Genomic DNA, 72,089 nt, shown 5'->3' with positions numbered 1-72,089 from the left:
TTGCAAAGTCGATATGTAAGTTTTGTAAGAGTGACACCCATCGACTTATCGAGGGAATTAGACGCTTGGCTTCGTCACGCGGTGCACCGGTTTGAGCCTTATTTTGTAATGATGTAACCATCGACTGCAGCACTCGCGTATTTTCTCGAGGCTTGGATTGGTTGTTTTTGTGTGTCATTAATCTTAGCTCCCGTTGAGAGTATTTAATTAACGACACTGTGCAAGCGTATTTTTTAGGCCAGCGCTCCCGATGGGAGTAAGAGCCAATGGCAGGAGCCCCGAACGATCTGTTCGGATGGTGAGGCCTGGATCAAGAAAAAAGGTAGAAAACCTGATTAAAATTTTATTCATAACGCAAAAGCAACTTTAAGGGCTGTCGAATAATAAAAAACAATTGTATCCTATGTATAGAACCGTCGCAACTGTGCGATGTTCCATGGATTCTCAACGTCTTTTCCCGAAGCTGGGTTTTTGAGCCGATATGCTCCTCCTGGTATCACTTCAGTGATGATGTAAGGTCCTTCCCATGGAGATTCAAGTTTCAAGGGTCTTTCTTGCTTCAGCCGAAGTACCATATCCCCAACATTAAAGCTTCGACTGCGTATTCGTCGACTGTGATAATTCCTCAACGCCTGTTGGTATACCGTCGTTCTTGCCAAAGCAATATCTCGCGCTTCGTCAAGGAGGTCCACAGCATCCTGCAGCGCGATGTTGGAAGAGGATTCTGTGTATGCTGTCACCCGAGGAGCTTCAAACCGAACGTCGGCTGGTAGAACTGCTTCGGCTCCATGTACCAAGAAGAATGGGGTGTACTGAGTCGACCTGTTAGGTGTAGTACGCAAACTCCAGAGTACGGATGGTAACTCCTCGACCCAGGCCCCAGCTGCACCTGTAAGGCGTTTCTTGAGGCCATCCCCTATTAGACCATTGATCCTTTCCACCTGGCCGTTGGCCGGTGTGTGGGTGGGCCACAGATGCAAACTTCAATTTGATTCCTCCGTCATCACAAAATTTTCGAAACTCTTTGGAATCAAAGTTAGATCCGTTGTATGTGGCGATACTGTGAGGCATTCCAAATCGGCAGGTTATTCCCCTGAAGAATTGAACTGCCATTTCTGCTTTCTGGTTTCGAACGGGTACTGTCTCGATCCACTTGGTGAACTTGTCGACTGCAACCAGTAAGTACGTGTATCCTCCAGGCGATGACCTCGGCAGTGGTCCAACTTGGTCGAGTCCCCATTGAGCAAAGGGCCATGCCAGGGGTATTGTCATCAGATCTGTCGCAGGGGCGTGCGGTTTTGGTGAGAAGCGCTGACAGGGGTCACATTTCATGACCAGATCTCGAGCATCCGAAGCCGCCGTTGGCCAGTAGAATCCTGCCCTGAAGGCTTTCGCCACAAGAGCCCTGCTTCCTGCATGGTGTCTGCAAGTTCCTTCGTGTATCTCGCGTGACAGCGCTTTTCCATCGTCAATGGCAATACACCTTTGGAAGATAACCTACATTTGTAAAGTTCTCCATTTACCACAGTGAAGGCTTTTGATCGTCTGACGATTCGCCTTGCTTCCACCGAATCCTCCGGCAGCTCCTGCTTTGTCAGGTACGCTAGAAACGGTTTGGTCCATAACGGCTCGAGGAGGAGGACTTGTTCCATTGATGGGGGTGGAGATTCTTCGACAGATTGTTGCTGGCTCGCTTCCGATCCATCAGCCGATGATTTTAAGGGTGCCGATGCTTTCTCTTTTATCGACCGTTGGGTGATGACTTCGTAAAACACTCCGTCTGGAATGGGGGAGCACATGGACCCGATATTTGCTAGAGTGTCGGCTTCCTCGTTGCTGGCTCTGCCGATGTGTTTGAGCTCACACCCTTCAAATTTGGCTTCCATATTTTGATACAACTGACGATAGGCGATCATGTTATCACTGACCGCGTCACACAGGTTCATCGATTGTTGCACCACCAGGTTTGAGTCTCCGTATATTTCCAAGCGGTTTGCCCCAATGCCTTTGCCATCTTCATTCCGTGCAGCAGTGTTTCGTATTCTGCTTCGTTGTTTGTTGGTAGGGAGAAATTCATACGTAGTATGTACTTCATCTTATCTCCCTGTGGCGATATCAATATCACCCCTACTCCTGCGCCCGTGCTTCGTTTTGACCCATCAAAATACATTGTCCATGACCCGGACATGTCGGGTGCTGCTGGCGTCTGTGACTGGATCCAATCTGCGACGAAGTCTGGAAGGATTTGGGATTTTATCGCCGTTCGATTAACGTAGGTTATGTCATGTGGCGCTATTTCGATGGCCCATTGGGACACTCGACCCGTGGCTTCTGGGTTAGTCATTATGTTCTTCAATGGCGCTTCGCTCACGATGATAATCGGGTGCTCCGTGAAATAATGTCGTAGCTTGCGAGCCGATCTCCATACTGCATACGCCAGCTTCTGATGATGAGGGTATCTCTGCTTTGCGGGCGTGAGTACTTCGCTGAGGTAGTAAACAGGCCTCTGAACACCGTGGACTTTTCCTGCTTCTTCTCGCTCAACGACTAGGACACTGCTGAAGACTTGTGCTGTCGCGGCTATGTACATAAGCATCGTTTCTTTCTCGCGTGGGGTTACGAGGACTGGGGACGTCGACAAAATTTTCTTCAGATTGTCGAAGGACTCCTGCGCCTCCTTCATCCATTCGTACTTTTCTGACTTTTTCATCAAGTTATAGAAAGGCAAAGCTTTTTCTCCTAGCTTGGCGATGAACCTGCTAAGCGCTGCTAATCGCCCTGCCAATTGCTGCACTTGGTGCAGATTCTTTGGCGGCTCCATGTCGAGAATAGCTTTGATCTTCAGAGGGTTGGCCTCGATTCCTCTGGCTGAGATGAAGTACCCGAGTACCTGCCCCCTAGCACTCCGAAGAAGCATTTCTTTGGATTCAGCTTGATTTTGTACTTGTCTAGGTTGTCGAAGGTTTCCCGCAAATCGTCGATGAGAGTGGCGGCATGCTTCGTCTTCACCACGATATCGTCGATGTAAACTTCGATGTTCCTTCCAATCTGCTCTCCGAGGCAAGCTTGCATGCACCGTTGGTAAGTTGCCCCTGCGTTTTTCAACCCAAAAGTCATGACGTTGTAACAGAAAACGCCGTGTGGTGTGATAAACGCAGTTAGCTCATGGTCTTCTTTCTTCAGCTTGATCTGATTGTACCCGGAGTACGCATCGAGGAAGGAGAGGCGATCGCATCCAGCCGTGGAGTCGACTATCTGGTCGATACGAGGAGCGGAAAGTGGTCTTTCGGACAGTGCTTATTAAGACTGGTGTAATCGATACACATTCGCAGTGCGGTTGTGTCTTTTTTAGGCACCATGACGGGGTTAGCCACCCACTCAGCTTCCTTGAGCTCTCGAATGAATCCTGCGTTGCGGAGTCGACTGATTTCTTCGCCAATTGCTCTTCTCATTGGTTCAGAAAATCGGCGCATCGACTGTTGTACTGGTTTGGCTGTTGGGTCAACATTAAGGGCGTGCTCAGCGAGTTCTCTGGGGATACCTGGCATGTCGGGTGGTTCCCATGCAAATATCTCCCAGCGCTCATGGAGGAACTCGATGAGCGTGCCTTCCTATGCATCAGTAAGGTCTACCGACGTATTGACTGTTTTCTTCGGGTCAGTGGGGTGCACTTGCAGCTTCTTGGCTTCCTTCGCTGCGTCAAACTTGTCGGATCTTATGTTTCGATTGTCGGCTGGAGGCTGCGTATGATCTGTAACGGCGTCGACTGTGTTGAGTTCTTCCTTGGCTCCGAATTTTGAGGCAATTTTCTGGAAGTCCCTGTCACAGTTGTCTGATCGGGTAAAGCTTCCATGAACGGTTATTGGGGTCCCGTTGTTGCCTGGCATCTTCGGTTTTAGGTACGCGTAATGGGGTACGGCCATAAATTTGGCAAAGGCGGGCCTGCCGAGGATGGCGTGGTACTGAGACTCCCAGCCAACTACTTCAAACTCGATTTTCTCTTTCCTGAAATTGTTAGGCGTGTCGAAGACCACATCCAATGATGTTTTACCAAGAGAATAAGCGGGTCGAGTCGGTATAATGCCGTGGAATCCTGTGCCGGACTCTCTTAGCATGTCGACTGTTAAACCCATTGCCCTCATTGTGCTGGCAAATAACAGGTTCAAGCCGCTTCCTCCATCCATGAATACTTTGCTCATACTGTACCCTCCAATCTGTGCTTTAAAAACAAGGGCTGCGTGGCCAGGCCTCGGAATAGCTTTCGGGTGATCCGCCCTACTAAAGGAGATACTCTGATCAGACCAGTCGATGAATTCAGGTGTATCGACCATGGCGACTTCCACATACTTTACTTCTCGGGAGAATTTCTTGATTTCTCTCTTTGAAAAACTGGTTTTATGGATCATGTTGACTTGCCTGCATGGTTCCGGAAACACTTCGGTTGGCACGTGCCCGCCTCCTCCTGCTGGTACGTACGGCTCCGGTATGTACGGTTCTGATGGATAACTGTAGGGTCCTGCCCTTCTCTCCATTGCGCAAACTATTGACACGGCCTCGGCTCTGAGGTCGTCGCAGAACTGCCGAATTTCCAGAAAATGTCGACAGTTCCTTAATAGGTGACTGGATTTCTCTCGACCATCCTTCGGATCGATGTAAGAGTGGAGATAACATGGTGCCTCGAGCTGTTCTGTAGCCGACGGGTATGGCGAGCGAGTGCGACCCTTGATTGATAACGTGTTGTGGCATCCTTGTTCAAACTGATGAAGGTGAGCTGTTGTTCATTCTTCCTCCTCGCGGTGCGAGTCCCTTCGTCTTTTCCTCCGCCCTGTCACGGCATCGAAACTTCCTCGGTTGCTCTCTTGTATGTTCCTGGGTAGAACTTTTAGGGTTGTCATTGGAGCGACACCTTCCCCCACTGAGGTCTTCGGGCCGGATGCGCTGGTTCTAGGGAGGCGAAGGAAGCCTCCGGAGTCGATGATGAAGTGGACACCACCGAAAGTAGCATCCATGTCGCCAAACGATCCCGCATGGATCAGGTGAGGTGCCTCGGGGTGCGGCACGAACTCGAAGGACCCGCAGCGAATTGAATCTCTTAGATCTGCTGGCGTTGGTGATTCGAGTAAGAACGCCGCAGATGTGACTGGTACTGCCGATGACTTGCCTGGTGCCGACAGGCTTCCCACAGACGGCGCCAATTGTCGAGGGTACTCCTCGGCAATGCCCTCCGATTGGGGCTTAGGGTTGATGGAATCCTGTAAGCTGACACGAGACATCGGTTCACAGACAAGCGGGGAGAGCGATTTACCCAGGTTCTGGGCCCTCGATGAGGTAAAAGCCTTACGTCCTGCCTGTTTGATCTTGATTATGAAGATATTGGGTTACAATGGGGTGCCGAATAGTTCGGCTGAGATCTCGTCGAGAGGCTAAGTGCTACGGCGACCTAGCTCTAGACTTTTGGTGGCTAAGATTGCTAAGATTGATTGTCCCCCTCGGTAGCCCCTCTCCTGGCCTTTATATAGGGGGCAGGTCTCAAGAGGTCTAACCGAGTACGACTAGGTTTACAGTAGTTTTAAATCTAAACTTTCCTTGTTTGGCTGCTTCCTTGTCTTGCCCGCCAAGGAATCTTCTGGTGCGCTACCCAAGTGGCCCGCCTTGCCTTCAAGTGCCTTCATGGACCTCCAACTAGATTATACAGGATAGGGCAATGTCGGTTACCCGAAGGGTAATGCCCACGTCACACTCATAGTTGTCAAACCTTGAACAATAGTACTCAACAAACCATTGAGTCCAGATGCAAAAGATTCAATTAAGGTGGATGCTTTAATCCTTTGCTACAACAAAAGAAACAGATATAACCAATTAGACACAACAGAAACAAGATTGTACAACCAGATAATTCCAAAAACAACATTCACAAAAAACACACAACTACAAAATTATTTAGAAGTGGCTACCAAATTCTCTTGTACTAATTGCCATTTAATTTAGTCCTAGCTGCCAGTAAAAACAGTCCTAGCTGCCATTTAACTTAGTCCTAGCTACCAGTAAATCACTCCTAAAAAATGCAAGCTTATTTACAGACAAAATGGCCAAGTTATTTACAAAAAACACACAACTACCAAGTTATTTAGAAGTGGCTACCAAATTATATTGTACTAACTTCCATTTAATTTAGTCCTAGCTGCCAGTAAAAAACAGTACAAACTGCCATTTAACTTAGTCCTAGCTGCCAGTAAAAAACAGTACAAACTGCCATTTAACTTAGTCCTAGCTACCAGTAAATCACTCCTAAAAATGCTAGCTTCTTTACAGACAAAATGGCCAAGTTATTTACAAAAAAAACAACTACCAACTTATTTAGAAGTGGCTACCATGTTGATTAGAAATGACTAGCAAAATTGATTAGAAGTGGCTACCAGATTATTTACAAAAAACAGCTAAAATGAACCCATACATGGTTAAGCTAAAAAATGCCATATACGCCACTGCGCCACCTTAATTATCCATAAAAAACTGTGGGATTGCTACAAGAAAAAATCCTCTGTACGAGAGATCATATGCAGTAGAAAAAGATGGGGGCATAAAAGCTAGTATACCTTCTTTGTGCAAGTGGGGTGTGTATTAATTTCCATCCAAGCATCACAACCATCAGGGCCACCAAAAAGGGACATCCCTGTAGCAAATTCCTCTTTGTACTCATCCTTCAGCTGTATTGTTTCATAAATTCACAAAAAAACACATATTAAAAAATATGGTAGATACATGATGTTGAATCAGAAAACACAGAGTGTATAACACATATGCAAACACACAAAAAAATGCATACCTGCATTGCCCCAAAAGTGGTTGTATCATACTCCTGCGCATCAAGTGCCCCGACCGCATCGATGGCTAATTTCGACCATGCGTTGATAGCAAATGGAGCGTCCTCAATCTCAAGCTCCAAATGATTTGTCTCAAGAGCATAAAAATATCGCAACTGGTATTACCACACAAACAACAAATTTTTTAGAAACAAATTACATATATAACAGAGAAAAAAGAAGAAAAGGTTACATGTAAAAACATGGAAAATGAGGAAAATTTACTCACCATGCAGTACAGCAAGCAACCCTTTGTATACTTCCCATTGGACAAACTCTCATGTAGTTCAACAGCAACAAACTTGCAGATGTTCATGTTATTTGCATGAACAATGTCGGCCTTTGTAATTTGGAAGCAATAGATGCATGCCACAGAAAAAGAGGAAAAAGAGACAATAAATTTAGATGGGCACACAGGATGATATAGAAAAAATGTCTAAAATGAAGCAGATTAGTAACTACCAGCATGGGATAACATTTGTTGCTTATTTTAGTATCTGTTGTAGGAGAAACCACTGTTGACATGATGAAAAGCATCCACAGTTCCTTAAATGTGTCGTCGGCACCATCGTATTGCTCAACCAACCTTGCAATTTCTGAAAGCCTTGACCTACTGCTTAGTCCAGGGAAAAGCCTTGCGGAAATTTCAGCCTCTAACGTGTAATCAGCGTAATATTTGACATCCAACTGCCCTTGAGGAAGACCCGTCATTATACGGACGGACTCGTCTGTCAATGGGATCACACCGCGACAAGGGATAACAAAAGCTCTTCTTGCGGGATGATAACACTGAACAAACCAATTGATCACTGGGTTGTGCAGCTGCTCACACTTAATGTCCAGTAAACTGCCTTGCCTCATTTCTACTATCGCATTACGCTTTTCAGGAGTCAAGCTTTCATAAAGCTTAATTACCGGAGCTGGAGAGGCCCTATTCCTGTCTATACTGGAACCCTGTGGAAAAATAAGAATAGGGAAAAAGCATGAGATATATAAATACATATAAAAAATTGGCAAAAGATAAAAACAAAAGAAAACCGGCAGTAATAGGTAGTTACAAAACACAAAAGGATAGTGCCATCTACATGGAAGTAAACCTATGAAACCAGAAATAAAAATGCATATATATTTGGTGACACTGAACAAAAACAAACCCCGACAGTAGTACAGCATAATTAGGTAGTTAGAAAAACAAAAAAGAACAATGGCATATACATGGAATAAAAAATCCTTGGAAACACAAAGTATAATGGATGTATATATATGGTGACAGTGAACGGGAAACCTGGCAGTAATTGCGGCATAATTAGGTAGTTAGGAAAAAAAGGACAATGGCAACTACATGGAAATATAAAACCTTGGAGACACAAGAAAATCATCATATATATGGCAAAAAACATTAAACAAGAACTTCGGGAGTGCTACGATATTAAATGTTGTATCAAATTTAAAGTTCAACATAGATGATTCGGGAAAATGTGCAATATTATTATGCAAAAAGAAACACATGGTTATGCCACATGAGAACTTACATGGTGACGCTTCCGTACTGCTTTCCCTTTGACAGCAGCCTTGTTTCGTACTCCCTTCCTCCTAGCCATCAAACTGTTGCCTGCACACAAAAAACCCCACGCATGTTCATCTAAAGGCTTGCTCTCACATAAACTAATTCACTAGTGGCCAGATATAAAAAGTAGACATGGACATCAGAAACGGTCTACATCGCCAACTCATTCTACAAAACACATCACACTTATATGGTGAACACAACTACCAGATAAATATATTAGAAATGCAGGGATATGTGATAAGGTATCGCAAGAAAAAACAAGATCCCTACATACACTTCTACTCTATAGAACATGAACAAGTTCCCAAGAAACAAAAATCCAACCATAGCAGGGGCAGGCCATCTAGAAAACCTAATAAAAAATGCCACATCAGGGGCATGAACTTCAGCAAACCAGTACAAAAAAATTACAGCTAGTCCACCACAAGCTATAAAAAATGATGGAAACGAGCAACAACATGTAGGTATGCGACAGATCTAACTATTCTAGGCATGTAGGTTGCATCTGAAAAAGAAAACCCTACCACTCTCCCCGAATAAACTACCACGGTCCAAAAATAGCTTCCAAAAGCAAAAAAATCGACCGCGCGGGAGGCATCAAAACTTCACAAAAACGGCACCTACAACTGAACTAGCAGCAGCACATACAACTTGACCACCTTGCTGCACGCACGCTGAAGGAGACAACCAGTGTATACTAAGCTGGGGACGATTCCGCCGACCCGCGTGCGGAGAAGCAACGGGGGATGACGGGCCGAGACCTCGACGTCCACAACAGGTGCGCGCCGGGGACGCGCCTTCCCTCCGCCGCGCCTTTCCTATCCAATCCGGCCGGACAACACGAACCCGAGGCTAGCGGGGGGGAACAAAATCGGAAGCAGCAACAAAACGTACACGAGGAGAAGCGCGGAGACTCACCACCTTGAGCGTGGCGACGGATCTGCCGGTCGCCGCCGAAGAATCAAAGAAACAACGGCGAGGAATCGAGCTCCACCACGAATTGCCTCCTCGTCGCCGGAGATAGAGGAGAGAGAAAGAGCGAAGAACACTGAGCGGTTCGGACGAAAAAAAGGAGAAATGGCACGGTTCCCGAAATTGAAACGCCACTCACTTACAGGTGGAGCCCACCATGCGACCAGGTATCCAGATATGCGATGTCAAAACCTTGGCCCGCCCACCCATCCACCACGAGGCCCACCACCACACGCAGCCCCCTTAGATAGCGATGCGCGAATCGCAACGCATCCGTCGCACGGGAGACGCGCTCGTGCGGCGCTTGCCTGTATCATTTCCCAACATTAAAACTAATTTTCTTTATTTGTTATTTTGTTAAATCCTTATTAGAGGGATTTAAACCCTAAATTAATAACTATCTTAATTCTTAATTCTTTAAAAATAATAAAATACCAAATCCAATATTAATTTTTTTTCAAAGTGACTAATAACTTCAACTTTGCAAACAAGTTGTTAATTTAAGAATTACATGTTAAATAGGAAACCTAGTTCCATTATACATAAAGTTGTAGTTTCATAATCTTATGTGAAACCTAAAAACCCTAATTCCATTAGGAACCCTAGCTCTATTATTTTATGTGAACCCTAAATTGCTAATAAACCTAAACCCTAGGTTATAAATCGTTCATGTTATTTCCTTTTGAATTATAGACCCACAATTAGCAACTAAGTACTTGTTCTTGTTTCCATAAAATAATAGAAGCCATAGTACTTATAAGTTGATATACCATGTACTCATCCTAATAAAACCTAGATGATAATGTAGGGTCAACCAAGTGCAAACCCTAGTTATTATTACCAAAACGATCATCCCTAATTAACCTTAATTAGCATCACACCATTGTGATGAACTCCAATAGCATCTATGCCCAATATTTATCATTACATAATCATAATCCACTAAACCCTACAAGTACTTCATAATTATGAACCATCCTATTTAGGAGCCAATTATTCCTTACTTAGTGGATCCAATAGGAAACTCTAGTACCTATAAACCCTAATAGCAATACTTCTTATTACTTAAGAAGTATGTTCTTCAAAAGTTATTCTTTTGAAGTAAATAGGGAGTATCCATCAAACCTGCTTAATAGGATCTATAAATCCTAGCCAGCTATCATCAGCAAGGTATACCAACCTTGATAACACCTATGTATAATGATTTGCTTAGATGTGCTTCACTAAAACCATATGATTCCTAGATATTGATGAATCCAACATTGTTGGGATCGATCTAATACTTACTCCAGAAACCAATTGGAACCATAGAAAACCATAGAACCCCACAAACCCAACTGTCATACTTGTTCTTTATTAAAGAACATGTTCTTCAAAAGTTATTCTTTTGAAGGATATAACAAGTAAAAATTAACCATGCCATATAGTACTAAGAACCACAACTGTTCACTCCATGTTAGGATTATACCAAATCTTATTGTTGTGTGCTATTAACATTATTGTTATGATGTATTACATTACTTTATTATGATACAAAGTAACCAAACCTTAATAAAAACCTTGTTCATGAATCACTCTAAAAGTGCAACACACCCTAAATCAATCATAACAACTCACTAATCCTAAATCATCGGGGTTAGGTCACGCTTAGAACGATTGCATCTCATACTTATGTATTATTGCATCCTTGCCAATCTTTTAAGCATCGTCCTTACCGGACGATGATGCTATTTCAGAATTTGGAGTTATTGCGTATCGAAGACCTTGCCTGCATAATCTTGCAGTCAAGAAAGGCAAGTTCATCGCTTGCTCATGTCATTTGAGTATTTTTACCAAATTACTTGCAAAGTACTATACTTATCACTCTTGCATAAAAAGCAAAAATGCTATTTTCATAACTATGAATATGACTATGTGGTGGGCAATGGAACCATGGTATGTGTTGATATGGTGGAGGTTCCATTGCAAGGGTTTATATCCATCTAGGATTAAATAACAAATGTCGTCCAGTGATTCTTGTGTCGTAAAAACAGTGTTAACCATAAGATCTGGAGTGGGACGGAGTAGTCATGTGTGTTTTCTCCTCTCGTACATCAACGGATGCGCTTACCGTAGCAGTTGTGTCTTGTGAGAACAACTTGAGGGTGGGGATCCCATTCTAATTCCCCATGGTAATGCGGTCTATGAGGGGTTGCAACGGCCCGCGAAGGACCATGGTTGCGACCTGGTAGTTGTCGAGGTCGGAAGATATCCAAGTGATATAGCCCGGCGAGGACCCAAGGTCGGAATTGCAACAAATGGTGGGTGTGTGAGGTCGCGGGGGAATGCATTTTGGCTAGGACCTTATACCGGACCTCACACCAAAGGAAGTGTGAACGAGCATGCAACTCAGTTGGCACCAAGGTTAAGATCTCTTGTGGGTAAAGCAACACACCTCTGCAGAGTGTAATGAATGACCTGTCACTCCCTGTTCCGGGTTTTGGAACTGCGAACGCTGCCGGAAAGGAACTCCATGAAGTTCTAGTAAACCGGTGAAGGCTGACGGACATAGTTCTTCTGAATAAAAGTAACCTTTTGAAGAAATGATTATCAAAACCTGCATTGGTATTAGACTTTCTGGTCTAATGCCGTAGCTAGTGCATTAAACACCTCTTTCCTATAATGAACTTGTTGAATACGCTCGTACTCATCCCACTCTTAAATCCCCTGCTTAGATATGGAGGCATCAAAGGAGGATCTATAGTGCAACTCGAAGGCCGAGGAGTCCACAACTACTTCAAGGGACAGGAACCTTTCAGAGGAGTCAAACACCACATCCAACAAGGAGAAAACCTAGATTAGCAATAGAAGGGAACTAGCTTCCTAAACTTAGCTCCTATTTAGTTAAAATCTATTCATAGCCTCTATAGCTAGTTAAATACTCTACAAATAGAGTTCGTGGTAGGATTAGACTACGAGTCGTTCTTCTGGAGTTTATTTGCAGATTTACCTCATTGTAAAGTAGGAGGTTGTACTGATCTTCTGTAACAGAGTCTGTATGTAATTCTATAGACATACCTTGGACCCGCATATGTTTCTGTTGTACCACTCCGAGCGATATAATACTAGTGGAACGGTGTTTCATTGGTGTTATGTCAGACTTTCATACTACACCATGCAGTGGTATGCCGGGTCACCACAGCCCGCTCGACCCAGATCTGGGCCTAGGCGAGGCTCGTAGGGGCTCGGCGGCCGACCTGCGTTTGGCACGCCGGCGGCGCTCCCTGGAGGAAGAGAAGGCAGGGCAGGGGTGGGTGGGTGGCGGCGGCACTTCGGTCGGCCAGCTGCAGCGTAGCAGCGGGGCTTTACGGGCCTTTTTGGGTCCGGCCGGGCCAGTTCGGGCTTGGTTTGCCTCGTTGCCTCGTCCGGTTGGCTACCGCGAAGGCGGTGGAGGCAGTTCCCTCCCGCGTGGCTGCGGTGCTGCTACCCCCGTCCCTGCTGCATCCCTTTTCTTCCTCTAGGCCCTGCTCCGGTGAACACAGTTAGGTGGCGATGATGGCTACAAGACCGTGGTGGCGCGTGCTGGTGGGCGGCATGTTAGGTGGAGCACGTCGGAGCGTCTGGGGTGGTCGGTTTGGTGGTCAGGAGAAATCCATGTCGGCATGCTCGACACCGACGCGGTGAACGCCTGCGGGTGTCACCTTGCCTTCCTGAAGGGCGTCGGGTGTACCTCCTCCTCAATCCCCTCCGCGTACCGGGGGAAACCCTAGGACTAGTCCGGGCAACAGCGGCGTCGTCGTCGTCTACTTGGTGAAGGTGTTGCTTGGTATGCGGCGCCTCGGCGTGATAGGAGCGTGGTGGTACTTCTTCGGAGGGCGCAGCGGTTGCGGGTCGTCATCGTTTTCGTCGATCTGCCGGTGTCGGCATTAGTTTTTCTTTCCTTTCTTTGTCTTTTCTTTTGGGCTTGGTTGTGCTGCGGCCTCAGCGCATTCGTTGTATCGGGTCGTTTGCTATATTAATATAGCGGGGCGAAAGCCTATTTCGAGGAACACAATTTAGCGTCTCCAGAAAAAAAACACATTTACATCTTGGCGTCGTTATCAAATTATCAAGCACATATCAATCACAAAATCGTGCAGATTTCAAACATATGTAATCGGTTGATTATTTATCTAAGATTTATTTGGTAAATTTTTATCGCAAGTGGGCTAGTGCCCAATTTTTTTATTTAAAGTGTGTTCATCATCCATTTGTTTTCTGCCGCCACTGAATTGAAGAGCACATGCTCACCTCTATTCTCAATCTTATTTAACCCTAGAGCTAGAGGGAGCTGGTGGTGGCTTTATGTAGAAAAAAGAATTCGCTACGCTGGGGCAAAGTGGTAAATTGGGGTACTACGTCTTTTAAAAAAGAGTTTACATGGGTAGCAAAGTACTACCTCCGTTTCAAAGTTTAGGACTTATATTTTTTTGAAAAGTCAAACCAAGTAATGTTAGACCGAAGTTTTATAAAAATCTATCAATAGTTATGATATTTTCTAGATACCATATAAAAATATTTTTTTATTGTATATTTAATGATATTGATTTTGTATTTTACATGTTAATAATTTTAGTAAAAATATATTAAATTTAACATAGTTTAACTTTCTAAAATAATACTGTATAACTTTTGTGTAGTAAACTGTGGACAGACAGGTGCCCATCTCCACCCTTAATCTTCACCTCAACAACCGTGTGGACCATGGTTACGTCCACTATCAGTCAAATTGCTCTGCTTCAGCAACTTCGGCGACAGCCCGCGTCCTCCCTTACGCAGCAGCTATCCAGGTTAGTTTTTCTTCGCCGCTTGACCACTCTCCATTAACAGGCATGAATGAAAATCCTAAAGTCGCGCCTGGTTCGTTGGTAGGATTTTCAGTCTCGCTTGTTTCCATCCTAAATCGCAGGGGCCATCGAGGGTCCCCAAATTATTCCGCTGTTTCTGTTGTGCAAAGCTGTCGATAATTACGCGGGGGAAAGGAACCAGACTTTCCAAGCGGGGCCAGTTATTCTCCTTCAGTTTCAGGCCTATGATTTGGCATCAGGTAGTCATTTTATGTGAAGTCAACGCGATTTTGATGGTAACGAATCTGTGTTCGCTCAGAAAATCTTACTTAACCTAGCCAGTTGATTTAGTGGTAAACCGCAAGATCTCTACCGTGTTTTTCACGGGCTGTTCCCTCTCTATATTTTTAGTGCGGAATTTTTTTGTGTTTATGCAAGGTTGGGAGAAATGGAAAGGAGTAACTGAATCGGTTAAACCAGAAGAAATGGAAACGTCCACTTCATTCGGAGACGAAACCTTCATACATCAAGTCTGAGTACAGGTAACAAACAACTGGCCTCAGAGGCATATTTCTGTCTAGTTGTATCATTCCGCACTTACTCATGTATTTTCTCCTGGGAACAGTTTCTCGGTAATAGCATGGATCATACAAGTGGGGTGCCAGATCTGTCTTTCCGTTTATTAGATGAAATTACAGATGGTTTCTCTCCTGACCGGAAACTTGGTACTGGTTCCTTTGGAACAGTCTACAAGGTAAGAAGGTTAACAAGATAATATGGTACAGTTTGATACAATTATAAAGAGTAGAATTATGTGGTGAATTAGTTGGTCAGTGCACACTTTTTTCTCTTCGTCAGAGCATTAGTCAATTGCTACATCCAGCACATGGCTACAACTTAAGGTAAATTAAACAAAGTACTTTGATGTTTAATAGGGAGTGCACAGAAATGGGAAGAAGATTGCTGTGAAAGTACTTCATGACAGGATAACACTTGACGATAAACAGTTTATTAATGAGTATAACAACCTTACAAAGCTCCAACACCACAATATTGTGCGGTTGGTTGGCTGCTGCCAGGAAAATAGAAAAGAGTATGTAAATTATGAAGGAAGACTTGTCATCGCTGAACATATAAAGAGGGTGCTCTGCTTTGAGTATCTGCATAACGGAGATCTCGACAAGTATATATCTGGTATGATGCTCATAATCTGCTTGCACTGTTATTTGGAATAAAAAGGCAGATGATTTAATTTATGTTTCAAGATATTATCATCTTTTTTTTTCCTATAGATGAACATCACGGACAAGATTGGAACACACGCTATATAATAATTAAAGGCATATGCAATGGTTTGAAATACCTTCACGAGGATTTGGAAGTTCCGATGTATCATTTAGATTTAAAACCAGCCAATATATTGCTGGATGAGAATATGGAGCCTAGAATTGCAGACTTTGGCTTATCAAGGCTCTTCGGAGAAGAAACGACACGAACTATGACAAGTACTATTGGAACACTGTAAGCTTAATATTGTTCATGTCAAATAGGATTTCTGTAAGTGTAAGTTCTTGGTTGCATAAACTGTGCAGTAACAACCTATATGGTCTCAATCTCATGCAGTGGGTACTTGCCACGGGAATACATTGAAAATAACATAATTTCAAATAAGTTGGATATTTTCAGCTTGGGTGTTATAGTCATAAAGATAATGACTGGACGTTCAGGTTACTATAAGTGTTTTGAAATGCCACCCCAACAGTTCATTCAGCTGGTATGGGAAATTTTATTTGCATTTGTCATTATCTTTTGAAAATTTGCTATTATTTACAAATTATCCTATGGTTTTCTCATGCCATTATGTGTGTTCTACATCAACAGGTACAAAATAATTGGAGAAATAGGCTAAAGAAACCAACAGATTTTGAAGAAGTAAAGAGGTGCATCGAAATAGCATTACGTTGTTTGGAAGTCGACCGACGCAGTAGGCCGACTATAGGAGAGATTGTCCATCAGCTAAGTGAGACTGAGATTAGGATCCACAACTTGTCCACACAACCTCCTCATTGGTTAAGAAACGACTCAGTTGCATTAGACAACAGTAAAAACGTCCCAGTTTCCTATGATAAACAACGAGGAAACGACTCAGGGCCATCCATGCAACAAGCTCCTCCTGTACTGGTATTTTACTATATACGCCGTTTATTTCCTTATCATTTTTCTATCAATTATAATATAATTAGGTTCAAACATACTGCACAAGGAAAATGCAGCCAGGAAAATACAATGCCATGGCTACGATACATCACACGAGAGCAATGAACCTGAAAACGTGAAAATAGTTTATCACAAAAAAATTAATATATGAAAACAGTGAACCTCTGCAAAAATAAAAATATTCTTTTTGTGAAAATACGTTGATATTGTTTTCCTTAGTTAGCTTAGCATCTAACACTGTCGGTTTGTTCAACATTAAGACAAGAAGAAAACATGGTAATTTTTCTTTTTTAGATGAACATGGTAATATTTCTGGTTGCAGGCTATAGTGAATGAATTGAAAAAATGCATTCCATTTGGTGTACCCCTCCTTGAGCTTGGGCGTGGCGGTCTGGCTTCTCCTCCTAAATTGACCGCTTCCTCAAGGTACAGTTCTTTCAAAAGTAAGACTTTGTACAAACTCATAGGAGCACCGACATTCAGGCGCACCTGGGTCTGCACAAAATATTTAGCATGATGAACAAATGCTAGAAAAGTTTTACATGTATATATTCTTCTACTGTTTGCAGAAAATCACCTCAAAAATTGCAAATTTGCGAATCACAAGTTCAAACTTCAAAGAACCAATAATTGACTTTTTTTGCACAGGACACATAACTGAAATTTCTTGCACGAAAGTTGCAAATTTGCGTATCACAAGTTCATTCATTTACATTGTAGTTTTTTATAGAATTGTTTGGCCCTTGTAGACATGTTTTTCAAATTTGACTTAGATCAGGTGCACCTATATATGCTCGGGAACCAAAAGTTTCATTACGGTTGGACTGCACTTCTTACTGCCATAGATAGGAATTCAGAGACCACCGATTAAGAATACAATATCCCATTCATCCCTAAATAACTGTCGCGGATTTAGGCAAAATATAGTCTAAAATATGTCTAGGTTCCCAGAGGGAGTAGAAGATATTTGTGGGGCGGATGTGAGCGAGAGCTGGAACCGTGTACGCATTCTAAAAGTAAAAGTAGAACCAATGTCGTTGTGAGCAAGGGATGGACACAAAGAACGTGAATGCAGTTCAAATGTTTGGCATCGATGAATCCAACTCGAACACGACATAAGGGTCTGCAGTATATGGAACAATGTGTACTCTGATTTTGCGGGGGTCCGCAGTTTGGGGCGTTGGTAGCCTGCATACAATTTGTGGCTCACTGCGCCAGCGAGATGCGCTCACCTACGCGTCGCGAACGAGCCATGGACCATGAAAGCCGGGTCGTTTGGTAGGTTGTGCGGCCTTTTGCGCGCCGAAGAAGGAAGTCAGGCCCCATCGTTTGGTTACATACGAGCCCAGTTCTAGCCTCACCATTTATCCACATAGTGACCTTATCTCTCACCTCTTTGGCACGTTGACGATCACGAAGGCAGACACCACCATGGCACCGCCGTCACGCCAGTCAAAACCATCACCACGTCGCCGACCACGAAGACGAAGAGCACCATGACACCGCCGGTCACAAGGATGAGCACGTCGCCGACCACGAAGATGAAGACCACCATGACATTGTCGGTCATGCCGGTCACAAGCATGGGCACGTCACCGACCACGTAGATAAAGACCACCATGGCACCGTCGTTCACGCCGGCCAGAAGCATCACCACCTCGCCGACCACGAGGACGAAGACAACCATGACGCAGACGGTGACGCCGGCCACAAGCATCACCATGTCGTCGACCACGAAGATGAGACCACCATGACACCATCGTCACGCCGGGCACAAGCATCACCACGTCGCCGACCACGAAGACAAACACCACCATGACACCACCATTCACGCCCGTCACAAGCATAACCATGTCGCCGATGACGAAGCTGAATACCACCATGACACCGTCGGTCACGCCGGTCACAAGCATCACCACGTTGTCGACCACGAAGATGAACATCACCATGCCGCCACCACCTTGGATTATCACCTCTCACTTCTCACATATCATCACCACGTCGCCGTCTATGAAGATGGCAAGCGAGAAGTTGAGCAAAAGTACTCCAAATTATACTCACACATACGTCTAGAGAGTCATTTATTTATCCGTCTATATCCATCAAAACAAAAACCTTTCAACATGAAAGTCATGCGGAATGGTGAGGTGAACCCCCTCAAAGGAAATTTCAAACAGTTGAGCGTGTGCGATGAATTTGGCAAAATTCGTTCAAAACTTTATACACGAAATTAACGATTTACGACTGACGAAACTCGAAACCGATTGTAGGAATTGATTTCTATAATCAACACACATCTTTTTCATGTACAGCTTATTTTAATTCGAACTATGTTTGTGTTGATATGAGGAGAGGGTGTGTGGAGTAGTGTAAGGGAGAGTGAGCGTAACTTAGGTGCAGTTGTTGCATCGGTGGAGCTAAGGAGGCGCGAGAACGGGCCTGTCCCCGGAGAAATTGCCATTCCGACCGTTCCTCCAGGCTGTTCCGGGGGTGCTTTGAGACCGGTGCTATGCAAGAACGGCACTCAGTCCAGGCAAACAAACGGGCCGAAAATTATTGGCCCGATGCGAGCCAAGGGGCTCACAGGCTACCAAACGTGCCCTTGCTTCCTTCATTTTTGCTCCTCTAGTACCATCATTTTATTTGACCTGTTGTCAAATTATCATTCTTGTCCTTTACAGTAGCCATCTATTGTTGCTCTGATGGAACAAATTATGTTAGATTCAGTAAAATGCCAATTGAACAACACAAACTCACGACTCTGATCATGTTTGTGTTCAGACTAGGGCCGGGCCTGGCGGGTGCTGCTGCAAGTGGATCAGGCTCACTTCCGAACGTGGAACTTGAAATGCTAGTACTCCAGGGTGAGTTTTTTTTTTTAAATGGGCGCTTTATTACTCGTAATAAGCAATTACACCCGATCTCTGCATAGCTGAGATGCGCACAGCCGTTCAAAGAGTCTCAATAATCTGGAGTGCTAAAAGTCACATCATGCAAGGCCCGGATCGTACAGTTTGATGCTCTGTCAGATTTCTTGCTGTTGAGCCTCATTGCTGCTATTGGACTCCTTTTCAGTTCTTATTAATCTTGTTCTGATCCATGGTCCTCAATTTGCTTCAGTAAACGAGACGAGGCACCCTCCCAAACTGGCTGATGAAGTTTGTCACCTGGAAGGGATCTCCAAAGACAGTACCACCCGGGAGGCGGAGTTCCTCTGGGGGCTGCGGAAGTACGTGCTGCTCCTGGCCACGCTCGCCGCCTCCGTCACCTACTCCGCGGGGCTGAGTCCGCCGGGCGGGTTCTGGCACGACAACGTGGACGGTGGCGTGCTCCTCGCTGGCGACCCGGTGCTCCAGGTCACCTACCCCCGCCGTTACAACGCCTTTTTCTACTGCAACGCCACCGCCTTCGTCGCCTCCCTCGTCATCGTCAACCTTCTCCTCTTCCGCTCCCGCTGCCACCACCGCCGCTGGCTGCGCGCGCTCCAGGCCACCATGATGCTCGACCAGTTCAGCCTCATGGGCGCCTACGCCGCGGGCAGCTGCTGGGACGAGGCCATGTCTACATATGTCTTCGTCCTTGTCGCCTTAGTCGCCTTCTACGTTTCCGCCAAAGTCCTGACGGCAGCGTGGAGAGCACGCGCAAGTACCTCCTCATCTTCGCGACACTGGCAGCGACCATCACGTACCAGGCAGGTCTGAACACGCCTGGCGGGTTCTGGCCGGGAAGTCAGGCCAACGACCACGTCGCCGGCAACCTCCTGTTCAGCACCCACCACCCGCTCCGCTTCATGGTCTTCTTCTACTCCAACAGCACCACGTTCGTCGCGTCGCTGGTCATCGTCATGCTGCTCATGAGCAACACCGTGACGCGACACGGATCCCGTTCGTGCGCGCTCTGGGTGTGCACGGCCACGGCCATGGTCGGCCTCATGGTTTCCTGAGAGAGGATTTTTAGAGCAGGTGCGTCCTGCGCACCCTATGTACAGTCCGCTCTGTAATCTAATAAATCCTCTTATCATGTCTCTTTCTCTCTCTAATAAATCTGACAGTTTTCTCTCTTTCTCTCGTCATGCATGGAACCTCTCTTTCACTCTATGCATGTTCTCTGCCATATGAAGAAAGAAAAAAATGATAAGAGGAAGAGAGGATGTGCATGAATGTCAGGGAAGAGGGTGTGCTGGATGCATCCCCTCCACTACAAAACAAAACTAAAATTATATAAAAGCAACTTTTGAGAGAGTGAAGGAGAGAGATGAGGGGCTTGGTGTGAGAAAGAACAATGGCAACTTTTTAGAAACGAAAGGAGAGAGTACAGAGTAGAGAGAGTTAGGAGGAGGAAAAAAACTTGCATGAGAGAAAAGGTCAAACCCCTGTTTGGACATATGCACTAAACACTGCTAATGAAGTTACATGCAACAGCTGGAGGAATCTGAGAACCAACGGTGCTGATATGGGTGCGCAGGGCGCACCTGCTCTACTCCACTTTTCCCGCCTCAGGGAGCTCCTGGAGCATCTACGTTGTCGCGCTGGTGGCCGCCGTTCTCTTCTACATCGCCTTCCAGGCACTCGTCTTCTGCTGCGAGCCTAGGAAGAATGTGATCCACGATGCGCAAGTAGCGCTTGAACGGTACCTCAAATTTGAGAGATTGGAGCAGCAACTTCAGCAGCATCAGCTAAGTAGAGCATCCGAGCATGGCGATTGCGACGCCCACCAGATTATCAGGAAGTCACGGATGTATCTTCTCCTGCTCGGCATTCTTGCTGCGAGCGCCACATACCATGCCGGACTGAACCCGCCGGGTGGTTTCTGGCAGGGTAATGCCGCCAACGGTCACCACCACTACCTCGCAGGCGACCCTATCCTCTACATCACGTATCCCTGGCGATACCTGGCCTTCTTCTACTGCAACGCCACCGCCTTCATCGCGTCGCTGGTCATCCTCATCCTCCTACTGAGCAACATATTCAGCACCCAGGGGATCAAGTACTGCGCGTTGCATATCGCCATGATCCTGGACCTGTTTGGTCTCATCGGCGCCTACGCCGCCGGGAGCTGCCGGCAGGTGTCCAAATCTGTGCACGTCTTGCTGCTCTTCCTTCCGGTGTTCCTCTACGTCGGCATCCATGTCGCAGTGTTCATGTTAGAAGTGTTCCCGTCTTGGGCGGCATGGCGCCAAGAGTGGAAGGAGAAGATGGAACAATCCGCGCCCGGCTGGCTCAAGGAGGTGTTCGAGCCCGCCGATGAGGAGGAAGAGGAGCGCACGCTGGAGAAGAGGCGCAAGCTTCTGCTGCTCCTTGCGATTCTCGCGGCGAGCCTCACCTACCAAGCCGGCATGAGCCCGCCGGGCGGCTTCTGGCAAGAGAGCAAGCCCGGCCACCATGTCGCTGGCGACCCGGTGCTCAACGACCAGGGCCTGTCAACGACAACTACCAGCGCCGATACCTGGCCTTCTTCTACTGCAACGCGACGGCCTTCGTCGCGTCCCTCGCCGTTCGAAGATCTCGACGACAGGGCTACGGTGCCACGCGCTGCGGGTTTGCGTGATCCTCGACCTCGTCGGGCTCTTGGGCGCCTTCGCCGCTGGTAGCAGCCGGAGGGTGTCGACCTCGATGTACGTCCTCGTTCTCACAATCGCAGTTCTGCTCCGTTCAAGACGGTCTTGCGGACAGCTTCATGTCAAAGATCGGCGCCGTTCAAGACGACGCCAGAGACAACGGGCTTCCGTCCACGGCAGCCGGAGCCCGATCGCCGCGCGATCTTTGGGACGAGAAGCTGCCCAAGTACCTATTGCTGCTCGCCGCGCTCGCGGCAGCCGTCACGTACCAGGCCGCGATGAGCCCGCCCGGCGGCCTCTGGGGCGACGGCCTGACAGAACACGTCGCCGGCGACCCGATTCTGGCAAGCACCTACTCGCGCCGGTACAAGGCCTTATTCTACTGCAACGCAACGTCCTTCATGGCGTCCCTGGTCGTCATGGTCCTCCTCCTGATCGAGAGGGTGAGCAACACCCCGCCGGCGCTGTTGGCACTGCATGCCGCCATGATCCTGGACCTGTTTGGCCTCATGGGCGCGTACGCTGCCGGGAGCTGCAGGAGGGTGAGAACGTCCGCGTACATCTTGGCGCTTGTCATCGGGGTCTCGGCGTACATTGCCGTGCTGGTCGTGGTGTCCATCGGCGTCGCTGTTGGCCCAGCCCCAATCGCCGAGTTCTTTCCGACGTTGACGAAGACGATCCGGCGAGACGGGACCTGCACACGCACAGCAAACAAGCCAAAACAGCAGCAATCCACGTACGATCAGCTAGCTCCAACTCACGCACACGGAAAAAACAATGTATCGCCACAGGCCCGTATCGAGCCTGTTATTTTTTCGTATTGATTCTCGATGTGGTGTTACAAGCCTAGCTATTACATAGATTATATAGTACCTAGACTAGCTAACCGACTCGGGGCACAACTCCTAGATCAGAACGGAACACGTACACTACTCGTATACGTACGGCACACGTCGCCGTGCCGGCGACGGAGTGATTATCGCTAACAATCACCCCCTAAGCACGATGTGCCGGTCTTCACAGCTTGGACGCCGATCCTTCGTCGCATCTCCAAGAACTTCAGTCGACCCAAAGACTTGGTCAGAATATCTGCAAGCTGATCATCGGTGCGAACGTAGTTGACTTCTATCTTGCTCTCCTCTACACACTCCCGTATGTAGTGATACCGCGTATCAATGTGCTTACTCCTGTCATGGTGTACCGGATTCTTGCACAAAGAGATTGTGGACTTGTTGTCAACATTAAGCACCACCCGTTCCGCTTCCTCGTTCATGAGGTCACCGAGTAGCCTCCCTAGCCACACACCTTGACACGCCGCGGTTGCAGCTGCAATATACTCAGCTTCACAGGAAGATAATGCAACTACCTTTTGCTTCTGTGATAGCCAACTTACGATGCTATTTCCAAGGAAATATGCCACGCCCGAGGTACTCTTACGGTCGTCAACATCGCCTGCCATGTCGCTGTCACTATAGCCAAGTATCTTCACCTTCCCCTTCTCCTTCAAATAGACAACACCATAGTCAGTTGTCCCTTTGATGTACCTGAGTATATGCTTTACCGCTGCCCAATGTTCTGTTGTGGGCGCTTCCATGTAGCGACTCACAATGCCAACGGAATAGGCTAAGTCCGGTCTTGTGTTCACGAGATACCTCAAACTTCCGACCACACTCCTATACTCCGTTGCATCAACCGCGGGTGCTTCACTCTTCTTGCTTAGTTTAAGCCGAGGTTCCATTGGAACTTGAGTTGGATTGCAATCTTCCATGCCACAATTCTCGAGTATTCTCTTCGCATATGCCTCCTGGCATAGTGTGATCTCGCCCAGCTTTTGTTGCACCTCGATCCCAAGATAGTAGGTCAACAAGCCTAGATCACTCATCTTGAATAACTCCTTCATCTGTAGCTTGAACTTAGCAATCTCCTCCTCATCCGCTCCGGTTATCAATAGGTCGTCGACATAGATGCCAACTAGTAGACGATCCCTTCCTTGACCTCGCTTATACATAGCATGCTCCAGTGGGCTCTTCTCGAATCCGAGAGAGATCAACGTACGATCAAGCTTGATGTTCCACGCCCGAGGGGCCTGCCGTAGCCCGTACAACGCCTTGTGTAGCTTCAATACCTTGTGTTCCTCTCCTCGCTTGACGAATCCCGGTGGTTGCTTTACATAGACTTCTTCTTCCAACTCCCCATTCAAAAACGCGGATTTCACATCCATGTGATGCAATTTCCAAGATTCTTGAGCTGCGAGAGCGATAATTAATCTCACCGATTCCATCCTTGCAACGGGAGCGAACACTTCTTCGAAATCCACACCTTGCTCTTGCACGTAGCCCTTGGCCACTAGCCTTGCTTTGTGTTTCACCAAATTCCCTTCGGCATCCTTCTTGATCTTGTACACCCACTTGAGACCTATGGCCTTTTGGCCGTTGGGTAGATCGACAAGCTTCCATGTATTGTTGTCACGGATCGACACCAACTCCTCATCCATAGCACGACGCCAACACTCCTCCGTGTTTGCGTCCTCGAACTTCGTCGGCTCCTCGGTGAATAAACACCGACCTTGTCCTCTCCCTCGCGCACGCGTTGTGCCAAAGGTCTCCGGCGGATAGAATTCCAGTACGCTTCGCAATTTTTCTGGAGTCGGCGGACGTCTCCTTTCCATTGCAGTAGAAGGAGACCCTGGAGCTGACGTATTCGCGCTAGCTTCTGCGTCGGCAAAACCTTCACGAGCTGACGAGCTGCCTGCTGGCGACGTACAATCGTCGCGCGTGTGCGGTACTGAACTGGAACGTCCTGGTGATTGAACAGCACCACGTCCAGATGGGCTTGCCGGCCTACTAGCTGAAGCTTCAAAACCACCTCGTGGACTGCCTGGGTCTTCACCCGGCCTCCCTGGCTCCTCCCAGTCTGGGCCGCGCGCCAAGCTCCGTGAGCTGCTGCTCGCTCTGCCTGCTGGCGACGTACAATCGTCGCGCGTGTGCGGTACTGAACTGGAACGTCCTGGTGATTGAACAGCACCACGTCCAGATGGGCTTGCCGGCCTACTAGCTGAAGCTTCAAAACCACCTCGTGGACTGCCTGGGTCTTCACCCGGCCTCCCTGGCTCCTCCCAGTCTGGGCCGCGCGCCAAGCTCCGTGAGCTGCTGCTCGCTCCAGGACTCCTGTACGGAGAGCTTCCTGGCGGCTCGGTCGAGCGAGCGCTCGACTCGCTGCCGTTCCGCACGCTGTTCCGATCGCTAGCACCATCAGCACCATCAGACGTAGCGCTGCTGCTCGCGCCCGGACCTCCATCTTCTGGATCAGAACCAGCGCCTGAATCCGTAACGCCCCGCGACGCTGTTTCTTGATCATCTGCATGTGAATCGCTGTAAACCACAGTAAATATCTCGTTTGAGATCGACTGTACCGGTTCCGCGGAGCCCCAATTCCATGATTTCTCCTCCTCGAAGACGACGTCGCGTGTCACCACCAACTGTTTATTCACTGGATTGTACGCGCGATACGCCTTCGAACCGGCTTCATAGCCGATCATGACCATTGGAGTACTTCGATCCGCCAACTTGCTAGTATGCCCGGCCACCGTCTTCACATGCGCCACGCACCCGAAAGTGCGAAGATGATCAACCGAGGGCTTGCGTCCGTACCATGCTTCGTACGGTGTCATACCAACAACGCTCTTAGTTGGCGCCCTATTCAGCAAATAGACGGCCGTCGTGACCGCCTCGCCCCAAAACCTGCCCGGCACGCCTTTGCTTTTCATCATGCTACGTGCCATGGCCACCACGGTTTGGTTCCTTCTCTCCACAACACCGTTTTGCTGCGGTGAATATGGCGCGGTAAGGTACCGCTGGATCCCATGAGCTTCACAAAACGCCTTGAATTCATTGGATTTGAACTCCCCACCCCGATCGGTACGGAGGGCCTTCAACTTTGCCTCGGACTCCACCTCGGCCGCCATCTTCACAATCCGAAACGCTTGCAAAGCTTGATCCTTACTCTTCAGCAACACAACCCACATGTATCTACTGAAGTCGTCGACGATGAGCAAAAAGTACTTGTTCCCGGCGGGGGTCGCCGGCGTGATTGGTCCGCATAGGTCTCCATGCACCAACTCAAGAACCTTGCTTGCTCGATATTGTCCCTCCCTTGGAAACGGGGCTCGCCTTTGCTTCCCAATGAGACAACCGTCGCACACCTGCTCAACATGATCAACACACGGTAAGCCACGTACCATCTCCTTCTGTCCAAGTTGCCGTAGAGCCTGGAAATTAAGATGCCCGTAGCGCGCGTGCCACCTCCATGCCGAGTCTTCCATGTTTGTCATCAAGCATACCGGATCCACCCGATCCAGGTTGAGGATGTAGAGTCGATTCCTCGCCCTCTCCACCTTCATGATGAGTTGCCTTTGACGATCATACCCCCATAAGAACTCGTCCTCGATCACGATCTTGCATCCACGCTCCGCGAGCTGACCAAGACTGATGATGTTGCTCTTCAACTTGGGGATATAGTACACATCCGTGAGTACCTTGTGACCGCCGTTCTTCAACTCAAACAGGACAGTGCCTCGCCCTGCTATCCCAACGGTCGATCCATCGCCGAATCGAACCGTTCCTCCCACCGAGAGGTCTAACTCAAAGCGAGCCTTGTCGCCGGTCATGTGGTTGCTTGCGCCTGTGTCGAGGTACCAGACATGCCTCGCTGTCCTCATCCTCGCCTTGTCATGAAGGAAAACCTTGTCTTCCTCGAGCGTGACGATCTCCCTAGCCGGCACATGCGGAGTTGATCCAACATTGTCCATCAGCTCGCATACCTCGAGCATCAACATCATTGGTCCATCATCTCCTTCCTTCGCCAAGAGAGCCTTCTTCTCCGGAGAGTTGCGACACTCCGATTTGAAGTGACCGAGCTGGTTGCACTTATGGCAGCGAAGATTCTTTTTATCGAACTTCTTCTTAGGCTTCTTCGGCTTCTCATCCGACTTCTTCGCCGGGCGGGAGGCTTCTTGATAACCACCGCTGCTTGATGCTCCATTGCTCTTCTTCTCTCTTGCGGCCATTGCCTGCCACTGGGCGCGCGTAAGCATCACGTGCTCCTCCACTTTTGCTTCGCCGCCGTAGGTGATCTTCATCCTCTCATCATGCGCCTTGAACCGTCCGACCAAATCGTCCATCGTGAGAGTCTTGAGATCGACGCACTGCTCGATCGCCGAAACAACGGGCAAGTAACGCGGCGGCGCCGCGCGTAGGAAACGCCTTACGATCGAGATCTCCTCGAGCTTCTCGCCCAGCGCGCGAATCCCATTGACCAATGTAGCGACCCTCGAAGCGAAGGCGTCCAGCTTCTCATCTACTCCCATCTCCAGGTTCTCGTACTGCTTCTGCAAGGTTTGTAGGGCCGCCTCGCGGACACGCGCATGACCAAGATTCAGCGTCTTGATCGTCTCCCACGCCTCCTTTGCAGATGTCTTCGAGATTAGGTGCTGCTTCACGTCCATCGGCATCACCGAGCAGATGGCCGTGAGTGCCTGTCGGTCCTTGCGGTACTTCGGCGCGCCCTTCATGAACTCGTCGCCGCCCGGATCAACAGCCTCCCAGACTTCGTTGGACTCGAGCGCCCACATCATCGTGGTCGCCCACACCGTGTAGTTGTCGCGGATGTACTGCGGATACTGCGTCGACACCGGCGCCGCGGCGCCGGAAGACTCGCCCACTTCCTTCGTCATGACCTCCCGTTACTAAGAGATCCTTCACGAGGCTCTGATACCAATTGTTGGCCCAGCCCCAATCGCCGAGTTCTTTCCGACGTTGACGAAGACGATCCGGCGAGACGGGACCTGCACACGCACAGCAAACAAGCCAAAACAGCAGCAATCCACGTACGATCAGCTAGCTCCAACTCACGCACACGGAAAAAACAATGTATCGCCACAGGCCCGTATCGAGCCTGTTATTTTTTCGTATTGATTCTCGATGTGGTGTTACAAGCCTAGTTATTACATAGATTATATAGTACCTAGACTAGCTAACCGACTCGGGGCACAACTCCTAGATCAGAACGGAACACGTACACTACTCGTATACGTACGGCACACGTCGCCGTGCCGGCGACGGAGTGATTATCGCTAACAGTCGCGCGGTGGCTGAGAAGCGCCATGGACAAGCTGGCAGAGCAAGTGACGCGGTGCTTCTCGGTGCATGATCTCTAGGCTACCTGGTACCATGGATCCCAGATTTGGTAGATGGAGTACTTTGTTACGACTTGTGTATTCTCTGTAGCTTCTGAACTTCTGTGTTCTCTGTAATTTCTGAACTTCGGTTGGGATCCCAAATGCAGTTTCTGAACTTCTGTTGCGATGCCAAATGCAGTTTCTGAGCATCCGATGGATCCCAAATGCAGTTTATGTTGTCATCATGCAACTATTTTAGAACAAATTTAGGTAAATGGACAGTTAAATTGATCCTATGCACAAAGCATGGCTCTTAATTTGAAAGGAGAAGAAAACAAGGAATGGTTACATAAAAAATCTGTCACTACATCCTTTTTCATACCAATTGGCATGAATAGAGTGATCCTAGATCTAATAATTACAGAAGTAAAGACAAGATTTCCAAAATGTACAGAATCTATAGACACATACCAGTAGAAGAAATCGCTGCCATATTTGCATGCTGTCGTCTACAACAGAAAGAATCAATGGTGTTATCTACGAAAGAATACTGGATGGTGGGCAAAGAACAATCACCAGCCAACTGTTAAGGTCTGTTCTGTTCAGTCAATTTTGTGTTCCCCCTTTTGTTAATGGAGTGACTACTGTACATCCTCTGCGAAAGCCCTGAAAATGAAGTCCCGGAACCGCTTGCAGTACTGCTTCGGGTCGACCGCCGATATGGAGTTGGGATCATACTGCATAGATTTGTAGGCATGCTCGAGCTTCTTGCTGATATCGTAGTCCTGCAGGATGTCAATGATCCCGAAGAACAAGATCACATCCTGGAATTCGCCTGTGGGCTCACCAATGAGCTGGGATTCACTTTCAGGATTTCTCACTATGTTCTCCACCCTCGAGTGCATGCAAATCCCTAGTTTATCTGGTGCTTTTCTGCATGAACCATAAGTAATGTTGCCCTCAGAGGTCAATATTTGTCAATATCAAGATGAATGCATGCATGGTTGGCGGTATGATTTGAGCAGGCCTAAACTGAAGAAAGAACAACTGTATGTAAGGCATCTTGTGATACTTCAAAGCTTCTTCAGTAGAATCATGTTTGACTATATTGCATTGATACTCACTCAACGGAGCCATGTGTGCTAGGTTGCTCTCCAGGAAATACATTTAGACTTTTTAGTACTACCTCTGATCCAAATTAGCTGTCGCGGGTTCAATGAACCTACACAGATTTAGGTAACATTTTGCCTAAATCTGTGACAATTAATTTGAATCGAAGGGAGTAGCAAATCACAGTAACCGCAAAAGCATAGTGTAAATACCTTTTCTGTTCATCATCGGTGGCAGTAGTAGGTGTCTCATTGTCAGCATTGCTGCTGTCTGTAGCCAGAAAAAAAAAGACTCAGGCTCATCGCTTCAAATGTGTTTATGAATAGTTCCATAATTGCAAATATTTGAAAGTAGCGTTTTCTCGAAAATATTAGTAAAAGGCATTCATGGGGCAACATATCTTTGCATCGATCTTTGAAGTGAACGCCCACCAAAAGACTGTAATCCATGATCCTCTCCTGCTCCAGCAACTCACAATCTCTGTCGACTTGTCTGGTAAGAAATATAAATCATCAGCATAATGGATGCTTGGGTCTGTTCAAATACAGTTGTGATTCTATTGACATGTTAAGACCTCCCACGGGACAGCTTTAGGTTCACACATCAAAACATGATTTTACAAATATTTATAATGCATGCAAGTACCAGCGTAGGCTAGTAAGCAGATGAGAGGAAACCATAATATGCAATTCGGCAGATGGGAGACGTACTTGCAGAAGTCCTGGAACCAGGATCCTCCTAACCGAAAAATGAAATTGAGATCAAGATCCTTGAGCGTGGTGGTCTCGTCAATTTGATCAAGAGGCTTGTCTGTCATCCGACCAAGCGAAGATCCTTTCAAGTCGAAGCGCCGATGGATTGAGTAGTGAGAGCAGAAGAGATTCCCCATTATAACAAACCGGACCTGAATCACATAGCACCAAAAGCTCAGCCGTCATCTTTGATCTCAATACACTGAATTTCAAGAAAAGCATCCTAACCTTTTTCTGAATAGCCCCTGTGATCTTAACACAGTGCAGACCGAAGAACTTAGTTATAAGAGTATTTTCATGAGCACGGACATGTTTATAATAGGGTTGAAGCATTCTGAGAAGCACCTGTCGATAATCAAAAGCAGACCCCGTATCAGACTTAAACTTCCATGTGTAGGTTAGCTATAAGGTGAAGAAAGGAACCTACCTTAACTTCTGCCTTCTTCATTGTTTTGATCATGTACTTGTCATCATTTGTGAGGTAAAAGAAACTTCCACTTTTACCGGGTGACGATAGTTCCAGGAGTGCATCATCACCACATATCGAGATCATGTAATCTGCAGGGTCGACGTCGAAGAGCTTGCGCAATGTCCTGGATCGAATTACAGAGGAACAAATTAGCCCCATTCAGGAGGCTCAAATAAGCAAGTGAGAGACAAAATGCAGACCTGAAAACCAATGGGCAGTAGTCCTTCCACCGGAAATCACACGATTGGTGAGGCGGCGTATGCTTCGATCCTTCCGGAGGAAATCTTGTCCACACCTTCTCTTTAGGGTCAAATGCTGATGATTTGAGATCCAGTGAGGTAGGTGCTGACTGTCTTCCCACAGCATGCCTGTGCACCAAGAGAAAACCAATGGCAGACAAATTAATAATCAGCAACAAGGAAAAAAATTGATGGAAATGGAAGCAGTGCCAATGGTAGCTAAGAAGAGAAGGAAGAGACCTGATGCCCAGCTGCAAGTTGAGCATGAGCTCGTAGTTCCTGTGCCCCTTGGATATGGTCTCCCCCTGCTTCTTCCCCGGCTTCGCGCGGATGCAGGAGAGCGTCCGTGACCATGCCCTGTCTGCCCGAGTACTAGCATCCTCGCCGCCCTCATCCCCCACAGCGAGACTGTCCAGGTCCGACACGCTGCTCCTCCGGCGCACGCTCGACGCCCTCCCTTGGTCGGCGCTGACCTCCGGCGGCCGCCACACGGGCTTCTGGATCACGGCCTCCACCCCGGGCCACGTCAGTATCTTCTGCCACGGCAGCAGCGACACCGTTTTCCCCTCGCAGACCTCGAGATCCTCGAGCAGCTTGGTGATGGCGTCGCGGGGCTCCCGGGGCACGGGCATCGCCGGGCCGCCGGACGGCGGGTAGTAGACGCCCTTGGCGTGCGTGACGCCGGACTCCTGGCACCAGGTGCCGATGTACATGCCGCCGTCGGCCCACCGGAACGTGCCCTGGCCCTTGGGCTTGCCGTCCTCCCAGGAGCCGTCGTAGCGGTCGCTGTCCGCCCATATGACGGTCCCGCAGCCATGCATCTCGCCGGCCTTCCAGGTGCCGATGTACTCGTGGCCCTGGCGCCAGATGTAGCGGCCGTGGCCGTCCTGCAGGCCGTCGCGCCAGTGGCCGTCGTAGACGTCGCCGTTGGCGTAGGCCTGCGTGCCGCGGCCGTGGCGGAGGTTGTTGGCCCAGAGGCCGGCGAAGGTGTCCCCGAACTCGCCAATGTAGGTGCCCTGGCCGTGCATGTAGCCGCCGGCGAGGTCGCCCTCGTAGGTGGCGCCGGACGGCCAGGAGAACTTGCCGCGGCCGGCCGCGCGGCCGCGGGCCCAGGCGCCCTCGTACATGCTGCCGTCCGTCCAGAGGAACTTGCCCTGGCCGTGCGGGAGGTCCCCGCGCAGGTCGCCCTGGTAGAACTCCCCGCTGGGCAGCAGCTGCTCCGAGTGGCTGGGCTCCCCGAGCTCGGCGTCATCCTCGGCGGCGTTGGCCTCGTCCGCGTCGGCGGCTGCTGGGCCGTCCGTGTCGTCGGCGCTGGAGGAGGCGACGGAGATGGTGCCGGTGGCGGGGTCGACGAGGCCGTCGACGCCGGCGACGGCGGCCGGGAATGCGGCGGCGCCGCGGCGGATGGTGGTGAGCTTGCGGATGCTCGCCTCCCAGAGCCGTCCGGCCGGGGCCGGGATCTGGTTCATCTTCCTCCCCGTGGACGCCATGGCGCGCGGTTGCTTGGTAGCTTAGGTGAGGTTAGGTGTCAACGCGCGGCGCGAGCGCGACCGAGGTCGGTCGATGAGGAGGAGGGAGGTGGAGCGAGGGCGTGCATGGCGATGATGGCCTCGGATTTTTGCATGGCGTTGCGAGTTTTGGGTTGGGAGGGAGGTGGGGCGGAGGCTGGGAGGAGTTGTCGGGGGGGCGCGACATTTGGAGGGACGCAGTCTGCTATGCTCTGCTCTGTGTTTGCTGCCCCTCAAACAATAGGGGGGAGCAGAGCGACACGAGCGGGTAGAAAAAAGGTGCGCGCGCTTCCGCGGCGCAGCTTGTCTAAGGATGTGTTCGGTTCTGGAATCGGAGGGGATGGAACGGAACGGTTCCATTCCGAGGTCACGGGACGGTTCCGACCCCGTGTTCGGTTTAGAGAAAATTGAGGAACGGAACGGTTCCATTTTTTGTTCGGTTGGGGGAATTCGGAGCGGAACGGAATAGCCATAATTATACTTAAACTTTGTCTTTTGTCTCAAAACGGGCTAATTTGACTCAAAACTGGCTAATGGAGGAAAAAGAACATCAAATCGGAAACTGCACGAGCGCTACCGCTGCCTCCTGCGCACGCCACCGCCGTCGCCTGCGCGCGCCGCCGCTCTGCTGCGAGCGCCGCCGCCGCCTCGCGCGCGCCGTCGCCTCCGCACTTTGTGAGCGCCGCCGCTGCGGCTGCGCGCGCCGACGCCGCCTCGCTGCGCGACGCCACCGCCGCCTCCGCGCGCGCGTCGTCGCCTCCGCTTTGTGAGCGCCGCCGGCTGCGGCTGCGCGCGCGCCGACGCCGCCTCCGCTGCGAGCGCCACCGCCGCCGCCACGCTGCGGCGCCGCCGCCGCCTCCACCTGCGAGCGCCGCCGCCGCCACTTGCACGCGCGCCGCCGTCGCCTCCCGTCGCCTACCGCGTGCTAATGAAGGATTAGTTTGGCTGGTTAGCGATCCGTTCCTCGCCGTTCTACCGATTTGGCCGGATGGGTGCATTCCGCATATCTGAGGAATATGCCGTTCCTAGGAACTACTCGGTTCCGTTCCTCCGACCAAACCGAACACAGGAACTTGTCCTAGGCACGGAACGGACCGGTTCCGTTCCACCAAATTCTGGAACCGAACACACCCTAACTTGCTTGTAGCAAGTCACCAAGGAACAGTTCTCTGACTTGCCGTTGGAGCCGTGAGATCAAAATTGAAGGGCCCAGATCACTTGAAACACTGTCCAAGAAGTACTGTACTGGCGCGCTACAGTAACATCCACTGTTCACGGTACTGTTTGCTACTACTGTAGCGATCGTTTTAGACCATCAGATCTTAATCTAACGGTAAGAAATGAGCACAAGTTAGAGGTACTGTGCACCTCTAACTTGTCTATGGCAAGGTAGAGAATCTGGAGCGCCGCTTCTTGGGAACCTCGTCCTGTCGTGCCTACTGCCCCAGTTTTCCTCACGGGGTACATACCATTTTCTGATGAGATTTTCTGATGAGATTTGCTAGTTCCCCCGACGTAAATTGGTGTCCGCGAGCGTTCGTTTACGTGGTACGTGGTGGACATGAGAAAGACCGTTTATGTGGCGCATGGCGGACGTGAGAAAGACCGTTTTTATCCGCGTGTTTATTTGCGCCTGGGGTGCCTCCAGCAGCCGACGTATTTCCGCGTCGGCATGAAATACGAATTTTGAAAACAACAAAATAAAAAATTCAACCAGGTCATAGTCCTTATTACATCCAAATTTTAAAAAGTCTACATGAAAACAAGATGGTATTCCTATAGGTATGGTCTTCATGGTCAGCCAATGCCCACTGATGCTCAATCAGATCTGTTTGCAGCCGTTTGCACACGTTCTTGTCAGTGATTTCTACATTCATATGCAGATAGTTCTTCCAAGATAAAACCACATGGAGTGGCGCAACTAGCTCACCTTGAAACTCCCAGTGGTTCTCATTGCGGCCATCAGGACGCTCGTTCTCAACGATCATGTTGTGCATGATCATACAGCATGTCATCACCCCATGCATGGTCTTCAGCGACCATGTTCTTGCCGGGTGACGGACAATTGCCCACCGAGCTTGAAGCACACCAAATCCGCGCTCCACATCTTTCCTGCAAACATCTTGCATCTTGGCAAACCTCCTCATCTTCTCGGAGTTTAGATTGCGGACAGTCTTCACAGTGTGGCCCAGTTAGGATAGATGCCATCAGCAAGATAATATGACTTGTCATATTCATTTCCATTGATCTCATAGCTCACCCGGGGAGCTTTGCCTTGCATGAGTCGGTTGAAAACGGGTGATCGGTGCAACACATTGATGTCATTGTTGGAACCGGCCATGCCAAAGAATGAATGCAAAATCTATAAATCTTGAGATATGACAGCTTCAAGAATGACAGTACGTCCCTTCGCATGCCCGCTGTACTGATCCTGCCATCCAAATGGACAGTTCTTCCACTTCCAGTGCATGCAATCTATGCTGCCAATCATTCGTGAGAACCCTCTAGAATCGTTGATAGACAACAGCCATCTTGTATCCTCAACAGTTGGCTCCCTACAGTAATGCTATCCGAACACGGCAATCACGCCTCGGCAAAACCGGTACATGGACTCAAGGCAGGTGCTCTCACCCATTCGAAGATACTCATCGAATATATCAGTAGCCATTCCATATGATAGCATGCGAATAGCGGCGGAGCATTTTTGGTAGGAGGTGAAGCCTAGCGCACCTGTTGCATCGGAGAATGACAAAGAACAGCTCCCTTGACATCCTGTACCGGCGCCAGAACATTTTTTTCCTTGAACACCGGATCGGTGAGGTGGAAGTAGTCCTTGTGGAGCTGGAGCTGCCCTTGCACTCTGTTCCACGGCAGGTTTTTTGAGCGGCCCTTGACAGAGCCCCGGTGCACCGGCCCCTCATTTGAAGTGAACTCGTGGATCATGGAGGCCGCAGTAGTTGCCAATGTCTGCGTCGACTGATCGGACTCCTCGTCGGAAAAGGAGTCAACGACCTCGGCGTGGAACTTCTGCAGCATCTGCCACATGTCCATCTGCGTGGGTATGAACTGTGGATCAATGGCCGCGCACAATAGCGCCGAAAACAGGAGAAGAAACCTATCGGCGCAATTGACCGAACAGGTCGTGGGCGGCGCGGAAGGGCGACGCAACCGACAATGTTTGGCCCCAAAACAGCCGGCAGGTTCGCGCCCGAGCCAATCCCGAGTACGATCATGCTCTCCCGCGCGGCGACAACCGAGCCAGACGTTGAGTACCGCGGTGCAGCGGCGGGACAACGGCGGCTGGGGTTGGGGTGGTGGCGTCGCACTAGGGCAGCAAAGAAGGGGAAAAGAAGTAAATTGAAGTGGTCAATTTCGTTGTCCCTGACTTACGGGACTGGGTAGGAAAAGGAGGACGCTCGGCGCGACCGCGCAGCGTCCGCGAAGACGCAAACCTGGCGCATATTTGGGCCAGATTTGCGTCGCCGCGGATGGCCCGATCACTATGTGTCACCCCGCTGCAGGAGGGCCCAGACGCATTTTCGGTCACGACGGACGCAAACGGTCGCCAACGTCCGTTTGCGTCGCGCCGCTGGAGATGCCCTGAGCTAGGAGCTAAGAGCATCTCCACCCATACCCCCTAAATAGGCCGGCAGGATACCAACACTGCATCATCTATTTAAAGGTGTTGTTCCCACATCGATGCCCTCAAAGAGGCTGCCCAGATAGGATTTTTTAAAGACAAACTAAGCATTTTTTTCTTGTAGTTTCATTTTCATGTCATTCAGAATCGAGGAATGAATAATGTTTTAGGGTAAATCCGAGTAAAACATTATGCACTCCTCGATCCTGGATGACATGTGAAACCTGCTTCATCTCTAGCCTACTACCTACTGGCCACCCGGCTCTATGGAGGTGGATGATAGCCTGTTGCTGGGCCGCCTGCTCTCTCCGTTGCTCCTCTGTCGTTGATCCCCCACTGCTCTCTCCGTCACGAACGTCAAGTAGGCGACTCTATCCGCGGCCGCCGCCTCCTGGCGCACTGCTGCTCCAGCTCCTCCCGCCGCCGACGGTGCTCCACCTCCTGCCTCTGTGGCCGCAGCCGCATCTCCGCCAAGCACCGCCGCTCGTAGACTTCATCCTGACGTTGTTGCTCCTCCCGCATCTTCGGTCGCAACGCAAGCTGTTCCCACCCCTTCTGCCGGCACACCTCCCACCGGTGCTGCCGCTCCGCCTCCCGATGACGCCGCCCCGCCTCCAGCAGTTGTCGCTCGTCCGCGGCAAATGCATCTGCGGTCGCCACTAGCGCCGCCTCCTCCCACGCCTCGTACTCTGCGAGTTGCGGGTCCTCCTCCACGACTTCTATGGCTGCCTCTAGCGCCGCCTCCTCCCACACATCGAACATTGTGGGTTTAGATTTTTGCACTACTAAAATGAGAGGCGGGGAAGGAGGGATAATATAGAACGGCGGCGAGGCGAGAAACCTCCCGCGCGATGTCGTGGCGGGAGAGTTTCCCGCCCGGCGTCGTGGCTGGAAATCTCCCGCAAGGTGCCTTGGCGTCACTGACAGGTGGCTCCCACACCCAAATTTTTCATGCCGCGAGGCACCGACACTCCCGATTCGCGCCCTTCGCGAAGGGGCCGGCACGGGGTTGCCGACGCTTCTATTGGGCTCGGAAAATTGCCAACGCTTTTTGGGGCGCTGGTGCGGGCCCATTTTCGATGCCGGCACCCAAAATACTATCAAGATCGCTATCGTAGGCGTCGGTGGAGATGCTCTAGCTTGTGCTTATTGAGATCCTACACCATTTAATTGATCGGTTTTGCTATGTCTGAGTCAACTGAGATTTTCTTAAGTCTAAGTCACTTACAAAAAAAAGTGCTTGAGTTGCACTTTTGTTAAAAAAGTGCGGTTGCACTTTTCTGCCAGAAATGTGCAACTAGACCGAGTTGCACTTTTCTTTGAACTATAGTTGCACTTTTCTGAAGTGACTGACACACCCTTAATTGATTGTGATTAGCGGGCGTTCGGTGGACATGCTCTAAGCTTGTGCTTATTGAGATCCTAAACCATTTAATTGATTGTGATTTCATGAATTGTAAGTTGGGCTGGAACTAAAAAAATTCAATTGCAAGTAGAGTTACAACTGAGATTTTTTTCAGTTGCAAGTGAAGATGCAAGCTAATAAAAAAATTCAGATTTACGTGATATCATCAATTGCAACATAAATTGCAACTGAGATTAGATGACATAGAGAACGAAGTTAGTTAGTCACACACTTTTCTAATTCTCTCCCCTTTCCTAATTCTCTCCCGAACTGCTAACGCGCAAACAGCTGATTTCTTTTCAGTAAGAGCAGAACATCTCAGACATCGAATTTGCTCTGGTACGATGCTTCAGCCTGACAGCAAGCTTGAAGGCTAATTCGACTCATTCAAACTTGTACCAAGCTCCAGCCGAGTCAACGCTACTTGTTCAAGCTTGATTATGTTTTTTTAAGTTTGGTTAGTTGACAGCAGTATCCTACCCAATTCCAAGAGGATGCAAAATAAGCAAAAAAGTGCAAGTAGCTGTAGGCTGCAGCATCAACGTCTGCTCTGGTCTTGGGGACATCGACTGTCGACTCCGTCGATTTCTTCCGTGGAAAAGGCATCGTTTGTTTTTCCCAAGACCAGCTCGTTTGACCTGCGTCTGGGGCTTCGATCTGTCCAAGACGCAAGTGAAGCAACAGGTGCTGTGCAACTTGTGCATACTACCAGGAGCTATAGGACTGAAATAGTACTACCGGGCAAGATTATAAGATATCTATATCCAGATTCCTGTTTTCCCTAGGCTCCTGTGAATCTGATGACCAGAAGCTCATGTTAAAGTACATGGACAAAATAACATGCCTAAATGTAATTTCATTCAAACATCATTACCAGCATGCGGGTTGCGATAAAACCAATAGGTTTTCTGCGTAATCTTCTAGTAAGTGCAAACAAATCCAACCTCTTACCAGTATCCACCACTCTAACAGCCTAACAGAATGACACGGAGTATATATAATGTTTACTGACCCTGAGATTGCAGTGGTACATAAATCATACATGATGATGACATCCCTACTACATCACTACCTCCGTCATTGATAAATGAAGATGAACCTGCTGTGGAGCTCAAGTCCAATGAAGTTTGGATTGGACCAATTACAAGGGCTCGTGCGAAGCTACTTAAACAACAGGTGAACTTGTTTCTAAACGGTACTTTGATTGATGAGAACTTTATACTGCCTAAGTCCTATTACTTATGTATCATCAAGTATCAAGAAGAGACGAGCATCGCACGAGGAGGAGAGGAGCAGCTGGACATGAAGAGGGACGTCAAGATGGACGTGAAGCTGGACATGGAGCTGGATATGAAGATATCTCATGGACGCGCGAGGGAGGAGCGGGAGACATGCGCGAGAGGAGAAGAAGACGTCCAGGCCGGTCCAGCACCCGGTCCGACCGGCCGCCAGACCGGCCAACCCGGTCACTGACCCGGTCGACCGGGCGCCAACCGGACGAGATTTATCGTACCGGATGAAAACCGGAAAACCTCGCAACTATCCGGTTGCCGCCCGGTTGACCGGACCCCAGACCGGCCAACCCGGTTGCCGCCCGGTTGACCGGACCCCAGACCGGCCAACCCGGTTGCCGCCCGATTGACCGGACCCCAGACCGGCCGATCCGGTCCCTGGTCCGGTTGACCGGATTCCAGACCGGATTCGTCCGAGTCTGTCTCGACCAGATCTATTCTGGGTCGGTTATTTTTGTATCTTTTCGACCAGAACTCGTCCCGGACGCCTATATAAGTGCCCAGGACGCCCCCTAGCTGCTTTAGACCACGTTTAAGATAAACCCTAGTTCTTAGTTGTTTGCTCTAGCAAAACTATTGAATCCCTACACCATATTGCTTGATATTGTGTAGATCCTGAAAAAGTCTTGTGTGATCTGCTGTTCCATTGGGAATTAGACGGTTGCAACTTACCGCTTCGTGGTCGGCGGCTACGTGCGCAAGTGTGTGGAGTTGCGAATATCTTGCAGGGTTGAGAGCTGTTGCATTGGCGACAGGGACCAATCGAGAGATCTCGTTGCGTCATACAAGTTATCATCCACTTCCTCGTCGTGTATCTCCGCTGCCATCACCCCGTGATCATCATCACTACCATTGCTTACTGAGAAGACCGGGCCACCCCTTATCATCTTGGTATCAGATTTCCAGTTTTCCTCGGTAAGCCATCCACAATCCACCCCATAGTTGAGTTGTGAGTGTTTCCTATCCAGAAAAAGCTAAAAAAAATTAGGGTTAGGGTTTGCCATAGCTTTAGATTGCACTAATTTCAAGTTTTAGTTGCTTTTCGTAGTTGTTTTTGCGTATCTTTTCTTTCCATCTAGTCTTTTAGGGTTTGAGTTTACTCTACCATCTTGTGTTCCTTTATCTTGTGGTGTCAGTTTTTGTTACTCCGAGTCCACATAGCGTACAGTGTGCTTGTTCCCAACCATAGACACAGCCTTTCGATATAAAGTGACTAGGAACTTCCCCAGAAGAGACTAGTTTTACCGCTCGACAGGCTGCTCGTTAGGTTATCGGTGCTTTGCATATTTCTGTTGGCCGTGTTATTAAGGAGTTGTGTCAGAAAATCAATTTTTTTTTTGAAAAGAACCAAAAAGAGCTACATAGCTGCGTGTGTTATATAAAAGAAAATTCCAAAAAGAAAAGTGAAGTGCTAGTTGACTCAAGTGAAGGCCTAAGTTTACTTTACTGCACCTGTAGTTGAGCAATCTTGTGCCTGTCTCGTTGAGCTTTGCTAGCGTCTCTCGTGTGCATTGCAACCTTTCCCACATATAGTTGCATTGCCCCATTTTATCGCCTTGTGTGAGTATCATTGGTTGTCTACGGTCAGCGCTAGAGCTTGTTATTGGTGCAAATAGGTAGCCTACCTACAGCCCCACATATACCCTGTTTTGTCGTGTGATTTGTTCTTATACCCTTGATATTCGCTTCGCTACATCCGTGCACTAGTTGTTACTACAAGTGGTAAGCGACACTAATTTACTTTGGAACGGTCAGATCTCCTTTTCTTATCAGTTTTGAGTGAGTTGTGAGAGTACCACCATATATTGATTTAGTGCAATAATCTACTAACGATGTCTGCTAGTGATCATAGAATTGTTAACCAGGAAAACAAGAGTGATGCAGATATCATCACATGGAGGGAGTATGAGGCCCTTCGTAATGAGATGCGACGTGAATTCCGCGCTCAGGACGAGGTGCTTAATGGGAAGGTTGATGAGATTTCCCAAAAGCTGGATGCTACTCATGTGACTGTCACTACAATGCAAGATCAAATGACGGATGTACAACGCAATCTTGCTGATTTGCACTTAGCTGTTGAGAATTTGATCGCGCAACAACAACAAGATGATGACGATGATCCTGAGCTTCAAGATGACGCACACAATGCTCGTGATGCGCCTTGTGGTAATCGTCCTCGTGGTTGGGTTCCACTTGGCCGCAATGGTCGTGGACAAGATGAAGAAGATGGTTTGGGTAAGCCCAAATTTACTATACCCAAGTTTGAAGGAGGAGCTGATGTTGAAGAATACCTCACTTGGGAGCTCAAGATTGAGAATTTGTGGAGCTTACATCCACATTATACTGACGATCGGAAGATCAAGCTTGCTTCTTTAGAATTTGATGGCTATGCTTTGCGTTGGTGGGATGCTTTTGTTCGTAACCGTGCAGAGGATCGTGAGCAGCCTATACGCACATGGCGTGCCATGAAGGAGGCGATGACTTCTCGTTTTGTGCCTACAAATTACTTGCGGAATATATATGATAAGCTGACTCTTTTGAGACAAGGTGTGAAGACTGTGGATGAATACTACATGGAGATGGAGATGCTTATGCAGCGTGGCCGTGTCCGTGAGTCTCCTGAGATGACAATGCAGCGTTTCCTCAATGGTTTGAAGTATGACATCAAAGGCATTGTTCGTCACTACAGCTACACCAATATGAATCAATTGTTACATCATGCAAGAGAAGCTGAATCACAGTTGGCTGACGAAGCAAAGATCAAAGGTCGAGCTACAGGAGCTGGGCGTTTCACACCCCGCGCGGCCCCATCTATGGCGCCGGCGCCTTCGACGCGCTCTGCCCCTCCTCCTAGTAAGTCGGTCTCCAATGTGTCTAACACAAAGAAGTCTGAATCTGCTGCAAGTACGAGTTGCTCTAATGTTTCTACTGCGCGTAACCGTGATATGGTTTGTCATACATGTGGTGGCAAGGGTCACTTCAAGAGAGATTGTCCTAACCGCAAAGTCATGGTTATCAATGAGGATAATGAGTACGAGACTGGAGATGATGTTGATCCTAATGCTCCAGAAGATGATGACTATGACACTGATGGTGAAGATGCATATCCGTCTGATGCTCGCACCATTGTTGTGTCGCAGCGTGCTCTTAATGTGTTGCCTAGTGCATCTACTCAGCGCTGCAATTTGTTCCAAACAAAGGCTTTAGTTGGTCCTGACAAGGCTTGCAAGGTCATTATTGATGGCGGGAGTTGCCGCAATTTAGCAAGCAAGGAGTTGTGTACCAAGCTGAAGTTGAAGTATCTACCGCACCCGCATCCATACTATATTCAGTGGTTGAGCGACAATGGTGAGATGAAGGTAAACCACATGGTGCGTGTTGAGTTTGCTATTGGACCGTATAAGGATTGCATTGATTTTGATGTCGTTCCTATGATGGTGTGTCACCTACTATTGGATCGCCTTGGCTATATGACCGTTCTGTGCAACACAATGGTCGTGCCAATACATATCACTTGGAGTTCAAGGGCAAGAAAATCAATTTACAGCCTATGACACCACAGCAAATTGTCAATGAGTCTCGTCAGAAAGTTGAAGTCAATTTGGAGGATGCTTCTTTAGATAGGCGAGAGAATTGTAATGTTGTGAGTGATATAACGAAAAGTGAGAGAGTGAATTCCTTAGTCTCATTAGCCACCAAAGAAGACATGAGAGAATTTAGTGAGGATCCTACAGCCATGCCTCTTGTGCTCTTGTACAGGGGTACGGTTTTGGTTTCTAACGACATGACCCCTCTTCCTCTTGGTGTTTCTAATGTTTTGCAGGAATTTGGCGACGTGTTTCCGGATGAGGTACCCGCAGGACTTCCACCATTGCGAGGTATTGAGCATCAAATCGACTTGATTCCCGGAGCTTCGCTATCCAATCAGGCACCATATAGAACGAACCCCGAAGAGACGAAGGAGATACAGAAGCAAATACAAGCGCTACTCGACAAAGGTTATATCCGCATAAGCCTTAGTCCTTGTGCAGTTCCCGTTATTCTTGTTCTTAAGAAAGATGGTACATGGCGTATGTGCGTAGATTGTAGAGCTATAAACAATATCACTATTCGATATCATCACCCTATTCCCCGTTTAGAGGATATGCTAGATGAATTGAGTGGTGCTGCTGTGTTCTCTAAAATTGATTTGCGTAGTGGTTATCATCAAATTAGGATGAAAGAAGGGGATGAGTGGAAAACTGCCTTTAAAACAAAATTTGGTTTATATGAGTGGTTAGTAATGCCTTTTGGTTTGACCAATGCACCTAGCACTTTCATGAGACTGATGAACCATGTTTTGCGTGAATTTATTGGCAAGTTTGTGGTTGTGTATTTTGATGACATATTAATTTACAGCCGCAATGAATCTGATCATATTATACATATTCAACATGTTTTGCAAGTGTTGCACGATAGTAAACTCTATGGTAATCTTGAGAAGTGCACATTTTGCAAAGATAAGGTCATATTTCTGGGTTATGTTGTCTCTAAGCATGGAGTAGAGGTAGATGTGTCTAAAATTGAAGCTATTCAAAATTGGCCTACTCCCATGAATGTGAGTCAAGTTAGGAGTTTTCATGGTCTAGCTGGGTTTTATCGCCGTTTTGTGCCCAATTTTTCTACTATTGCTGCACCTTTGAATGAATTGACTAAAAAGGGTGTTGCATTTGAGTGGGGCGTTGCTCAAGATCATGCTTTTGATGAACTGAAACGATTGTTAACTTCTGCACCGTTGCTTGCACTTCCTAATTTCAATAAGCAATTTGAGATTGAATGTGATGCTAGTGGTATTGGAATTGGTGGTGTGTTGATGCAAGAGGGTCGCCCAATTGCATATTTTTAAAGAAACTTTCTGGTGCTAAGTTGAACTATCCAATATATGATAAAGAATTGTATGCTTTGATTAGAGTTCTTGAGGTTTGGCAACATTATTTGTGGCCAAAAGAATTTATCATACATTCTGATCATGAAGCTTTGAAATATCTGAAAGCCCAATCTACTTTGCATAGGCGTCTTGCTAAGTGGGTTGAGTTCATTGAGTCTTTTCCGTACATTATTAAACATAAGAAGGGAAAAGATAACATTGTTGCTGATGCTCTATCTAGGAAGAATATGCTATTAACTCAACTTGATGTTAAAATTCCTGGTTTAGAGGTGTTATGTGATTTGTATGCTACTGATCATGATTTTGCTGAACCATATCGCTTATGTGCTCTTGGTAAAGCATGGGAAAAATATCACATCCATGATGGGTTCTTGTTTCGAGCTAACAAACTATGTGTTCCAGAATCGTCTGTGCGTTTGCTCTTATTGCAGGAATCACATGCTGGAGGTATGATGGGTCACTTTGGGCGTGAGAAGACGCTACTCATGCTCGCTGATCACTTTTATTGGCCAAAGATGAGGCGGGATGTGGACAGGTATGTGAAGAGGTGCATTACTTGCAACAAGTCCAAGTCCAAGCTGAAGCCTCACGGTTTGTATACTCCATTACCGGCACCTACTACACCTTGGGAAGATATTAGTGTGGATTTTGTGTTGGATTTGCCGTGTACTAAAAGAGGCCATGATTCTATATTTGTGGTAGTGGATAGATTTTCTAAAATGTCACACTTTATTGCTCGCCACAAAAGCGACGATGCGTCGCATATTGCTAATCTGTTTTTCAGGGAGATTGTTCGACTACATGGAGTCCCGAAGACTATTGTTTCTGATCGTGATGTGAAGTTCATGAGCTACTTCTGGAAGACACTTTGGGGAAAGCTTGGGACAAAGTTGCTGTTCAGTACTACTTGTCATCCCCAAACTGATGGTCAAACTGAGGTGGTGAATCAAACCTTGTCACAACTGTTGAGATCCATGATCAAGAAGAACCTGAAGGACTGGGAAGAGTGTTTGCCGCATGTAGAGTTTGCTTACAACAGGGCGGTACATTCTACCACGGAGCTATGTCCTTTTGAGGTGGTGTATGGTTTTAAACCCATTACTCCACTTGACTTGTTTCCTTTGCCCATACATGAGAGAGTTAATATGGAGGCATCCAAGAGGGCAGATTTTGTGCGAAAGATCCATGTGAAGACTAAAGAGTTGATAGAAAAGAAAGGCAAGAGCAATTAATGCTGCAAGGATGAATAAGAAGCGCAAAGAGATGTTGTTCAAGCCCGGTGATATGGTCTGGGTACATTTTCGCAAGGATAGGTTCCCGAAGCTGCGGAAGTCTAAGTTGAAGCCTCGTGGTGCTGGTCCTTACAAAGTGCTTGCCAAGATCAATGATAATGCATACTCGATAGATCTTCCAGTTGATGAGTTTGGTGTCAGTAATTCTTTCAATGTTGCTGATTTGACACCATATGACGGAGAAGACCTTGGAGCGTCGGGGTCGACGCCTTTTGAAGGGGGGGAGATGATAAAGACATCCCTACTACACCACTACCACCGTCATTGATAAATGAAGATGAACCTGCTGTGGAGCTCAAGTCCAATGAAGTTCGGATTGGACCAATTACAAGGGCTCGTGCGAAGCTACTTAAACAACAGGTGAACTTGTTTCTAAACGGTACTTTGATTGATGAGAACTTTATACTGCCTAAGTCCTATTACTTATGTATCATCAGGTATCAAGAAGAGACGAGCATCGCACGAGGAGGAGAGGAGCAGCTGGACATGAAGAGGGACGTCAAGATGGACGTGAAGCTGGACATGGAGCTGGACATGAAGATATCTCATGGACGCGCGAGGGAGGAGCGGGAGGCATGCGCGAGAGGAGAACAAGACGTCCAGGCCGGTCCAGCACCCGGTCCGACCGGCCGCCAGACCGGCCAACCCGGTCACTGACCCGGTCGATCGGGCGCCCACCGGACGAGATTTATCGTACCGGATGAAAACCGGAAAACCTCGCAACTATCCGGTTGCCGCCCGGTTGACCGGACCCCAGACCGGCCAACCCGGTTGCCGCCCGGTTGACCGGACCCCAGACCGGCCGATCCGGTCCCTGGTCTGGTTGACCGGATTCCAGACCGGATTCGTCCGAGTCTGTCTCGACCAGATCTATTCTGGGTCGGTTATTTTTGTATCTTTTCGACCAGAACTCGTCCCGGACGCCTATATAAGTGCCCAGGACGCCCCCCTAGCTGCTTTAGACCACGTTTAAGATAAACACTAGTTCTTAGTTGTTTGCTCTAGCAAAACTATTGAATCCCTACACCATATTGCTTGATATTGTGTAGATCCTGAAAAAGTCTTGTGTGATATGCTGTTCCATTGGAAATTAGACGGTTGCAATTTACCGCTTCGTGGTCGGCGGCTACGTGCGCAAGTGTGTGGAGTTGCGAATATCTTGCAGGGTTGAGAGTTGTTGCATTGGCGACATGGACCAATCGAGAGATCTCGTTGCGTCATACAAGTTATCATCCACTTCCTCGTCGTGTATCTCCGCTGCCATCACCCCGTGATCATCATCACTACCGTTGCTTACTGAGAAGATCGGACCACCCCTTATCAATACAGCAGTCTAACAGAAGATTAAGGATGGAAGTCACGCTCTAATAACGAAACATTTGCTGGTATTCAGGCTAATGACTGCACATAGCAAACATATGTTCCCTAGCAAAAGAGTCTACGAATTTTTCACCTTTGCGGACTTCGACTCGAGAGTTTCATCTCACAAGCTGCTGATTTCTCTATAATCATCTCGCTTCAGATCTACCAAACAAACCAAGATGTATATTGTTACTGATCAAAATCTCGAAATATACTCATAAATCATGTGAAATAGTACCATTTATTTACAACTAATCAGTTGCACAATGTCGAACACCTCTAAATGGGAGTCCCTGATGATGATGACCTGGTCCCCGACAGAACAAGCTGCCAAAGTACCAAGTTGATGCAAAACAAGCAGTTGATCCTTCGATGTTCCCCGGTTTTCCTGCAGACGGATGTGCTCTCGCGACGCAGCTAGCAGAGTCATGTGCTCTCGCGACGCTGTAGGCGACGCGGGAGCCCCGCCCGTCGCTGCTCCGGCGGCCGGCGGCCAGAGCCCCCTCTCAGCCACAGCACCCGCCACCTCCGCCCCGCCCAGCCAAAGCCCCCTCCTACTCGCCTCCCCCGCGGCTGCTCCGCCTGGCGGCGGCCCCTCAGAAGGCCCGCTCCATGCGGTCGGCGGTGCCGCAAACCCCAGTCGCGCCCGCTCTCGCCGCTGCATCGTGCCAGGTGAGGTGTTCCAACGCTTCATCCTCTCCCGTTTCGCCTCCCTGATCTCGTTCTCCCCGCGTTTCCCCTTGATCTTGGGTGAGATCTGGGTGACCCCGCCCTTCATCTCACCCTGTTTCTCTGTTACCGCCATGGGTGAGATCCTCACCTTCTTCCTCTGTGGCTCCGACGATCGCCTTTCTCCCTCTGCCGTTTCCTCCAACGTTTTCCACGTCCTCGTCGCTTCGCCGGCGGTCGCTTCCTTCATCGTCTCCGCCGGGGCAAAACACTGCGAGCGCTTTGGTCTGTGTTTCCATGGCTCCTTCGCTTCCGCTGTGGGGGCCGCTGCTGACCTGTCCGAGACTGCCCCACCTGGCAGCCGCTCGCGGGCGCGTCGCAAACGTCGCCCTAAACCCGTCTGGTCGCGTCTTCCCGTGTTTTCCGTTGGGTTTGGTGGAGAGGGTTTATTACCGCTGCCCCGCGCCCAAACTTTGGCATGCCCCTCGTCGTCGAACGCCGTCCCGTCAGAGGTCTCTTCCTCCTTCAAGGAAGACGCGTCCTCTGCGCCCCTACCTCCCTACGCCGGAGCCCCGCGGCCTGCCCATGCCGCTCTCGAGTCCAACGCCATCCCAGGTTCTCCGGCTGCACGATCTCCTGCTGCGATCAATGCGCTCACCAGCCCCGCTCCCCGCTCCTATTTGGAGGCCGCCCGGTGCCCGGCTGCTCCCCAACCCAAAACTCCGTCCGCCCCCTTCAAAACCCTAAACCTGAGCCTGGACGGCTGTTTTCGCTGTCTCTCTCCCCTCCACCTGGTGCGTGAGTGTCGGGATCCTATCCGCTGCTGCGGTTGTGGACGATCAGGCCACCGGCTCCGCGAGTACACGATGCCGTTCCCACAGCCCACCTTTGTGCCTACCGTCACCACTCCGCCACCGCCGGCCGCGCCGCGTCGCCCGGCCACGCCTTACCCCTCGGCCCTCCCCTCGCCACTCCCCTTCTCTGTTGGTGGCCGTCGCGCACGTTCGTCGTCTCCAGCACGGCGCGCCGGTCCCCTCTTTGAGGTTGGCGAGTCCTCGCGCCATGTGGCGGCTCCGGCGGTCGAGAGGGTTATCCCCATGGTGGAGCCGCCTCGCAGCGGCCTCCCCGACCCTGGCCCCCTTGCTGAGGACGAGGAGGAGGTCGAGTCGGACGACTCCGCTTTCGAGCCCCCCGCTGAAGTTTTCATGCCGCCCGGGGACATGGAGGCCGCGCGCCGCATGGCGGTCGTGTTCATCGACGCGCTCCCTCCTTTCACCTCTCCCTCGAGCGCTTTCGCGGAGGCCATCTTCGCCGAGCTCCCAGGTCTGCACGTCACCGGCGTGGGCTCGTCGATCGGCGACCTCTACGCGCGGTTTCTGTCGGAGGAGGACCGCGAGTTAGCCATGCTTCACCAGCCGTTTCACCTTGACGGCGCCACCTTTCGCCTTGTGCGCGAGGAAGAGGCTGATCGCATTCCGTGCGAAATGTCGTGGGTGGCGCTCGTCCTGGCCCGACGCGTGCCGGTCGAGCACCTGAGCAACCTCGGCGTCGCCGCCTCCTTCAGCTCCTTTGGAGAAACCCTTGAGGTGGATGCGGCCTGCCTCACCGGCACGGACTGCGCGGTGGTGCGCGCCGTCGTTCGCCTCAAGCGCGAGCGTTTCGTCCCAAACGAAGTGCTCCTCTCCCGCAAACCCTGGGGCTCGCGCCTGATCACTATCCGCAAGATCCGTGTCTGGAGGCTGCAGGACTCCTACGACAGCGACGGGGAGTACGTGCCTTTCTTCCGTACGCCGCCGCCGCCCCTTTTCCACCGTCGCCACGGCGGGCTGCCACTTGTTCCGGCGCGGCTCCCCCCTGCTCCCCATGCGGACAACGAGTCGCGTGGTGAGCGTGGTGTGGGTGATCGTGACGACGCTCTGGACAGCCATGCTGCTCTCCTCGCCATGCTGGACAGCGTGGCCAGCTCGCCAGGTGGCTCCCTGCCCTCGCCGCCTCGGTCCTCGTCCTCCTCGACTTCCCTGACCATCACCTGGTGCTCTGTGGTGGGCTCCGAGGAAGGCGCCGACTCGCTCCGCTCTGGCCCACCCCTCGCCGTCACCAGGCGCCGTGGCGTGGTGATCACGGAGCTGGACTCCGACTCCGACGCTCCCTCCTTGTCCAACGCTGGTGGTGCTGCGGCCGTTCCTCCTCCCCCTCCAGTCAAGAGGAGCTCCCGTCTGGCTCTTAAGGAGCCCCCGCACTACGAGCCCGTCGAAGCCCGGGCCATGAAGCTGCGCGGCCTGAAAGACGCGCTGGGGAGCTGCACCGCGGCTCTGCAGAAGCAGGTGCACAAGCACAGTGCCCTTGCTGCGCACACTAAGCCCCTCCGCAAGCGCGCCGTTGCTGCGCTCGCGGCCTCCATCTGCGCCTCTGCCACGTCGGTGCCTGCCGGTGACGATGTGTAGTTCCTTCTGTGTGTGCCACGGCGTCGGAATTAACCTGTCCGCGTTGTGCTTATCCCTCCCCGTGTTGTGTCCTCTCGATCCGTGTAGTCTTGACGTGTGTGCGTGTGTGTCGATGTGTTCTTCCCCCTGTAATCCCTGTAAACCTGTTGGTGCTCTTTGTTTCAATGATTAGTGCCTTCCGTGATCTAACCATCGAGTCCTGGAACACGCAAGGGCTGGGCTGCCTCAAGAAACGCCCCGTGGTCCGCGACTCGATCTCCTCCGCAAATCCCTCCATCATCTGCATCCAGGAGACCAAGCTGGCCGCCATCGACCGCTTCGTCCTCTCTAGTTTCCTCCCTCCCAAACTCTCCTGCTTCGAGACCGTCGACGCCATCGGAAGCTCGGGTGGCATCCTCACGGCTCGGGACGCTAACCTATACTCCCTTGTTTCTACCCACCGCTGCCGTTTTTCGCTCACTCTGACGCTCCAATCTTCCCTCTCTGACCTCGTGTTTGCCATTACCAATGTCTACGCGCCCGCAAACCACGCCCTGTCGCCGGAATTCCTTGACGAGTTCGAGAACCTTGGCCCTCTCTTCCCCATCCCATGGCTGATCATCGGCGATTTCAATCTCCTGCGTGATCCCTCGGACAAAAATAACGCTAATTTTGACATCTCCTTGGCCTCCTCCTTCAACGACTCTATCTGCAAGTTAGCTCTTTTCGAGCTCCCCCTGTCGGACCGGCTATACACTTGGTCCAACAAACGCGACGCGCTCGTCCTGGCCCGCCTCGATCGCGCCCTTTTCAACCATGCCTGGAATTTGGCTCTCCCCAATTCCTCTCTCTCCTCCCTCCCGCGCCCAACCTCGGATCATTTTCCTCTCTTGGTCACGGCCTCCACCTCCATCCCTCGGACGCGCTGTTTTCGTTTCGAAAACGCCTGGCTCAAGGATCCTCTCTTCCTCCAAACTACCCTCCCTGCTTGGCACTCTCCTGCTGCGCGTGCCGATGCGGCTGGGGATCTTGCGGCCCGCCTGAAGTCCTTCCGCTCCGCTGCCAAGGTCTGGAAACGCTCCCACCGTTATGATCCTAAATTTGAGAACAATTGTGTGTTCTTGATTGACCTTCTGGACCTCTCCGAGGAGACACGCCCTCTCTCCTCCGATGAGCTCCGGCTTCGTGTCTCCTGCAGGACTACTCTTGAGCGGCTGGTTCTCGCTCGTGCTGCGTACTGGAAACAGCGAGGGAAGTTCCGCGCCATTGTGGAGGGCGACGAGAACTCCAAATTCTTCCACGCGCGGGCCTCCCAACGCCTCCGACGCAACAACATCCGCGTCTTGGACGTCGCCGGCGTGACGGTCGCCACGCACGAGGCCAAAGCCGCGGCTCTCCACTCCTTCTACCTCAACCTGCTCGGTCGTCGCTCCGACGTGCACTGGGATTTTGACGTGCATGAGCTGTATGCTGGCTGTGCGCGTGTCGACGGCGCTGAGCTCGTCCACGCCTTCTCCTCTGAAGAGATCAAGAAGGCCGCCACGTCCCTGGACTGCTCCAGCGCCCCTGGACCTGATGGCATTGGGCCCAGTTTCTACCGGGCCGCGTGGGATTCGGTCCGCCCGAGCCTGGAGCGCCTTTTTGAAGAATTCTGTTCCCGCTCTGTCGATTTGGAGAGGATCAACAGGGCTCATGTGGTGCTGCTGCCCAAAGCCGCCGGTGTGCTCGCGCCGAGCGCCTTCCGGCCGGTGTCCCTCCAAAACAGCTCCGTCAAGATCCTCTGCAAAGCTCTGACTTTCCGTCTCCAGCGCCAGATCGGCGAGCTCATCGACGCGGATCAAACTGGCTTCCTCGCCGGCCGGAGCATCTCGGAGACTTTCGTCCTCGCCACCGAGCTTGTCCAAACCTGCTACCGCCGGAGAGCTCCGGTCGTCGTCCTCAAGCTCGACTTCGCCAAAGCCTTCGACTCCGTGAGTTGGTCCAGTCTTCGGGCGGTGATGCTGGCGAGGGGTTTCCCGCCCATCTGGTGCGATTGGCTCGACGCCATCTTCACCTCCTCGCGCTCCGCCGTGCTCCTCAACGGCGTGCCTGGACGGTGGATTCGGTGCGTCCGTGGGCTCCGCCAAGGGGACCCCCTGTCCCCTACCTCTTCCTCATCATCGCCGACGTGCTGCAGCGCCTGATCCGCCGCGACACGGTCCTACAGCACCCGCTAGTGGACGGTGCTGCCTGCCCCGTGCTCCAGTACGCGGACGACACCCTCCTGATCTTCCGGGCCGACGTTGGCGCTGCGAGGCGCCTCCGCTCTTTGCTTGGCCAGTTCGAGCGCGCCACGGGGCTGGCGATAAACTACAGCAAGAGCACGTTGGTGCCCATGCACGTCCAGCCTGATGTGCTCCAGCAAATCCAAGAGGAGCTGCGCTGCCGCGTCGAGGGCTTCCCTCAAACCTACCTCGGGCTTCCGCTGTCTGCTGAAAAGCTTCGGCTCGCGGCGTTCACCCCCTTGATCGCGAAGGTGGACAAGTACTTGTCTGGTTGGCGCGCCCTCCTTCTCTCCGCAGGCGGCAGGCTGGTGCTGGTCAATGCTGTCCTCGACGCCCTCCCTACCTTCGCCATGGGCGCTCTCGAGCTGCCTCCCGGCGTGCTCGCGGCTCTCGACCGCCTGCGTCGTGCTTTCATGTGGGCTGCCACCGACAAGGTCTCCGGCGCGCAGTGCCTCGTTGCCTGGGATCAGGTGTGCCGCCCGAAGGAGGAGGGCGGCCTCGGCGTGCGCTGCCTTGCCACCCAGAACACGTGCCTCCTGGTCAAGCTGCTTCATCGTCTCCACTGTGCCCCCGCCGAGTCCTGGCCTAGGTGGGTTTGGGACTCCCTGGACGGCGCCCCGCTCGACTTTTCCGGTGCTGCGCCGCCTCTTTGTGGGGCACACTGGTCCTCGCTGCAACGCCTGCTCCCCCTCTACCGCAGCATTTCTCGGGTGGCCCTGGGCGACGGGCGGCGTGTGGCTTTCTGGCTCGACTGGTGGCTTCCGGCCGGTCCCCTCGCCGTGTCTTACCCGGAGCTGTTCTCCCATTGCACCCTCCACGGTGCCTCCGTCCGCCAGGTAATCCTAAGTGGGCTCGCCCCCATCTTGACTCCCAAGCTGTCCTCCGTCGCCGCCCGCCAGAAAGAGGCTCTGGAGCGTGTCTGCGCCGCCACCCACCTGAACGAGAGCATGGATACACGCACTCTCCCCCTGTGCGGCCGCGCTGGTGGGCGCCTCCGCACGGCTTCGCTCTATCGCCTGTGCAGCTATGGTGGCGTGCTGGACGAGCACCACGATTTCGTGTGGCGCAGCTATGCCCCCTCCAAGGTCAAATTCTTCGGGTGGCTGCTGATGAAAAGCCGGATCCAATGCAGAGCAAACCTCCTGCGGAAGGGAATCATCGCTCTCGCCGACAGCGGCTGCCCCATCTGCCCCGCCTCGACGGAAACGGCTGGCCACATCTTCTTCGGCTGCCCCTTCGCCCAATGTTTCTGGGCCGCCATTGGCGTGGCTCCCGATCCTGCTCTTGATGCCTCTGCTGCTGGCACCTGTATGCTGCCTGCGGTCGTGCACCCCCGGACGGCGTCGACGCTACGCCTCCTCTGCGTGTGGCAACTGTGGAAGCACAGGAACGATGTGGTTTTCAACGGGCTAGCGCCGTCCCTTCGCCTTGTTCTCAAGAGATGCAGGGATGATGCTGTGTTGTGGCGTGCGCGGCTTCCATCTGCTTGCCGTGAAGACGTCGATCTCTGGCTCACTTTCCTCCTCCCTGAGCGACCATAGATGCCCCGTTTGTGTGTGTGTGCTGAGCTCTCCCCCTTTGCGCTGGGAGATGTCTCCCTCTCCCCCCATGTACTGCTGCACAAAAACCTGGGGTCTTCGCCCTTTCTTGCGATAAACTGAAGGAAATACAAAATTATTCAGGTGGGAGCCTTTTGCTCCCCCCGGTGAACCCTCAAAAAAAATGTTCCCCGGTTTACTGGTGATCTCTATTCTGACCTTAAGAATTTCCCAAGTGCCTTTGTGGTGGATTCCTTTTCATGGTGGACACTTCGAGTATCTCTAGTAGACGCCCTAAAAGGGCAAATCCTATAAAATGTTGCAGTTTTAGAGGACAGGCAAAAAAAAAAAAAAAAAAAAAAACAGCACAGGCAGATGCCACCACTGCCGCTCCTTTCAGTCTGGCGCCCCGCCATCGTATCCTCCAAGTCTGAGGCCTAAGAGGAACTCCTGCCGCATCCACGCCCGAGCAGGACCTGCCCACACAGATCCCCCGCCGGCCTGAGTCCCCTCCGAAGCCTCCTCGTCTACTTCCATTGACGGGGACGCGGATAGTAGCCACTTGGCGCAGTCGGGTGGACTCTTAAGACGACGTAATTTTTTCTAGGGTTTAAGGGTTTAGTCGCTTGTGGATTTTTGTGAAAATTTGCCGATACGATCGTTTTGCAAACTTTCTCTATTTCCCAGTGTGCCTGCGATATGCAGTCCGAGTTTAGGTTGTGTGTTGAAGGTAAGATGTGTCTATTAGAAGATCCAAACTTTACAATCAGGGAGAAGAACAAAGCCGATGAAGAACACAAGAGGAGAGGAGAGAAGATGGAACTAGCACAGGAGGCAAACAAGAAGATGCAGGAAGAAACGAAGTAGATTCGAGAAGAAAATATCCAAACGGGCTTGAATTTGGCAGATATCTCATGAACACAAGATGAAGGCAGATGCAGCCAAGTTTTTTTTTTATTGAATGCAGCCAAGTTGAAGCTGAAGAAGATAAAAAAAAATTATGGAAATGTGTCTACGTTATGCATTGGCTACTATTGTAATCCTAGTCGCTGTTGTACCCGCAGTTTTAGGATTATCTAGATGCATGTAGTTGTCTGAACATTTAAGCAAGTTTAAAACATTTCGAGTTTATTTCAGATATCAAATGGAGCTTGCATGATCAAAGAATTGAGAAATGCAGCATGGTGTTGATCAAGCTACATTCCCTGGGCTTTTTAAAATTGGAAATGATCAGGTTGTTTCTGTAGCTGTGATGGCTGACAGGAGATGACAGTTGATCTTCAGAAGATAGATGAGTGTGGGACTGCAAGGGAAGATGAGAGTCTTGTAAAATTTGTTGATGGAGGTGCTGATGTGAGGGATGTCGATGGATGAAGCTGGAGAAGGAGCATGTCCTGATATTCATGCAGCTCTGCTTGATGTCCCGGTCGAGCAAATGAGTGCAGCTGGTCTACTTTTGAACTTATGGAAGACAAGAAATAGTGCTTGTTTTCAAAAAACTTATACTCCCTCTGTCACTAAAAAAGCTGCTCAACTTTGTCTAGATATGAATGTATACAGACATTTTAGTTATAGAATATAGATACATCCGAATCTAGAAAAAGTTGAACAGCTTTTTTTGGAACGGAGGGATTACTTAATAACCCTACTGATGTTATTTACTCTCTTTGTTGATTGCTGGATATTTGGAAAATCCTTCACAAAGAAAGAGCTCGCGGAGCACTGCAGCTGGTGCCTGATCATCTCCGCGATGTGGCAAGTGAAGTTTATGGACGTTGACATGGCTGGGCCCTTTGTACAAAAAGGATCAGCGACAGTTGATTCCTAGAACCAGGGGTTTCAAATGCGCTAACGATGAGAGAGCTTGTTCTATTATCACTTAAGCAAACTACTAGAGATTATTTTTGCTTTCCTCTGCAAAATGGTTTAAGTTCTGTAGCTTTCTGGTGGTTTGGATGGACAAGTAGTTTGGTTCTTAATAGCTAGAAAATGCATTATGTTGAGGAGATGCGCTGACTTGTAATGATTTATAGTTCTTAAGACTACTCCCTGTGACTCCAATTTATTCAATAAAATTTGGGACCATGTGGCCTCGTTGATAAAAAAGTAAATGCATTCATGATGTTTACTCATTTAGATGGTAAGGTCAACAAGTATATGTTTTCGGAGATCAAGATGGCGCTGCATTGAGCGAACATTAGTGCCTAGCACACTTTCTAAATTGATGAACAGGTTAGACATTGTGGTCAGGGCAGGTCACATTTAGGTACCATGTATTGCTCGGAGCAAAACCCTAATTGTCATGCTTAGCTACAGTGGTTTTCTCTAAGACAGTTTAGCTTGGTTTTGTTACTGTCGAATTTAGTATTAGCCAAATTTACAATTAATTGTTCTTTAGGTATTCTCCTCCTTCACATTTACCTTTTCTATTTTTGCTAATAAACGATGAACTACAAAAAGATTTTTTTTCCGTGTCACAGCCGATTACTCCTTATCCATCTTTGAAATAGGTATTAAGGTCGTCGATCAGTGATTTACTCAGAAAAAATCCCAATATTGATAGTACCATAAGATATAATCTTAGCCCAATAAAAAGTTTCAAGTAAATTCCTGGTTCAGAAAGAACACGCAAAAGGATCACGCCCAATAGCATACACATCTTAGCGCATCATTACTTCAGAACCTTACAGTGGCCAACATGTATGGTCTTGCAGAAAAATTATGTGCCAAAACCATCAAAATCAATTAGTGAACTCAATTTTTTCATACATCTAGCCATTGTTCAAAACAACCAGCATTATAAGCTAAGTGAAGAAGTACCATCTCTGTGCTAGAAAAGATGAGCGCAAACCTTGTTGCGAAGGCCTCACAGGTATGTAATCCCACACGGCGCAAATCCATCAGTGATCCAAACCCAAATCCGCAGAAGTTCAGTCACACCAACCCGGCATTCTTCTTCATCTCCTCCTCCCTCTTGATATCCTTCTTCTTCCTCATCTTTGGCCTCGGTTTGATGTTACGGTGCTGCAAATGCTCGGCCTGGAAGGCGACCATCGCCCTGAGCACCCTCACCATCGTCTCCTCGATCTCCGCGCCTCTGCCCTCCGGCTCCAGAAGCCGCAGCGCCCTTGCGGCTGCCTCCATCGTGCTCATACACCCCTTATGCGGCTCCTTCTTGACCACGAGCTCCGACTCGAACATGCTGTCCCCGTCGACGCCGCTGTCGACGGGCAGGGAGACGGGGACGACGAAGGAGGACAGGAACGGGAGGCTGGCGGCGTGCATCTCCTTGGCCAGCTGCCAGGTTCCATCGAGGAGGAGGAGGGTGGGATTGGCGCGCGCGGAGGGAGGGGTGGACCGGCACCAGGAGGCGAGGTCGGCGGCGGCGGGCGAGGGGAAGAGGAGGAGGACGGGGTTTGGGGAGGGAGCACTGGGAAGGAGCGGGGTGGAGGAGGGGCGGAGGCGGCGGCCGGGGAGGAGGTGGAGGTTGGCGAGGCAGCGGGCGAGGAGGGGGAGGGTGGAGAGCGGGTTGCGGTGGAGGGCGTGGGGGTGGTGGAGGACGACGACGGTGGCGGAGGTGTGGAGCGGGGACGGCGGCAGGTGCGGGCAGAGGCAGACGCGGGACGGGCGGCCGCAGCCGGCGTGGCAGACGGCGCGGCCAGTTAGGGTCTGCGTGTCGCCGCCGGCGTCCTCGTCGGAAACGGAGGAGGAGAGTGGCAAGTCCAAATCCATCTTGTGATTTTTGTCCATGGTTACTCGCTGAAGACAGGGTATAGCAGGGGCCGTGGCCCATTCATCCTAGTTTGGCCCATCAAAATATCAAAATTGGTACTTCAGGTGCGATTTTGGACGAATGAATCGGAAATCGTAAAAAAAATGAAACCTCTGCAATGGTCTACACGGTTCAGATTGCCTTGCTCCTATTTTTTTTTAAAGAGCTTGACGTTTTTAATATGTATCTGTCTACAGAGAATTCCTCAAGTTTTAATCACCTAAAAAAAAGTGTAACCATTGCACATTTGACATTTTTGTCGGAAAAGTGCAAGTGGAGTGAGTTGCACCTTTGTGTGTACCACAGCTGCACTTTTCTCAAATGAAGAAAATCTCACTCAACTAAGATCCCACGAGGACCTAAAAGTTAGGTATTTTATTTTCTCAAATTAGATATCACTATTATAATTATCTCTGAACTAACAAACTAAATAAACACGAAGGATTACTTTGGAAATTTTTAAAATTAAAAGTGCAAGAAAGTAAATATGCAAGAAAGCAAATGCTCTTTTGATAGTAAGCTCAATTTTTATGCAACAAGAGGACTAGCTCAGGTGTGTACTTATGTGTGACAAACTTCCCGAGGACGACATAGACTTCATGACATAAATATTTTTTAAATAGTATGGTAAGCATCTTGTCAAGTTTTAGTCTTTTTAGACGGAACCTAACATAGGTGTGTCCACAAGCATAAGCAAACACACCCCTAATGATTGGTCCTTAAGCCATATAAATGAGTCAACTAGAGCTTATTATGACATAGTTAAAATGTCCAACCATTGCTTTAAGTTATAAGGTCCCATATCATATAAACCCCTGTAATGAAACACTGAAGATCTGGGACAAGGTTTCTATCATCACCTTCTATCCATACTATCTTTCATTACATTAGGGTGCAACCCTATGAGCCCATATAAATGAAGTAACATCAGTTAAAGTTTTCATATTATTACCATCATAGAACCACATCAAACCATAGAACTTGGCCAAATACTCATAGATACTATATAGAAATCATAACCAATTCATCTTATGTGCCCTCAGAAACATGCATGGGAAACTACTCACAAAGGAGATACATTACAAAGATCACGGGTTCGATGGAGAGGAGGAGCTCGTTGAAGAAGTCGCGATGGTCGATATGGAGAATGCGCCCACAGCGGCAGCACCCCTTGCCCCCCGCCTTCCTTGGAGATGGTGCAACAATAGAGGAGCTTCTCCCCCTCCTTGGTGGCTGCCAGGAGGGATTTACGTGGCTTTGGCTTGGTGTCTTCAAAAGTAGGTTTTCCCCTCAATACATAGAGGTCAAAATGCAATGTGAGACCCATTTGATCCAAGAGCTTTTGAACACCTCTAGAACTTTCCTAGGGACACCACTCTATCCCCACAAGTCCATAAAGACGTGGATTGGCTGAATACATAATATATGGCAAGAGTTTAAGTCAATCACGTCACCAACTTTTGGAATCCTGAAACTACTTTTGTACCCTTCAGTAAAACCGGATTATTAGGAGCATACAAACTCCATTTGGGACGTGTTTTATATCAAAATGGATCTCCAGGAAATTCCCCAAAATTTATCAATTGCGCCATTTTCATTTGACTTCATCTACGAGGGTCCACGGTAGAATGTTTAAAAACTGTTCTGTAGAGGCATGTTTCAGGAAACTTTAAATTTGACTCCAATTAGGACAAGTATTCATATCTATGCAATTCCCTGCAAAACCAATTGTAAAACAAGAAATTGTCACTTTTGCAACTATTAGTAGGTTAGTCTAAATAAATATAATAAATTTTCTAAATATTTAGAATTTTAAATCAATAAATTAGAAAGAACATGTATGCTTTTTACATGCATGACGTTGCTCGGTGTACAACAATGCATCGCGCCCACCCAACCCACAACCTATTCGACCGGGTGCCTAGATACATAATTTTGGAAGATTTTTTTGGTGGAGTGAACCCTATTTAATTTCTTGGTTTTTTATCGATAAATTATGGATAGAGAAGATGATATGATGATGCGTTAGATGATGTGTTGATGGTATATCAACAACATGGCCTAGATCCGGCAAGCCCGGGTGTCCCACAGATGGTGATGTGGCATGTGGCCCATCGGGCGGCCCAGTTGCTGTAGATCCTGAAGGATGAAGTCCAGCCCAGGAACAGGAAGCCGGATCCCAATCGACCTACGAAGGAGGCCGGATCCGTGAAGGCCCATGAAATATCCGAATCCAGCAGTGTCCTGAAGAAAGGCGGATCCTTGACGTGCACGGCAAGATATTGTACCGTAGTTAGGCAACTTGTATTCCGGCTAGGACTCTCCATGTAAACCCTAGATCCGTGCGCCTTTATAAGCCGGATCCCTTGAGCCCTAGAGGCACAACCACAACTCATTGTAACAACGCGAAAGCGCCCAGATAATTCCCGACAAGCAGCAGTAGGCCCTGTCATCGTGCAGGTGTTCCGAAGCTGGGTAACTCGCGTACCACCGTTCAAGAGCACTCCGCCCTATGGCCCCTACTTCTTTTCCCCCTCGTGAGGATCCCTCCTCCGGGGTACCGTCGAATAGGCAACGATAGTTGGCGCCCACCGTGGGGCCAGCAGCGTCTGGAGGCCGGAACCGGGAGGGTTCCGCCATGGGAAGTTACGACGAATCCATCGTTGTGGGGCGTGTCCTTGCTGGCGTGCAGTTGACGTGGGAGATAGAAATCTTTGTGGTGTAACTTTTCTTCAGGTCCCCGGCAACGGCGCCAGAAATTTAGCTTGATGACGCGTAAAGCACACGCCCGTTGGGAACCCCAAGTGGAAGGTGTGATGCATACAGCAGCAAGTTTCCCTCAGTAAGAAACCAAGGTTTATCGAACCAGTAGGAGTCAAGAAGCACGTTGAAGGTTGATGGCGGCGAGATGTAGTGCGGCGCAACACCAGGGATTCCGGCGCCAACGTGGAACCTGCACAACACAACCAAAGTACTTTGCCCCAACGAAACAGTGAGGTTGTCAATCTCACCGGCTTGCTGTAACAAAGGATTAGATGTATAGTGTGGATGATGATTGTTTGCAGAAAACAGTAGAACAAGTATTGCGGTAGATTGTATTCAATGTAAAAGAATGGGACCGGGGTCCACAGTTCACAAGAGGCGTCTCTCCCATAAGATAAATAGCATGTTGGGTGAACAAATTACAGTCGGGCAATTGACAAATAGAGAGGGCATGACAATGCACATACATGATATGATAAGTATAGTGAGATTTAATTGGGCATTACGACAAAGTACATAGACCGCTATCCAGCATGCATCTATGCCTAAAAAGTCCACCTTCAGGTTATCATCCGAACCCCTTCCAGTATTAAGTTGCAAACAACAGACAATTGCATTAAGTATGGTGCGTAATGTAATCAATAACTACATCCTCGGACATAGCATCAATGTTTTATCCCTAGTGGCAACAGCACATCCACAACCTTAGAACTTTCTATCACTGTCCCAGATTTAATGGAGGCATGAATCCACTATCGAGCATAAATACTCCCTCTTGGAGTTAAGAGTATAAACTTGGCCAGAGCCTCTACTAATAACGGAGAGCATGCAAGATCATAAACAACACATAGGTAATAGATTGATAATCAACATAACATAGTATTCTCTATCCATCGGATCCCGACAAACACAACATATAGCATTACAGATAGATGATCTTGATCATGTTAGGCAGCTCACAAGATCCAACAATGAAGCACATAAGGAGAAGACGACCATCTAGCTACTGCTATGGACCCATAGTCCAGGGGTGAACTACTCACTCATCACTCCGGAGGAGACCATGGCGGTGAAGAGTCCTCCGGGAGATGATTCCCCTCTCCGGCAGGGTGCCGGAGGCGATCTCCTGAATCCCCCGAGATGGGATTGGCGGCGGCGGCGTCTCTGTAAGGTTTTCCGTATCGTGGCTCTCGGTACTGGGGGTTTCGCGACGGAGGCTTTAAGTAGGCGGAAGGGCAGGTCAGGAGGCGACGCGAGGGGCCCACACACCAGGGCCGCGCGGGCCCCCTGTAGGCCGTGCCGCCCTAATGTGGCGGCGCCCCGTGGCCCCACTTCGTCTCCCCTCCGGTCTTCTGGAAGCTTCGTGGCAAAATAGGCCCCTGGGCGTTGATTTCGTCCAATTCCGAGAATATTTCCTTTGTAGGATTTCTGAAACCAGAAACAGCAGAAAACAGCAACTGGCTCTTTGGCATCTCGTTAATAGGTTAGTGCCGGAAAATGCATAAATATGACATAAATTATGCATAAAACATGTAGATATCATCAATAATGTGGCATGGAACATAAGAAATTATCGATACGTCGGAGACGTATCAGCATCCCCAAGCTTAGTTCCTGCTCGTCCCGAGCAGGTAAACGATAACAAAGATAATTTCTGGAGTGACATGCCATCATAACCTTGATCATACTATTGTAAGCATATGTAATGAATGCAGCGATCAAAACAATGGTAATGACATGAGTAAACAACTGAATCATAAAGCAAAGACTTTTCATGAATAGTACTTCAAGACAAGCATCAATAAGTCTTGCATAAGAGTTAACTCATAAAGCAATAAATCAAAGTAAAGGTATTGAAGCAACACAAAGGAAGATTAAGTTTCAGCGGTTGCTTTCAACTTATAACATGTATATCTCATGGATAGTGTCAATGTAAAGTAATATAACAAGTGCAATATGCAAGTATGTAGGAATCAATGCACAGTTCACACAAGTGTTTGTTTCTTGAGGTGGAGAGAAATAGGTGAACTGACTCAACATAAAAGTAAAAGAAAGGTCCTTCAAAGAGGAAAGCATCGATTGCTATATTTGTGCTAGAGCTTTGGTTTTGAAAACATGAAACAATTTTGTCAACGGTAGTAATAAAGCATATGTATCATGTAAATTATCTTACAAGTTGCAAGCCTCATGCATAGTATACTAGTAGTGCCCGCACCTTGTCCTAATTAGCTTGGATTACCGGGATTATCATCGCAATACACATGTTTTAACCAAGTGTCACAAATGGGTACCTCTATGCCGCCTGTACAAAGGTCTAAGGAGAAAGCTCGCATTTGGATTTCTCGCTTTTGATTATTCTCAACTTAGACATCCATACCGGGACAACATAGACAACAGATAATGGACTCCTCTTTAATGCATAAGCATGTAGCAACAATTAATGTTCTCATATGAGATTGAGGATATATGTCCAAAACTGAAACTTCCACCATGGATCATGGCTTTAGTTAGCGGCCCAATGTTCTTCTCTAACATTATGCATGCTCTAACCATTTAATAAGTGGTAAATCTCCCTTACTTCAGACAAGACGGACATGCATAGCAACTCATATGATATTCAACAAAGAGTTGATGGCGTCCCCAGAAGCATGGTTATCGCACAACAAGCAACTTAATAAGAGATAAAGTGCATAAGTACATATTCAATACCACAATAATTTTTAAGGCTATTTTGTCCCATGAGCTATATATTGCAAAGGCGAATGGTGGAAATTTAAAGGTAGCACTCAAGCAATTTACTTTGGAATGGCGGAGAAATACCATGTAGTAGGTAGGTATGGTGGACACAAATGGCATAGTGGTTGGCTCAAGGATTTTGGATGCATGAGAAGTATTCCCTCTCGATACAAGGTTTAGGCTAGCAAGGTTATTTGAAACAAACACAAGGATGAACCGGTGCAGCAAAACTCACATAAAAGACATATTGTAAACATTATAAGACTCCACACCGTCTTCCTTGTTGTTCAAAACTCAATACTAGAAATTATCTAGACTTTAGAGAGACCAAATATGCAAACCAAATTTTAGCAAGCTCTATGTATTTCTTCATTAATAGATGCAAAGTATATGATGCAAGAGCTTAAACATGAGCACAACAATTTCCAAGTATCAAATTATTCAAGACATTTTAGAATTACTACATGTAGCATTTCCCGATTCTAACCATATAATAATTTTATGAAGAAGATTCAACCTTCGCCACGAATACTATGAGTAAAGCCTAAGGACATATTTGTCCATATGCAACAGCGGAGCGTGTCTCTCTCCCACACAATGAATGCTAGGATCCATTTTATTCAAACAAAAACAAAAACAAAAACAAACCGACGCTCCAAGCAAAGCACATAAGATGTGATGGAATAAAAATATAGTTTCAGGGGAGGAACCTGATAATGTTGTCGATGAAGAAGGGGATGCCTTGGGCATCCCCAAGCTTAGACGCTTGAGTCTTCTTAGAATATGCAGGGGTGAACCACCGGGGCATCCCCAAGCTTAGAGCTTTCACTCTCCTTGATCATATCGTATCATCTCCCTCTCTTGATCCTTGAAAACTTCCTCCACACCAAACTCAAAAAAACTCATTAGAGGGTTAGTGCACAATAAAAATTTACATGTTCAGAGGTGACATAATCATTCTTAACACTTCTGGACATTGCACAAAGCTACTGGACATTAATGGATCAAAGAAATTCATCCAACATAGCAAAAGAGACAATGCGAAATAAAAGGCAGAATCTGTCAAAACAGAACAGTTCGTAAAGACGAATTTTAAAGTGGCACCAGACTTGCTCAAATGAAAATGTCCAAATTGAATGAAAGTTGCGTACATATCTGAGGATCACTCACGTAAATTGGCATAATTTTCTGAGTTACCTACAGAGAATTAGGTCCAGATTCGTGACAGCAAAGAAATCTGTTTCTGCGCAGTAATCCAAATCTAGTATGAACCTTACTATCAAAGACTTTACTTGGCACAACAATGCACAAAACTAAGATAAGGAGAGGTTGCTACAGTATTAAACAACTTCCAAGACTCAAATATAAAATAAAGGTACTGTAGTAAAAACATGGGTTGTCTCCCATAAGCGCTTTTCTTTAACGCCTTTCAGCTAGGCGCAGAAAGTGTATATCAAGTGTTATCAAGAGATGAAGCATCAACATCGTAATTTGTTCTAATAATAGAATCAAAAGGTAACTTCATTCTCTTTCTAGGGAAGTGTTCCATACCTTTCTTAAGAGGAAATTGATATTTAATATTACCTTCCTTCATATCAATGATAGCTCCAACAGTTCGAAGAAAAGGTCTTCCCAATATAATGGGGCAAGATGCATTGCATTCAATATCCAAGACAAAAAAATCAACGGGGACAAGGTTATTGTTAACGGTAATGCGAACATTATCAACTCTCCCCAAAGGTTTCTTTATAGCATTATCAACAAGATTAACATCCAAATAACAGTTTTTCAATGGTGGCAAGTCAAGCATATCATAAATTTTCTTAGGCATAACAGAAATACTTGCACCAAGATCACATAAAGCATTACAATCAAAGTCATTGACCTTCATCTTAATGATGGGCTCCCAACCATCCTCTAGCTTTCTAGGAATAGAAGTTTCAAGTTTTAGTTTCTCTTCTCTAGCTTTTATGAGAGCATTTGTAATATGTTTTGTGAAAGCCAAATTTATAGCACTAGCATTGGGACTTTTAGCAAGCCTTTGTAAGAACTTTATAACTTCAGAGATGTGGCAATCATCAAAATCCAAACCATTATAATCTAAAGCAATGGGATCATCATCCCCAATGTTGGAAAAAATTTCAGCAGTTTTATCACAGGCAGTTTCAGCAGTTTCCGGCAGTTTTGCAGGCTTTGCATTAGAAGTGGAAACATTGCCAACACCAATTCTTTCACCATTATTAGTAAGAGGTGCAGCAACATGTGGAGCATTAGCATTGCTAGTGGTGGTAATTGATACGTCTCCGACGTATCGATAATTTCTTATGTTCCATGCCACATTATTGATGTTATCTACATGTTTTATGCACACTTTATGTCATATTCGTGCATTTTCTGGAACTAACCTATTAACAAGATGCCGAAGTGCCAGTTCCTGTTTTCTGCTGTTTTTGGTTTCAGAAATCCTAGTAACGAAATATTCTCGGAATCAGACGAAATCAACGCCCAAGTTCCTATTTTCACCGGAAGCATCCGTAACACCGGGAAGGACCGGAGGGGGCACCGGGCCCCAGACCATAGGCCGGCGCGCCCCAGGCCCTGGCCGCCCCGCCCTATGGTGTCCTCGCCCCTTCGACCCTCCCCGCGCCGCCTCTTCGCCTATTTAAAGCCCCGGATCGAAAACCCCGATACGTTCGACGAAACCCACGTAAACCATCCGGAGCCGCCGCCATCGCGAGGCCAACATCGGGGGGACAGGAGTCTCTGTTCCCGCACGCTGCCGGAGCGGGGAAGTGCCCCCGGAAGGCTTCTCCATCGACACCGCTGCCATCTCCACCGCCATCTTCATCACCGCTGCTGCTCCCATGAGGAGGGAGTAGTTCTCCATCGAGGCTCAGGGCTGTACCGGTAGCTATGTGGTTCATCTCTCTCCTATGTACCTCAATACAATGATCTCATGAGCTGCTTTACATGATTGAGATTCATATGAGTTTGTATCACAATTTATCTATGTGCTACTCTAGCAATGTTATTAAAGTAGTTCTATTCCTCCTGCACGTGTGTAAAGGTGACAGTGTGTGCACCGTGTTAGTACTTGGTTCATGCTATGATCATGATCTCTTGTAGATTATGAAGTTAACTATTGCTATGATACTATTGATGTGATCTATCCCTCCTACATATGCATGAAGGTGACAGTGTGCATGCTATGTTAGTACTTGGTTTAGTCTTTTGATCTATCTTACACTATAAGGTTACTTAAATATGAACAAATTGTGGAGCTTGTTAACTCCGGCATTGAGGGTTCGTGTAATCCTACGCAATGCGTTCATCATCCAACAAGAGTGTAGAGTATGCATTTATCTGTTCTGTTATGTGATCAATGTTGAGAGTGTCCACTAGTGAAAGTGTAATCCCTAGGCCTTGTTCCTAAATACTGCTATCGCTGCTTGTTTACTGTTTTACTGTGTTACTACTGCTGCAATACTACCACCATCAACTACACGCCAGCAAGCTATTTTCTGGCATCGTTACTACTTCTCATATATATTCATACCACCTGTATTTCACTATCTCTTCGCCGAACTAGTGCACCTATTAGGTGTGTTGGGGACACAAGAGACTTCTTGCTTTGTGGTTGCAGGGTTGCATGAGAGGGATATCTTTGACCTCTTCCTCCCTGAGTTCGATAAACCTTGGGTGATCCACTTAAGGGAAAACTTGCTGCTGTTCTACAAACCTCTGCTCTTGGAGGCCCAACACTGTCTACAAGAATAGAAGCTCCCGTAGACATCAAGCTATTTTCTGGCGCCGTTGCCGGGGAGGAAAGGTAAAAGGTACTCACACTCCGGACCTTGGCTACCAAGCTATTTTCCGGCGCTGTAAGTACTCGAAGCTATTTCCTTTAGATCCTGCAATCGCATCTTTTTGTTTCTTGTTTACACTAGTTTGGCATAATGGACAAGAATGAGCTTCTATTTCTGTTTCCTGATTTAAAACATGGATTGTTTGATGCGAAAATTAAAAAACCTATGGAATCTTATTTGCATGCTGGTAGTAATATTAGTATGAACGCTTTGAACACCATTGTTGATAATAATATAGAAAGTTCTAAGCTTGGGGAAGCTGGCTTTGATGAGCATGATCTTTTTAGTCCCCCAAGCATTGAGGAGAAAATTTTCTTTGATGATACTTTGCCTCCCATATATGATGATTATAATGATATTGGTCTTTTGGTGCCACCTACTATGGAGAGTGAATGTTATTGTGATTATACTATGCCTCCTATATTTGATGATGAGAATAATAATGATAGCTACTTTGTTGAATTTGCTCCCACTACAACTACTAAAATTGATTATGCTTATGTTGGGAGTAGTAATAATTTTATGCATGAGACTCATGATAAGAATGCTTTATGTGATAGTTATATTGTTGAGTTTTCTCATGATGCTACTGAAAGTTATTATGAGAGAGGAAAATATGGTTGTAGAAATTTTCATGTTACTAAAACACCTCTCTATGTGCTGAAATTTTTGAAGCTACACTTGTTTTATCTTTCTATGCTTGTTGCATTATGCTTCTTGAACTTGTTTATTTACAAGATTACTTTTCATAGGAAGCATGTTAGACTTAAATGTGTTTTGTATTTGCCTCTTGATGCTCTCTTTTGCTTCAAATACTATTTCTTGCGAGTGCATCATTAAAACTGCTGAGCCCATCTTAATGGCTATAAAGAAAGAACTTCTTGGGAGATAACCCATGTGTTATTTTGCTACAGTACCTTGTTTTATATTTGTGTCTTGGAAGTTGTTTACTACTGTGGCAACCTCTCCTTATCTTAGTTTTGTGTTTTGCTGTGCCAAGTAAAGTCTTTGATAGAAAAGTAAGTACTAGATTTGGATTACTGCGCAGTTCCAGATTTCTTTTCTGTCACGAATCTGGGTCCACCTCCCTGTAGGTAGCTCAGAAAATTAAGCCAATTTACGTGCATGATCCTCAGATATGTACGCAACTTTCATTCAATTTGGGCATTTTCATTTGAGCAAGTCTGGTGCCATTTTAAAATTCGTCAATACGAACTGTTCTGTTTTGACAGATTCTGCCTTTTATTTCGCATTGCCTCTTTTGCTATGTTGGATGAATTTCTTTGATCCATTAATGTCCAGTAGCTTTATGCAATGTCCAGAAGTGTTAAGAATGATTGTGTCACCTCTGAATATGTTAATTTTTATTGTGCACTAACCCTCTAATGAGTTGTTTCGAGTTTGGTGTGGAGGAAGTTTTCAAGGGTCAAGAGAGGAGGATGATATACTATGATCAAGGAGAGTGAAAGCTCTAAGCTTGGGGATGCCCCGGTGGTTCACCCCTGCATATATCAAGAAGACTCAAGCGTCTAAGCTTGGGGATGCCCAAGGCATCCCCTTCTTCATCGACAACATTATCAGGTTTCTCCCCTGAAACTATATTTTTATTCCATCACATCTTATGTACTTTACTTGGAGCGTCTGTGTGCTTTTGTTTTTTGTTTTGTTTGAATAAATTGGATTACATCATGCTTGTGTGGGAGAGAGAGACACGCTCCGCTGGTTCACATGAACACATGTGTTCTTAGCTCATAATATTCATGGCGAAGTTTCTCCTTCGTTAAATTGTTATATGGTTGGAATTGGAAAATGATACATGTAGTAATTTGCTATAATGTCTTGGGTAATGTGATACTTGGCAATTGTTGTGCTCATGTTTAAGCTCTTGCATCATATGCTTTGCACCCATTAATGAAGAAATACATAGAGCATGCTAAAATTTGGTTTGCATATTTGGTTTCTCTAAGGTCTAGATAATTTCTAGTATTGAGTTTGAACAACAAGGAAGACGGTGTAGAGTCTTATAATGTTTTCAATATGTCTTTTATGTGAGTTTTGCTGCACCGGTTCATCCTTGTGTTTGTTTCAAATAAGTCTTGCTAGCCTAAACCTTGTATCGAGAGGGAATACTTCTCATGCATCCAAAATACTTGAGCCAACCACTATGCCATTTGTGTCCACCATACCTACCTACTACATGGTATTTTCTGCCATTCCAAAGTAAATTGCTTGAGTGCTACCTTTAAACAATTCAAAATTTATCACCTCTGATTTGTGTCAATGTTTTATAGCTCATGAGGAAGTATGTGGTGTTTATCTTTCAATCTTGTTGGGCAACTTTCACCAATGGACTAGTGGCTTCATCCGCTTATCCAATAATTTTGCAAAAAGAGCTGGCAATGGGATTCCCAGTCCCGAATTAATTAACAAAAATAGACACTCCTCCATGGTATGTGATTGTTGGACGGCACCCGAAGGATTCGGTTAGCCATGGCTTGTGTAAGCAAAGGTTGGGAGGAGTGTCATCATCATCATAAAACTAAAATAAAAAGGCACTCCTTCATGGTATGAGATTGTTGGCAGGCACCCGAGGATTCGGTTAGCCATGGTTTGTGAAAGAAAGGTTGGAAGGAGTGCCATCCAAAAATAAAATAAAATGGGAGCCGCTCTTTGAAGGTTTGTCTGGCAAGGGGGTTAGAGTACCCGCTACCATTTGTTGACAACAACATACACCTCTCAAAACTTTATTTTTATGCTCTCTTTATGTTTTCAAAACCAAAGCTCTAGCACAAATATAGCAATCGATGCTTTTCCTCTTTGAAGGACCATTCTTTTACTTTTATGTTGAGTCAGTTCACCTATTTCTCTCCATCTCAAGAAGCGAACACTTGTGTTAACTGTGCATTGATTCTTACATACTTGCTTATTGCACTTGTTATATTTCTTTGCATTGACAACTATCCATAAGATATACATGTTACAAGTTGAAAGCAACCGCTGAAACTTAATCTTCCATTGTGTTGCTTCAATGCTTTACTATGAATTATTGCTTTATGAGTAACTCTTATGCAAGACTTATTGATGCTTGTCTTGAAAGTACTATTCATGAAAAGTCTTTGCTATATGATTCACTTGTTTACTCATGTCATATACATTGTTTTGATCGATGCATTCACTACATATGCTTTACAAATAGTATGATCAAGGTTATGATGGCATGTCACTCCAGAAATTATCTTTGTTATCGTTTTACCTGCTCGGGACGAGCAGAACTAAGCTTGGGGATGCTGATACGTCTCTGACGTATCGATAATTTCTTATGTTCCATGCCACATTATTGATGTTATCTACATGTTTTATGCACACTTTATGTCATATTCGTGCATTTTCTGGAACTAACCTATTAACAAGATGCCGAAGTGCCAGTTCCTGTTTTCTGCTGTTTTTGGTTTCAGAAATCCTAGTAACGAAATATTCTCGGAATCGGACGAAATCAACGCCCAAGTTCCTATTTTCACCGGAAGCATCCAGAACACCCGGGAAGGACCAGAGGGGGGGCACTGGGCCCCCAGACCATAGGCCGGCGCGGCCCAGGCCCTGGCCGCGCCGCCCTATGGTGTCGTCGCCCCTTCGACCCTCCTGCGCCGCCTCTTCGCCTATTTAAAGCCCCTGGATCAAAAACCCTGATACGTTCGATGAAACCCACAGAAACCATCCAGAGCCGCCGCCATCGCGAGGCCAAGATCTGGGGGACAGGAGTCTCTGTTCCGGCACGCTGCCGGAGCGGGGAAGTGCCCCCAGAAGGCTTCTCCATCGACACCGCTGCCATCTCCACCGCCATCTTCATCACCGCTGCTGCTCCCATGAGGAGGGAGTAGTTCTCCATCGAGGCTCGGGGCTGTACCGGTAGCTATGTGGTTCATCTCTCTCCTATGTACCTCAATACAATGATCTCATGAGCTGCTTTACATGATTGAGATTCATATGAGTTTGTATCACAATTTATCTATGTGCTACTCTAGCAATGTTATTGAAGTAGTTCTATTCCTCCTGCACGTGTGTAAAGGTGACAGTGTGTGCATCGTGTTAGTACTTGGTTTATGCTATGATCATGATCTCTTGTAGATTATGAAGTTAACTATTGCTATGATACTATTGATGTGATCTATCTCACCTACATATGCATGAAGGTGACAGTGCGCATGCTATGTTAGTACTTGGTTTAGTCTTTTGATCTATCTTACACTATAAGGTTACTTAAATATGAACAAATTGTGGAGCTTGTTAACTCCGGCATTGAGGGTTCGTGTAATCCTACGCAATGCGTTCATCATCCAACAAGAGTGTAGAGTATGCATTTATCTGTTCTGTTATGTGATCAATGTTGAGAGTGTCCACTAGTGAAAGTGTAATCCCTAGGCCTTGTTCCTAAATACTGCTATCGCTGCTTGTTTACTGTTTTACTGTGTTACTACTGCTGCAATACTACCACCATCAACTACACGCCAGCAAGCTATTTTCTGGCATCGTTACTACTGCTCATATATATTCATACCACCTGTATTTCACTATCTCTTCGCCGAACTAGTGCACCTATTAGGTGTGTTGGGGACACAAGAGACTTCTTGCTTTGTGGTTGCAGGGTTGCATGAGAGGGATATCTTTGACCTCTTCCTCCCTGAGTTCGATAAACCTTGGGTGATCCACTTAAGGGAAAACTTGCTGCTGTTCTACAAACCTCTGCTCTTGGAGGCCCAACACTGTCTACAAGAATAGAAGCTCCCGTAGACATCAGTAATAGTCCAAACTTTAGCTACATTATTCTCTTTAGCTAGTTTTTCATTTTCTTCTCTTTCCCACCTAGCATGCAATTCAGCCATCAATATTATATTCTCATTAATTCTAACTTGGATGGCATTTGCTGTAGTAACAATTTTATTTTCAATATCCTTATTAGGCATAACTTTCGATTTTAAAAGATCAACATCAGAGGCAAGTCTATCAACCTTAGAAGCAAGAATATCAATTTTATCAAGCTTTTCCTCAACAGATTTGTTAAAAGCAGTTTGTGTACTAATAAATTCTTTAAGCATAGCTTCAAGACCAGGGGGTGTGTTCCTATTATTGTTGTAAGAATTCCCATAAGAATTACCATAACCGTTACCATTATTATAAGGATATGGCCTATAGTTATTACTAGAATTGTTCCGATAAGTATTGTTGTTGAAATTATTATTTTTAATGAAGTTCACATCAACATGTTCTTCTTGGGCAACCAATGAAGCTAATGGAACATTATTAGGATCAACATTAGTCCTATCATTCACAAGCATAGACATAATAGCATCAATCTTATCACTCAAGGAAGAGGTTTCTTCGACAGAATTTACCTTCTTACCTTGTGGAGCTCTTTCCGTGTGCCATTCAGAGTAATTAATCATCATATTATCAAGAAGCTTTGTTGCTTCACCAAGAGTGATGGACATAAAGGTACCTCCAGCAGCTGAATCCAATAGGTTCCGCGAAGAAAAGTTCAGTCCTGCATAAAAGGTTTGGATGATCATCCAAGTAGTCAGTCCATGGGTAGGGCAATTCTTTACCAAAGATTTCATTCTCTCCCATGCTTGAGCAACATGTTCATTATCTAATTGTTTAAAATTCATTATGCTACTCCTCAAAGATATAATTTTAGCGGGAGGATAATATCTACCAATAAAAGCATCCTTACATTTAGTCCATGAATCAATACTATTTCTAGGCAGAGATAGCAACCAATCTTTAGCTCTTCCTCTTAAGGAGAAAGGAAACAATTTTAATTTTATAATGTCACCATCTACATCCTTATATTTTTGCATTTCACATAGTTCAACAAAATTATTAAGATGGGCAGCAGCATCATCAGA

General features: G+C 48.0%; 2 protein-coding genes and 1 pseudogene across 2 annotated transcripts; 1 reads left to right on the top strand and 2 right to left on the bottom strand.

Moving 5' to 3' along the window:
- The first annotated feature begins 14,083 nt into the window (after positions 1-14,083).
- Positions 14,084-28,368, top strand: LOC127321602 (uncharacterized; annotated as a pseudogene).
- A 122-nt stretch (positions 28,369-28,490) lies between these two features.
- On the bottom strand, positions 28,491-32,407 carry LOC127321603 (phosphatidylinositol 4-phosphate 5-kinase 6). Its single transcript, XM_071819982.1, has 8 exons — positions 30,970-32,407; positions 30,691-30,858; positions 30,449-30,614; positions 30,250-30,366; positions 29,980-30,173; positions 29,666-29,761; positions 29,482-29,535; positions 28,491-29,092 (listed from the first exon to the last, which is right to left on the bottom strand). The coding sequence occupies exons 1-8, from the start codon at positions 32,217-32,219 to the stop codon at positions 28,801-28,803; spliced, it is 2,337 nt and encodes a 778-aa protein (XP_071676083.1). The 5' UTR covers positions 32,220-32,407; the 3' UTR covers positions 28,491-28,800.
- A 13,715-nt stretch (positions 32,408-46,122) lies between these two features.
- LOC127321601 (tRNA-uridine aminocarboxypropyltransferase A-like) lies at positions 46,123-56,826 on the bottom strand. The gene is made up of 2 exons (XM_051350624.1): positions 55,901-56,826; positions 46,123-46,317 (listed from the first exon to the last, which is right to left on the bottom strand). The coding sequence occupies exon 1, from the start codon at positions 56,797-56,799 to the stop codon at positions 55,984-55,986; it is 816 nt and encodes a 271-aa protein (XP_051206584.1). The 5' UTR covers positions 56,800-56,826; the 3' UTR covers positions 46,123-46,317; positions 55,901-55,983.
- Positions 56,827-72,089: the final 15,263 nt, after the last annotated feature.

The sequence above is a fragment of the Lolium perenne genome, chromosome 5 (genome assembly GCF_019359855.2).
Source record: "Lolium perenne isolate Kyuss_39 chromosome 5, Kyuss_2.0, whole genome shotgun sequence".
Lineage (NCBI taxonomy): Eukaryota > Viridiplantae > Streptophyta > Magnoliopsida > Poales > Poaceae > Lolium > Lolium perenne.
Note: the sequence above shows the minus strand (reverse complement) of the source record. Positions and strands in the feature narration are given on the sequence as shown.

What these genes read in the sequence shown, in the direction of transcription:
- LOC127321601 (XM_051350624.1), bottom strand. Translation starts at nt 56,799, where the DNA reads ATGGACAAAAATCACAAGATGGATTTGGACTTGCCACTCTCCTCCTCC.
- LOC127321603 (XM_071819982.1), bottom strand. Translation starts at nt 32,219, where the DNA reads ATGGCGTCCACGGGGAGGAAGATGAACCAGATCCCGGCCCCGGCCGGA. An exon ending in TACTGCCCATTGGTTTTCAG is followed by an intron (nt 30,615 to 30,690) that starts GTCTGCATTTTG and finishes AATTCGATCCAG; the next exon opens with GACATTGCGCAAGCTCTTCG. An exon ending in ACCGATGATGAACAGAAAAG is followed by an intron (nt 29,093 to 29,481) that starts GTATTTACACTA and finishes TGGTTCATGCAG; the next exon opens with AAAAGCACCAGATAAACTAG.